Here is a 68125-nt window from a genome sequence, read left to right on the forward strand (position 1 = left end):
TGCACTAACCCCTCCACCTTTTCAAACATTAACACAACAGAAATACAGTAAATAAGGTGCTTGGGTATTTTTTTTAAGGATTTTATTTATTTTTGAGGGAGCGAGAGAGAGCATGAGCAAGGGGGAGGGGCAGAAGGAGTGGGAGGGGAAGAAGCAGACTTGCTGCTGAGCTGGGAGCCGGACATGGGGCTCTATCCCAGGACCCTGGGATCATGAACTAAGCTGAAGACAGAAGCCCAACTGACTGAGCCACCCAGGCGCCCCAATACTAAATAAGTTGTGAGAGAATAAGACCTTCTTAATCTTGCCGCTGTCACACAGCTAGTTTTCTTTTTCACAGATGACCTTTCCAATTTTTCACCACACGAACACATTTTATTATCATGCATATTTTTGTATAGATGCACCCATTGTTAAATGAAATTTCATATTTACATATTCTCCACATGTGCCATGGTTCTCTATGGTCTTCATAATTGTTATTATGATCATTGTGTGACGTCACCTTGTGGTACTGTGACATATGTCCTCAGTCCCCTGTGTGGGATTACTGAGGATTGTTTACGTCAGATAACGCTGCCTCGAGCTTCTGCACGCCTCTGTAGTTCTCTTCTATGTTTATGTCTACCCCTTATGTGTATCACTTTTTCTCTTTCCCCAAAGACTTGCCCAAATGTAAAGTGTCACCATCGTCATGTGAGGTGCCAATTTTAAGACATTATTCCCAGAAGTGAGTGTTACCATAAGATCTTGCAGTTTGGGGCACCTGGCTGGCTCAGTCTAAAGCGTGCAACTCTTGGTCTTTTGGTTGTGAGTTCGAGCCCCACCTTGGGTGTAGAGATTACTTAAAAATAAAAATCTTTAAAAAAAAAAAAAAAAGATCTTGGGCGTCTGGGTGGCTCAGTTGGTTAAGCCTCTGCCTTCGGCTCAGGTCATGATTCCAGGGTCCTGGGATTGGGCCCCGCATTGGGTTCCCTGCCCAGCGGAGAGCCTGCTTCTCCCTCTCCCTCTGCCTGCTGCTCTGCCTATTTGTGCTCTCTATCTCTGTCAAGTAAATAAATAAAATCTTAAAAAAAAAAATCTTGCAATTTTAGTCAAAATGAAAACTGTACCTCCCTCTGATGTACTTTGGATTTGATTCCTGGTAAGGATTTACTTCCATCTCTCCCATGTGTTCCTTTACTAGTTCTGTTTCCTCTTCCATGGAATCCTACTCATTACCCATTTCTCTGCTGGGGTCTTGAGGATTTTCTTATTGAGTCTGAACTAGGGTCAGATGGATGGATGGATGGATAAATAGATAGACAGATGCTTTGTGTGAGCCCCAGTTGGTTACGGAGTCAGTGTTATTAAGAATGCAGAACCGGGGCACCTGGGTGGCTCAGTGGGTTAAGCCTCTGCCTTTGGCTCAGGTCATGATCTCAGGGTCCTAGGATCAAGCCCCGCATTGGGCTCTCTGCTCAGCGGGGGGCCTGCTTCCTCCTCTCTCTCTGCCTGCTTCTGCCTACTTGTGATCTCTGTCTGTCAAATACATAAATAAAATCTTTAAAAAAAAAAAAAAAGAATGCAGAACCTTTGCTTCGTAATTCTTGCCCTAGTGTTTTCTCCTCACTGTTTCACTCTGGCTTGCCTGTGACCTCTAGGGGTAAGCTCCTAGTCAAGTGTGCAGGGTACTGAGAGAGAATGGCCCCTTGAACAGAGTGTGGAGGTGACAGGCATGAAAGCCGTGAGGAGGCAGTCTCCCTTTTTTACATTAGCAAGAGGCAAGGGGCCACTTTAAAAGTACTCTTGCCTTGGGGCACCTGGGTGGCTCAGTGGGTTAAGCCTCTGCCTTGGGCTGGGGTCATGATCTCAGGGTCCTGGGATCGAGTCCCATATCAGGCTCTCTACTCGGCAGGGAGCCTGCTTCCTCCTCTCTCTCTGCCTGCCTCTCTGCCTGCTTGTGATCTCTCTCTGTCAAATAAATAAATAAAATCTTTTAAATAAATAAATAAAAGTAGCCTTGCCCATTACAGGAACCCTGAAGATGGTTCTGTAGACAGTATTTTCCCAGTGACCTAGGAGAAACCGAGTCCCAGGAAGGGGAAAAAAAAAAAAAATTCCCAAACCAATCAAGCTTCGGGAGGATGAAAAATGACCCCGAATTTTGCCATTTGTAAACTGTGGGTCTTTTTATTTTGTTGGGAGATGCTTTCCCAGGAATGGGGGCTAGGAATGGGTCCCTCTGAGTCATATACACATGCTTACCCAGTCTCCCTTGTGACTAACTGTAGCCAAACATGAACCAACTGGCCAAAGTTAAGGAGGCAAGCTGCAACTAGGAAAAACATTTCTCTGTTTAAGGCAAACCCACACATATACGGTCCAAACCCACAACTGTGGGCTTCTTAGCCTTGCTCTAACCAATATCAGGGGCTTCCGATAATTTTTTTTTTTTTTTTTTTTTTTTACTAGTCTAGAAATTACTTGAGGATAAGTGGGCCCCTATCTGGTCATCGACTTACCTGCCTTGCTTTGCCAGTAGATGTCACTACACCAAAACCACGTTCTCCAAAAATAGGATGAGAAAGAAGGAGAGGCCTTCCCAAAGGCTAACCATCCAACCATCACGACCCTTTTCTCCCAGGACTTCCAGTAATACCAGTGCAAAGCTATCAAGGGTATGTAAATATACATGGTTCTAGACAGTGCTGAGGTCTGAACTCAGCAGATCAGAACCCCAGGTTCTGGGTAATCAAGAGTTCTTATCCAGGGGCCTTCCCCAGATTGGGTGGGAAGAACAGCTGTACAAGAAGGGTGGCAGGGTAAGCAGGCCTTTAAAAGGGGGGCATACATGATAGAGTTATCTAGGAACAAGAGTGAAAAGTCTTGGGGCTGTTCCAGATGTCATTGCAGAGCTGATACCTCAGGCAAAGCACTCCACCCACCCTCCACCCCTGCTCCTCCATCCACGTGAGCAGGGGCCATCCCTTGCCTGGAGGGCTGCAGGGCTGGGGCTGGCTGGTGAGTCCTGGGCTTCCCCAGTGCAGAGAGAGCCACACCATGCCAGGACACTGGGAAAGTTCCTAGCACTTCAAGCCATCATTACTATTCTCCTTCAAGACAAGTATAAACAGCATTAGTAATCTGGGGGAAAGAGCCATTCTTAGCTCTTTCTTTTTAATTAAATAGTTCTGTTTTTTAAGATTTTATTTATTTATGTGACACAGAGAGATCACAAGTAGGCAGAGAGACAGGCAGAGGGAGAGGGGGAAGCAGGCTCCCCGCTAAGCAGAGAACCCGATGCGGGGCTCGGTCCCAGGACTCTGAGATCATGACCTGAGCCGAAGGCAGAGGTTTAACCCACTGAGCCACCCAGGCACCCCTCTTAGCTCTTTTGTAGATTTTTGTTTCATGTGCTTCTGGAGAATAAAGACTAGAATCCTTACCTGGCAGCTGGGGTCCTCATTTCACACAACCTCACTCTCTGGGCTGTAGCCTCATTGGCCTCCCTGCAATTCTGGTTCCTTCTACCTCAGGACCTTTGCACTTTACTCTGCCTGGAATGTTCTTCCTCATACCCTTCTTCACCTATTTCCACTAATCATTCAGATCTCAGGCCAAATGTCACTTCCTGAGGGAACTGTTTCCTAAAGCTTCCAGACTAGATTCAGGCCTCCATTTCTATACCCTTAGGCACCCTGTACGTTTCTTCATAACTCTTGTCTCGGTTTATAGGTACACATTGACTTGTGTGACTTCTGGATTCTTTATCTTCCATCCCCTAACATACACCCCAGACCACAGTATCCTCAGTACCGAGCACCGTGCTTGATAGGTGCTCGGTTCACTATTGGGTGTTTGAAAGCAAGGCCAACAGGTAAATGAAGGAAGTTAGAAAACGTTGTGTTACCCATGTATACACATGCATATCACATTCGTATACAAAATATAGTGCCTAATTCCTGTCACTTGCCTCCCAAGGAAGACCCATCAGAGTCCAGAGAAAGGTCATGTCAATTATTAGCTAAGGGAAAAGTGGGAAAGTCACCCTATGAGGCAAACCTTAAAAGACTGCGGAAGGAGGGAGGCTGAGGAGCTGAGCCCCACATGTGAAATGGAAAGTAGTTACCTGCCCGCTGGATTACCAAATCCCAAAGCACAAAGGAAAATCCACTGAAAACTAGACCGTGGACTCGGCAAAGAAGTGAACTACGTGTGTTGTTCACCTCCATCCCCCTAGCACCGAGTGTGATGCCTGGCACATAGTAGGAATTCAAGAAACATGGGTGAACTCTCTTGTTGTTAAAGCTTAAAGACGTAGATTCGGGTCTTGGGACAAGGTAGCGTGGAGTTATTCACTTGGGAAACCCCAGAGGCAAGAAAAAGAGAAAAGTACAGAATAGGGTCAAGAAGGGTTCCTTTACATGTAGAGACAATAGCCGTACAATAGACTGTTTCAGGGACATTAGGGCTATTCAAGGCCCATCCCTTGACCTTTTGAGATCACACTTATGAAGGGCAATTACCGGGCGCTCTCACGGAAGGCATCTTCTTCCCACCAGCCAGAATCAAACTGTAAACTATATAAAGCACCAGTCTCATCGTACCCCACATTGTTATCTCCTTCAGTGCCCTCCAGACTGTTGGGCACATGCCCTGTGGGTCCCTGGGGCATATTGTGCTCTGGTTTTTCACCAGAGAAGGGAAAGTCCCAGAAGGTGGTGCCCTTCAGTCAGGAGTAAAAATGGCTGCATCTCTCAGGGCAACCAAAGCCTGGGCCTGGCATTCCCGAGCCCACAGCAGGGAGGCCATTAGCCCCGATCCCAAGAATCCCTGCAACCAGCATCTCTGGCTTTTAGCCTTCCATCCCTGGCACTTAACCCCCTGGCCCCTGAAGCAGGGACATTTCAAATAGTTTTTCTTGGAGCCATGGAGGGTTCAAAAGAATTCTTGTACATGAAAAAAGGGAATCCTCCAAAAACAGCTATTGAGCTGCTCGACCTCACTGATTTCTTCCTTCCCCCGGCAGTGCAAAGCTTACAGAAGAGCCTGCAGATTTGGATGTAGGTCCATTAGTTTCATTCTAGCCAGTTCCATGGGTCTCAGCCTAGATGGTACCCAAGCCTTGGGCCCCAGGAGGGGTGTGGGCTGTCTCTGGAAACTGAAGGCACAGGCATCAGGAAAATACTTTGACTCTTGTCCGTGGTGTACTGATGCGTCATGGAAACTAGTCCCAGGGGCTTCCCCTCACAGCTCCCCCACCCCTCCCCTTCCAGCAGCCTATAAATCACAGAGTATTAAATACTGTCTGGAGGACCCTTTTTACCCCACCCCTTTCTGGAGCTCCCTGCCAGGCAGAAGTTTGCAGCAAACTAAGCAGAGAGAAGAGAGAATGGGCAGCAGGCAGGGGTGCTCATTATTTATCTGCCAAACACCGCAAGTCGGTTACTGGTCCCCAACACGTTCGGACAGGCGGGGCCAGCAGTGCGGCTGGTGTTTTCTGGCCACGGAGAGCACCTTATTTGGCTGCCCCGCCCCAGAAGTGGGAGAGATAGAGTCAAGGGGTAAGGCCCTTCCTTTTGTGATTACGGTGGTTTCAGAATTAAAACACACTTTTCAGTCCTGGATCAGCTTTTGCCTTCTTGCCACCCTCCTCTGCTTCGTGTTCCCTAGGGCCTCCTCTTGTTGCCTCTCTTTTGACCCCCACAAAGAGCTTTCTCACTTTACCTGCCATGCTGCAGAAATTTCTTGAGTCTTGGCTCCAGAGCTCTGGCGGCCCTGTTAGTTAGTTAGCACTAACTAACCCTTCCACCTCCTTTCATTTTCTCTCCTTTCTCCCAATGGAATTCCCCCAGCTTCCCCATCTCTCTTTCCTCCCCCAAGCTAGGAAGCTTGGAGGAAGCAAATGGATTTGATCCTAAGCTAGTCCACTGAAGGAAAGACATGCTTTTGCCAAGGAAAACTTCCAAAAAGTGTTCAACTCCCACACCAGGAACAGCTGGAACCTGCTAGACTTACCTCCATTATTTCTGAGTACTGCTTCCTGCAGTATAAACAAAGTCAGAATTCTAGAAAGTTTAGGGCTGGGGAAGTGGCAGGGAGGCAGGGGAGTGGGTGGTCTGATGGGTGGCATGACTGGTCTGGCCTGTATTCCTAACTCCAACCTTCGACCTCTGGGTAAGGGGTGGTGACCCCCCCACCCCACCCCTTAGTGGTTATACACACAGTCTTTGAAAGCAGGTAGACCTGTCACTTCTAGCCATATAACCCTCAACCCATTTCCTAAACTCTCTGAGCCTCAATTTTCTCACCCGTGAAATGGGGTAATTATACCTTCTGTAGAAGGTATAATAACTATGAGTATTAAATGAGACTATGTGTACAAATTGCGTAGCCTATAGTAAGCACCCAGTAAGTGGATGTTTTCTTCTAATGCTATGTAGCAGGGGCACATGGCCTTTGGCATCCTGATTACATTACTTCCTTCCTGGGGGGCTGATGTTAATGTCTGCACAGGCAGTGCAGACTTCTGGGGCATTTTGAGGAATGCAGGCCCATTGCTGGTTCAGGGATCCCAGAATTTCCAATCTGTCTTGGGAAGAATTCAGAGTTGAGTGTATAGGGCCAAGAAGTTGACAGGGCAGTTTCTAAACCCTCGCTTGGTATTCTGGGCAAACACCCAGGAGGTCAAAGAATTGGATAGAGCTTCTGGGTGGGACTTCCAAGGAAAGTGCCAACTTGTGTGATATTATCAGAGTGGCATGGAAGAAGCAAGGCCCAACTGCTTCCTGCCCCTGCAGAATACAGGCTACTTTGTAGACTACCAGGCCTTTGCCCAAGTTGATTGGAAACAGGGGTCACAAAGGCCACTGGTGGAATGTATTGGAACATTCCAAGCCCTTCCACTGTACAAGAACACAACTCTTCGAGTCTTTGAGCAGTTGGGGGCTTCTAGGATTGAGCACAAGCTCCATACCCTCCATGATGCACAGCAGGAGAAACCACCTGCTCTGAAAGGAAAACGGTTCTAAGTATCATGAAATTACTAAATGGGAAGAGCGTCAACCCAGCCCTTTGGGACTTTCTCATGAGATAGACAGACTTGGCTGCCAAAGCCATTTTGTTGAGCCAGAGCTATCTTGTGGAATTCATGTGTTGGGTACAGGATATCCACAGGAAAACCAGGAACAGGCACCTCATTTAGTCAGGGCTCACAAGTTGGATGGGATATAACCAGACTTCATTCTTCCATTCAGAAACAAAGCTTACCATGAAGCTTAATGAAACTTTAGGAGTCTGATCCCCTCCCTTGCACAGAACCCTTCTAGGGCCTTGAACCTAATCCTATAACTTCTTTACTCCTTAACTTAAAGAGGAACCCCCAGATGATAAACATGTGTCCTCACAAAACCTGGAGCCTTCCTTCCCTCCTTTCGGCCAGCAGGACTTTTAGCCCCAACTTCCAAGAGTGATGAGGAACATTCAAGAGCGATAAGTTGGAGAAACAGTCTTAAATAACCAATACTGACTCACCACTGCCCAGAGCAGTGCTCACATTAGGGGCTGACACGAAATACAAGAGCAGGGGTCACCTTGCTGGTTCAGTCAGTCAAGAGTCCGACTCTTGGTTTTGGCTCAAGTCATGATCTCCCAGTTGGTTGTGGATCAAGACCTGCGTTGGGCTCTCTGCTCAGTGCGGAGTCCGCTTCAGGTTCTCTCCCTCTCCCCCTCCACCACCTCAAATGAATAAATTTACAAAAAATACGGCAGCAAATGGTTCCCCTTCCTCCAAACTGGGGAGAAGGGACAAATATATATGAAATGACTTAGCAGACATAAGAAAGCTACCCATAAGCTAGGACAAAATAATAGGCAGCAAGTTGAATGCCTAAGCCAGTTACCTAAGTGCTGAGGGAATCATTAGTGCCTGACCAGGTCGGCTGAGGAATGTTTAGAGGAAGTGAGGTCTACCTGGAGGTTAAAGCAGATGGTGAAGAAGACAGTATTGCCAGGAGGCGGGCAGGGTCAGGAGTAAACCTCATATACCAGAGAATAAAAGTGAAAAGCCTCATATACCAGAGAATAAAAGTGAAAAAGACCCTCTGGTGATAGTTTGCAGTTATCTATTACAAAACCCCTTTAGAAATAATATTTTGAGCTCTGAAAATAAGCTCTGGAGCCTGTGCCCCGGATCTAAAGGAAATCAGACTGCAAACCAACTTTCCAATCAACTCCTTCCTTGTGTTACATTTACAGTCTTTTTTAGTTGGATCTCATGATACTTGATGCCTGATTCGGTGCGTGGTGGGAGGCGAAGGGAGAGGGATTGGATGTGGAATCAGATAGAGAATGTTTATGGTGGTGTAGTTTATTTGCTCCCAGATAATTGTATTTTTGAGGCCAATTTAAGGTAAATGGGAAGGGAAGAGAGAAGTCAAGGGAGCTGAGGGGCGCCTGGCCAGCTCAGTAGGTGGAGTGTGTAACTTTTGATCTCAGAGTTGTGAGTTTGAGCCTCATGGTGGGTATAGAGATGACTTAAAAAAACACAAATCTTTAAAGATTTATTTATTTTTTTAAAAGATTTTATTTATTTATTTGACATACAGAGATCACAGGAGGCAGAGAGGCAGGCAGAGAGAGGAGGAAGCAGACTCCCCGCTGAGCAGAGGGCCCGATGTGGGGCTCGATCCCAAGACCCTGGGATCATGACCTGAGCCGAAGGCAGAGGCTTTAACCCACTGAGCCACCCAGGCGCCCCAAGATTTATTTATTTTAGAGAAAGGGAGGAGCAGAGGGAGAGGGAGAATCTTCAGCAGACTCCATGCTGAGTGTGGAGCCTGATGTGGGGCTCGATCTCACCACCCTGAGATCACGACCTGAGCCAGAACTGAAGGTCAGACGCTCAACTGACTGAGCCACCCAGGTGCCCCCCCCCCCAAATACAAATCTTTAAAAAAGTAAAGAGAGCTGAGACTCTGCAGTCTCCTGGGACTGTGCATAACCCAACCTGTCTTTTTTTTTTTTTTAAGGTTTTATTTATTTATTTGACAGAGAGAGATCACAGGTAGGCAGGCAGAGAGAGAGGAAGGGAAGCAGGCTCCCTGCTGATCCTACCCTGGGATCACGACCTGAGCCAAAGGCAGAGGCTTTTACTCACTGAGCCACCCAGGCACCCCCCCCCAACCTGTCTTCTTCAAAGACTCTGATCTCTGAGAAGGCCTGGGGGTGGTGGTGGCGCAAACTGTTCCCCGCAAGGCACTGCTCTAGATACCAAATGGTTCTCCAAGGCACCTGTGATCAGATGACCTGGCAGACGCCAAGTTCATTTTTGTGGGACCCTGCGTGCATGTCAGGCCCAGCGCTTGCTGAGTAATGAGAGTGATGACCAAGATACACCTATTCTCCTTAGGAAACTTCTCTAGTTTAGAGAGGAGGACATGTGTAACAAATGAAAAATGCCAGCCTGAGTGTTTCATAGGCCAAAAAGCCAAATCTTCTGTCTTTCACAGTGACCTTTTATTTATTTTTTATTTTTTAAAAAGATTTTATTTATTTATTTGACAGAGACATAGCAAGAGAGGGAACACAGTAGGGGGAGTGGGAGAGGGAAAAGCAGGCTTCCCCCCAAGCAGGGAGCCCAATGTGGGGCTCGATGTGGGGCTTGATCCCATGACCCTGGCCTGAGCCAAAGGCAGATGCTTAATGACTGAGCCATCTGGGTACCCCTCACAGTGACCTTTTTTTTTTTTTTTTTTTTTTTTAAAGATTTTACTTATTTGACAGAGAGAGATCACAAGTAAGCAGGGGCGGGGGGCGGGAAGTAGGCTCCCTGCTGAGCAGAGAGCCAGATGCGGGACTCAATTCCAGAACCCTGAGATTATGACCTGAGCCAAAGGCAGCAGCCTAACCCACTGAGCCACCCAGTTGCCCCTCACAGTGACCTTTTAAAAGGGAAATCATGAGAGTAGCTCTGTTTGTTTCCCAAGACATTCCCTTAAAAGATGAGCAGGGCTTGCCACACATCCGAGATCCCTCATTCATACACATATCTAACTCCTCTTTTTTAGGAAACAGCTTGATTGAGGTATAAATTACATACCACAAAATTGACTTGTTATATATTTATAACCATGTGATTTCCTTTAGTAAATTTCTAGATTTGCGCAACCATCACCACATTCCAGTTGTGGGTCCTTTCTGTTCTCCCCAAAAGTTTCACTGTGCCTGTTTTCTGGTAATCCTTGCTCCCCATCCCAGCCCTAGGCAAGCACTGATCTCCTTTCTGTCTCTATAAATTTGCCTTTTCTGGACATTTCATATAAATGGAATCCTATAATATGTGGTCTCTTGCGTCTGGCTTCTTTCACTTACCATCATGTGTCTGAGGTCTATGTATGCTACCGCACATAGCAATAGTTCCTTTTCGTTGCTGAATAGTATTCCACCTAAATTCTGTTTTGAGACAACACTGAACAGCATGCGGGAGCCCTGGTCTCTGACCCTGTCTCTGATATCCTGAGTGCCCTCTGACCAGTCCTTCTCTTGTTTGGGCATCCATTTCTCCATCTGTAAAATCAGAGGACTGATCAGGAAGAGTCTCTAACATCTCTCTCAATTCTTCTTCTTCTTCTTTTTTTTTTTTTTTAGCTTTTATTCATTTATTTGAGAGAAAGAGAGAGAGAGAGAGCATGAGTAGGTGGAGGGGCAGAGGGAGAGGGAGAAGCAGACTCTCCATGGAGCAGAGAGCCTGATGCAAAGCTCAATCCCAGGACCCCGAGATCATGACCCAAGCCAAAGGCAGACGCTTCAATGACTGAGCCACCCAGGCACCCCCTCAATTTAAAAAAAAAAAATCTACTTTGTATTTTTCATGGAGTGTCACTAGGACCAGTATTCCAAAATTTTGACATCTCTGATCCCGCATTTACCCTTTACCTGTTTTAGAACTTCCATCATATCCTATATTGTTAAGGATAGGGAATCTTCTTTTTAAATAGCCTGCCATTTAGCAGGAAAGTTTGATTCCCACTGAGAGGAAGAGTGAAGGAGTGAATGTCATCGGGTCTGAAAGACAGAAAATGAGCACTTGAGATAAGTAAGCCAGAAGACAGGAAGTGGTGGGCCACAGCAGGGGATGAAATGTGTCAGAGGCAGCCCCCAAGGCCGAAATCCAGGCCATCTAGTTACCTTGGGAGTAAGAGGGAAGGGAGAGAGGGAGAGAGAGGCCACCACAGTGGGAGAAGTGTTGAGGGCTGGGACCCCTCCCTACTCTGTTCCCATAACCTCATTCATTCCCTCAACCCTCCTTCCCCATCCCTCTCCGGCTGCTCTGCTCCTTCAGTTCTGACCCCGTTTCCTCAGGATCTCATTCCCTGAGGAGCCGGGCCTGACATTTCAGACAGAGGCTGAGGAAAGGAGGTAGGTCGGAAAGAGACACAGTGTGTCTGCGTCATCTTATGTTCTGTTTTATTATTTGGGAACCTGAGGCCCAAAGACATAAGCACTTGGACATTTACCTGAAAGTGCAGAGACAGTCCGCCAGGTACCCAGGAATATCAAGAGTTCTCTATTCTCTGAACAATTGCTATGAAGTGTCAGGTTTTGGAGGGTGAAAATGGTGATCTGGAATTCCCATGCTTGTCGGTAATTGTGGCACAGAGGCACAGGGTGAGGGTCAAGGTGCCCTGGAAACAGGGCCAGACAGCACCATCAGAACTAGAAACCTTCTCTTGGTTATGAGGACCCCAGCCTTCTCTTAATTCAATAGACAGCAGGATAAGACGACCTTGTTGATCCTCTGATCTGCTAGAATTCCCTCCAGCCTTTGGTCGTGGTACTCCCTGAGACTCCTGCAAAGTATGGCCATACTTCGTGTATGTAGTCCTCCCCTTTCGCTATTTTCGAGTGCCTGCCTCTGACCCAAACTCTCTGAAGGCAGGAACCATGTCAGGTCTCAATCAGAATAGCATCTAGCTGGGTACCATTTCTGCATACAGGCTTCAAGGCCTGCTGGGTTGTGACTTCCAGCATAGGGACCATGTCTCTGAACATTATTGTCATTCCTTAGTGCCCAGCTCTGTGTCCAGTACCTAGTGATCATCTGAATAAATTTGTGCTGAGTGAATTAATAACTATCATGTTGATAAGGATGACAGGGGGAACAGTAACAAAGGGTTGTTTTGTTTGTTTGTTTGTTTTGCAAGCTACAAGATGCTTTGTAAGGCAAGGCATCTCCGTTAGCAGCACACAGCCTCCTCAAAGCCATGGTTTTCCTTCAGTGGAGGAAAAAGACAAGGGTTTATCTTCAGATGAGGTCTTTATCCCCACCATCAAGCCCATGGCAGGAGAAGCTAACGGTGATAGAGAAGGGAATAAGAGACAGCTGCTTGGGCATGATACTTGTGTAAGGAAGAGACGGGGATCTCCTATGCAGGCTTGCCTTCTCACTCTGGCTAGGTCAACTCGAGTGTCTCCTGCCAACAACTTATCTGGAAGGACCATGACTCTCTGGACTCAGAAGATCCAATTCTTCAGCTGTGCCATCTCCACTGGTTCTTCTTCCACTGTCCTGGTCCTCAATTCCTGGTGTTTTGGCTTTAGAACAAAATTTAAACACTGTGTCCTTGAGACTATCCATGTTAGCCTTCTCTCCAACAGAAGAATGCATCTGCCTACTACTATGCCATATTATCTTTAGAACTACTCTGTGAGGTTAATGGAGGTGATTTTTGCAGAGAGAAAGGACGCCACCTGCCCAAAGCATTTCAAGATTCGTCATTCAGGGCTTTGCCCTCTAACACACACTGTATGGCTTTACCAATAAAAACCCATCATCTCCTAAGAATGCCTGAGAATTTACATGTTGAGGGGTCCTAAAATGGATCTCAGGAAAAAACAGATTTCAAGATATTAACTAGCCATCCTTTGGCTCTTAGGTAGGCCAATGGTCTAGAAGTTGAGCGTTGGTTGGGAAAGTACTTCAGTTTGGAGTCAAAAGACCTCCGATATAAATCCTGGGTCTGCCATTTACTGAGTGGATGATTTGGAGGAAGTCACCTAACATCTGTGAGTTAGCCTTCTATAAAACAGGGATAATGACATCTGTGTTTTTGTTTTTTGGTTTTTGTTTTTTGTTTTTTTACTTTACATACCCATTGTGAAAATTAAATGAGATGATGTATATGAAAGTTGTAAAGTACTAGGCAAGTGTTCATTTTAACGTCTCAGGCAAATTTGCATCTTTGGAGACTCTTTATGTAAAATACAAATAGTAATCCATCTGTGTTCGTAACAAAGTTTTACAAGAATAGGAGTTCAGGTCTGGTGCCTGACTGCCTGAATAACCTTGGGCATGTTATTTCTTTCAGAAACCTCATTGAAGAGGAGATAATACCCATCTCATAGGTGTGGTCATGAGCATTAAATGAGGGAACATACACACAGTAATTAATATGAACCTGGTGTAAATAAAGAAAGAAACCAGTGAATGTTATAGCTGCTACCATTGCTTATTTTATTAACGGAAAGATGGGGCAGGGTGGTCCAATAAGATCTGATAAAGATCTTTTGATCCTTTTGAGCTAGAAATCAAAGGGACTCACTTTTTTGGGCCTCGGTTTTCCTACTTCTTCTGTAATAAAAATCTACGGTTTTCTTCTTCCAGATTGTCATAAGAGTTAAAAAAAAGAAAAAAAGTATACAAAAGTATATGAAGTATATGAAGACTTTGAACTGATTGGACTTGAAGAACATTATAAATTGCCAGTTTTTTTTTTAATGCTCTATTATTTATTTATTTTATTTTTTAAATTAACATATAAAGTTTTGTTAGCCCCAGGGGTACAGGTCTGTGAATCGCCAGGTTTACACACTTCACAGCACTCACCATAGCACATACCCTCCCCAATGTCCATAGCAAGATTTTTTTTTAAGAACTGAATTGAGTTTATAAAGACTCTTAACTCTTTATCATCCATCAATTTTTGTTGATCCCTATCTGCCAGTATTAAAGTCATCCTCTTCATAGAAAAGGAATACAGCATTTCCCAGACAATAAAAAAGATTTCAAATGTCAGATCTTTTTTTTTTTTTTTTAAGATTTTATTTATTTACTTGACAGAGAGAGAGAGAGATCACAAGCAGGCGGAGAGGCAGGCAGAGAGAGAGAGGGGGAAGCAGGCGCCCCTGCTGAACAGAGAGCCCGACACCTGGCTTGATCCCAGGACTCTAAGACCAGGACCAGACTGAAGGTGGAGGCTTAACCCACTGAGCCACCCAGGCGCCCCTCAAATGTCAGATCTTGACGTAAACCCTTCGAATCTGCTAGAGCACATATACTCTGTTCGCAAAGAAAACCATACTTCAGGATGTTCCATTGCCTCACATTTGTTGTGCGTATGTAGGGTGATTTTAATATTCAGCCAATGCTTGAATTTCTACTTTGGGTATTAAGTGCTTTCAATAGGTAATCACAGAATGACCTCTCCTTGCCTTGCAGGATGCTCCCAGATTACCTCCTTTTCTCTGATTAGCTAGGATGGCTTCGGGGAATACCTTCATTTTAACATTAAAGTGGGCAAAAACAGAAATAGAAAGATAAATCTGTAGCAAGATCAAAAATAGAATTCATAGCTAAATATAAATCTGGAGGGAATTATCCAATTATTTGTATGGTCCCTTATGGCAGAGGATCCAGGGTTGATTGCCTTCTGCTTTTTCCTTATATAGAACAAAATGGTTAATAAATACCAAGAGTAATACTTTTTTTTTCTTTTGAAGAGTAATAGTTTTTAGTAGTAACTAAAATGCTGTTTTCCTTCCCAAATGTCCTCATATATATTACAGTATGTGATTTTTACAACTGCATGCATTCTCTTTGGGGATCATCTCATTGTAGGTCAGAGAGCACTGAACTGGGAAGACCAGGATTTGTTAATGGAGTCACTGTACAAATTTGGGCACGTTTCTCAGTCACTTTGTTCCTTCCACTCCGCTGAGCTAGACTTGGAATGGACGGCTCTGAAGGGAAATTCCCTGCTCCTTTTCAGTCTCAATATAATTTACAGGCTAGCGCTGGGTGTTTTTGGGGGGCGGGGGAGTTGGACCCACACCAGCTAGGGACTTGGAAACGTGGAGAAAGACAAATGTGGGTGTCACATGAGGCACGGTGGCCATTAAGTGCATGAATATAATGCAAATCGCATGCAAATATATGCAAACTTTGCATTAATTTGTAGAATCTTTCTTTGGAGCTTGCGAGCAGCACTGAGATCCTATGAGGACTCACAGCTAATATTTTTATGTTAAATCAAAAGTAATGCTTTTTGAAGTTATCGCTTTCTCGGTGCTTGCCGGGCTCAACTGCTCAAAGTTTGACACTCTTCCCTACCCCCCATAATGATTTCACTAGTGCTTGATTCCATCTTACACCCGGCCCCACCCCCGCTTAGCCTGACGTCACGTGATAGTGTATTTGCATACTACCTGGGACTGGGTGTGACGCTCCCCTTTTCTGCGTCTTCTCATTGGCGGCACCGGAGAACCAGCCCTCTTCCGGACGGACCAATCAGCGCCCCCTCGAACGGAGGAAAGCGGGAGGGGGCGGGATGAGGGTTGGGTCTTGGGTTGGATCGCTAGGCATATCGGCCAGTCATCCTCCGGAATGGGAAGAACAAGCCGGGGATTGGTTGGGGGGGCGGGGTCTGGGACTTTGTAGGCCAATGAGAGTTCTGGGCTGAGGGGGCCGGTCTCCGCCCCGCAGAGCAGATAAGCAGCAGCAGCGGGGGTTGGGGGGCTGTGTGGGGCTCGCTGTGGGGCCGGGGCAGGCGGGCTGTCGGGCGGGCGATGGCGGGGGCCGCAGCGGGCGGCAGAGGCGGAGGTCCTTGGGGGCCGGGGCGCGGAGGGGCCGGGGGGCTCCGGCGGGGCTGCTCTCCCCCAGCCCCCGCCGGCTCCCCCCGGGCTGGGTTGCAGCCGCTCAGGGCCACGGTCCCGTTCCAGCTGCAGCAGCCGCACCAGCGCCGGGACGGGGGTGGCCGCGCAGGTGAGCCGGGCCTGGAGCGGGTACCGGGGGGAGGAGCCGTTGGGGGAGGGGGGGCGCGTGACGGGGGGGAGGGGTACGGGGGAGAAGCGTGAGGGGAAAGTGGATGGGAGCGAAGGAAGAGAAAGGGGGTCGCGCAGAGTCTGCGAGGGCGGAGGGAGCGAGAGTGAGGAGCGGTGAACGCGGGGTCCACCGCTGGGACAGAGTATGCAGGGAGTCGGGGCCAGGAGGTGAGGGGAGGGACATGGTAGACGGAGGCTGGCTTTGGGGGCGTAACCGAAAAGTGGGCAGAGGTGTCCTGTGGGGGTGAGTGGAAGATGCAGGGGTGGCAGCGAGGTGTGAGGAAGGAGTGAGTGGCGCTTGATGGAGGCGCCCTGTGCCGGCTGGCTCTGGAGCTAGGAGCTGGTGGGCGCTGGAAGTCTGCACGGGGAGGGGGAGGGGCATGGAGGAGAGCCCCGTGGAGCCATGTGTTACTTCTCCAACTTGAGTTTGGCCCCGGCATCCCGCTCTACGGCTCTGGAGTTCACCGCCCCCCCCCCTTCACGTGCACTTCCCTATATTGCCACCTCCCGGAGCTGATTTCATCCGAGCCGTTGGAATAAGTTAGTTTAACGGCTTTTACTACGGTACAAACGCTCTGCTCCGATTCCCTACATTCCTCTTGGTTGGCCCAGAAGTTGTATGTTCTCAGATCATTGACCTGCTTAATATGGCTGTCTCATTCCAGCCATCGTGTGCGTGTGTGTATAGGGCCTGGGCAGTTTGCCCCCGGCCTTTCTCTCCTACCCCCACCCGGGCTATTTAGTCCTCGGCATTGCCAGCCAACGTGGCAGTGGGGTGAGGGCTACAGTCAAGTACACTGTGGCAAATACCCCCACTTTCTGAACAGCCCTGAAACGGCTTCTTAATAGCAGCTTGCCCTGCTGGGTGTGGGGAAAGGAGGGAGGAGCAAGATTAACCTTGCTTTCACACTCAGAGCTGCGATGGATCCCCCGCAAAGGCAGGCAGTGAGGAATGGGAAAAGGAACCTACTTGCATGAGGAGGTTGGCAGTAAGTTTAAAGTGAGGCGTGCATTTGATTCACACCAGATGTGAAAAAAGATCATTGCACACTTCCAAAGCCTCAGAGCCTACCAAATGTACAAAAGTCATGGTCCCCACCGTCTAATGGTTAATGACATTGTCCACACCAGAATTTCTTGAGCTTTTTGTAATTACTAGGCTTCACTCCCTCCTGAAAGTATAGCTGCTACAGTGCTTTTCTAGGTAGGAATGGGGTTAAGAAGGTCTCTGAAGTAGAAAGGCCAACTCTATCTGGACCTCACTATAAGTGTTAACCTTGCGTATTGGAATGCAGAAACTTGGTCAAATCTGGTAGCAAGGTGGTGACCAATTAGTCAAAGTATGCCTAGACTCTGGTGGTGGAGAGCAGAGCAATGCCCAGACTCATGCCTATCATGAGCTATAAAGCAAACCACAAGATTACAAACCTGTTGGTTTTGTTTGGATTTCCTTGGAGTCCAGGGAAGTTAGTAGTAACAGCAAGCACTAGAACCTTAGTCACTTCTACTACAAATCAACAGAAAGCCTGCCTATGCGGTAGCTGGAAATCTATTTGCAGTCATATTTTTTAAAAAAGATTTTATTTATTTATTTGACAAACAGAGATCACAAGTAGGTAGAGAGAGAGGGGAAAGCAGGCTCCCCACGGAGCAGAGAGCCCAATGGGGGGCTCGATCCCAGGCCCCTGGGATCATGACCTGAGCTGAAGGCAGAGGCTTTAACCCACTGAGCCACCCAGGTACCCCTAGCAGTCATATTTTAAGGGCAGTTATTTTATGTCTGCTATAGAACTGACATGAAAGGCACAAACACTGGTGAATGCTGTGGAATGGAGAAGAGTGTAGGTTTGGATAACTGGGTTCTTTACATGGCCTCTTCCTTTTTATAGGGCCAGGGTCCCAAAGATCCTAGTAAAAACCATAGGAAGCTAGAGTTCTGCCTAACTTGTTGGATGATTCAGGGCAAGTTGAGTGGTCTCTTGTGTATGAATTGGGCCGAGGGGTGATCCCTCCACCTTTTAGTATCCAAGAGGACTTAATGAGGCACTTACCTGGTATATATTATCTATTATCTGTAGATTATCCATAGATTTTCAGTGAGGTAGGAGAGAGGAAAGATAGAAGGAAAGAGTGGTCTGAGCCTGTGGACTTCCTCCTGAGCACGGATTAAGGGAATGTACCTGGCCTTTGATTTGGGAGCACATCGGGTCTTCTATGCGTTAACTTTACTCCCTGTGTGTTCAGATTGTTTCCATTCCTTGCACTTGAGAAGTGGCAGAAGTGGTTTCCTCTAGGTCAGGGGTGTACTTGGAATAGGAGGAAACGCCTTATGTTCATAAACCCTTAAGGGAATCCTGGCATTGGGGGCCAGGATTCCTGAATTTCAATTCCAGGCTCTGCCATTTACTAGGTGTGTGGCGTGGAAGAAGTTTCTTAACTTGTTTGCCTCCGTTTCCTCATCTGTTAGAATGTGAATCATAACTATATCCTGAGTTAACAGTTATAAAGTGCCGAGGCACCTAGAAGATGTCATCCGTGTTCACGGCTGCTTACATCGTTCCTCTTCTCTCCACCCCGCCAAGGTGAGAGAGCATTGTTGGCCAAAACCCATTGCCTTTCAGGCTTTAAAGAGCAAACCCATATTGGTCTGAAACCAGTACTGCAGGTTTCAGAATTTCAAGGCCTCCTCTTGCACTTGTGTTCCCTCATCTTTTAAAATAAGCTTTTCTAATCAGGGCTCCAGACCCCAACTGTTGAAAGAGGCATGTGAACTGGGACTGGGTTTCAGGGACAGTTAGGTGTTGTCACTGTTTCTTTCCCATCCCAAAGTGCCGAAGTACTCTGAGCTATGCACTTACCTGTACCACATGCCCTGTTGTGTTCCTGACAAGATATGTTAGACCTTGTAAAAACAGGGTGATGATGTAAAGAACAGGATTTACCTTCTGTGGCCATTCATCCATGCAGGATGTCTTCATAGAGTGAGGAATGGCTTCATTTTTCTGAGCCTGGGCTAAGGGTGTGGAAGGCAAAAGAGAACAGCTAGAAAAATGAAGGTCAAGTCTAAGAAAGCTAAGATTCCCCCCGTGGGGATACATTTATTACGGCAGTTCCCCCTTTAATTAAATGCTTGTTTGTGTCTTATGTCAGCTGGAGGCTGCTAACTTTTCTGTTCCTCCAGGATTACTGATGGACAAAATGGGACTGGGAAAATTGTTCTGGGTTCTGGTTTTAACTATCCTGTCTAGTGTCTCTGTCTCCATATCTCTAGAAAGAAGATAATGTTTAATTGAGCTTTACAAATTCCTCCCTAGTAGACCAGCCTCCCAGGGGGTCAGCTGGGTCCTGGGGAAGCCCCATGTTGCCTCTGTACCTCCTCTGCACACCAGAACCTTCTTAAACCCAGGGTTGGCAATTCTGGCCTGCAGGCCAAATCTAGGCCTCTGTCTGCTTTTTTAATTAAGATTTTTTTTTAATTTTTTAAAAGATTTTTTAAAATTTATTTGACAGAGAGAGAGCACACAAGCAGGGGGAGCTGCAGGCAGAGGGAGAGAAGGAAGCAGGCTCCCTGCTGAGCAGAGAACCTGATGCAGGGCCCCATCCCAGGACCCTGGGATTATCACCTGAGCCAAATGCAGACACTTAACCAACTGAGCTACCCAGCCACCCTGTAAATAAAGATCTATTGAAACACAGCCATGCCCCTTCATTTAGTATTGTCTGTGGCTGCTTTTGCACGACAGTGACAGAGTTGAGTGGTTGTGAAAGAGACCAGAAGGCCCATAAAGCTTAAAATGTTGACTACCATGGCACTTAACAGGAAAAGTTGGCCTACCCTTGTCTTAAGCAATGTTCTTTCCCATTATTCCTATATAAAGATGAGCTTCAGTGCGTGTGGCGTACACCTTCTCAGAATATTCTAAGGAGATAAAGAAAAGTAACAAGCCTGTATCCCCACTTCTGTTTTAGGTGAAAAGAGAAGGTGGGGGGGTCATCAGCTTCCAGTCAGTTCTCAGTCTTTGTGGAGGATCAGCACATGTGAATGGAGGCTGCCTCCCTGCCCGCACCCACCCCCCCGCCATTGTCAGGTGGCATGTGTTCAGTAGACATAAACTAATTTGGATTTATATAAAAACTTGACTGTTAGGCAAATGTGCACCCTCTCCCCTCATAACCCTTCCAGACCATCCACAACTGCAGTGAACACATTTCAGATCAGTTGGAAATGGCTTTAGGTTTATGTCCTCTCTGGGATTTTTCTCGCTCCCTTTTATTTTTCCAAACAGATCACTGACAGCTGGCAGTAGTCTTAAAATACTGGCTTCCCCGCAGGGATATAGGATGGGTTTATTTCAAACACGCATTCGGTTCTCCAGGATGGCCGATTCAGTGAATATAAGGCAGCATTGTTATTAGCAGTGCTATTGGTAATTATTAAACTCCTTTCCTTTGCAATGCTTTGAAAACTTAGCCCTCGGGGGATGGGTGTTTAGATAGGTCTGGAACCACATAAAGGAGGTCCCTTATTAGGGACCTTGAGAAAAAGCCCTTCTCAAGTCATGGTCCTCCTGGACTCTGGAGCTAGAAGCAATCCAACTTCTCAATGCCAAGGACCCATCTTGCTATGATGAAGCCTGAGAGTGCATTTAAAAGCCTTTAAGGGCTACTACTGTCCTTGAATGCTCTGTGATTGAGGCAGCCTCTGTTTGGGAAGCACTGGACATTGCTTAGTCTTATGCTGCTAGCTTGCTTTTGATAGCTTTGCTCATCCCAGACACACGTGGTCCCCAGGAGGTACTGCTGAAATCTGTCTTAAAGGTTATCACCAGGGACGGCATCCTTTTAATTTGGGTTCCAAAGTACCTAATTGCTTTATCCCATCGGTATCTAAAGGAGCATGGGTCTGTGTGTTCTTCCGTGTTTCGGATAGCAAAGGATTGTAGAGATGGGAAGCTCTCCACTCATGTAACATAGAGCTGGGATATTTTAAACCATTTGAGGTCAGTGGAGGAGGGGTGAGAACAAAAGTGGGTGTGGTGGTAAGAGGACATCATTCTCTCTGATTCCAAATATAGATGGATCTCCAGAAGATTTGGGGCAGGATTGCAAAACTTCCAGTTACGGTGGCCATGTGAGTGTTGCCAAAGTGCTTGGTGGGCTTTAATGGCAGAGAACACTTTACTCATAGTTTTTGTCTAATTTATACTGAATGGTATGAAGGGCACCCACGCCACACTGTTCTTTGATCTTGTTCTTTTTTTTTAATTATAGTATTATGTTAGTTTCAGTTGTACAACATAAGGACTTAACAGTTCTGTACATTACTCAGTGTATCCCTCGATCTTCATGGAACTGTTAGAAATCAAGCGTCCTCAGCAGCGCCTGGCTGGCTCAGTCAGTAGAGCATGCGACTGATTCTCCAGGTTGTGAGTTCGAGCCCCACGTTGGGAGTAGAGATTCCTTAAAAAAAAAAAAAAGAAGAAGAAGGGCGCCTGGGTGGCTCAGTGGGTTAAAGCCTCTGCCTTCGGCTCAGGTCATGTTCCCAATGTCCTGGGATGGAGCCCCGCATGGGCCTCTCTGCTCAGCGGGGAGCCTGCTTCCTCCTCTATCACTCTGACTGCCTCTCCATCTACTTGTGATTTCTATCTGTCAAATAAATAAATAAAATCTTTTAAAAAATGTAAAAAAAAAAAAAAGAAAAGAAATCAAGCATTCTCCTCTGGATTTTTATACCTCTCACATAGAGCCTTTGTGCCGTAAGGATTCACACTTTAGGGTGTGACACGTTCTGGAGGTAGGTCTGGTTTTGAAACCTCACTGACACTATCACATTTATCAGTGCTATGTGACACCAAGCTCCAGTGCTTTCCTAGTCTTGCCTGGGCTTACCTTCACTCTGTAGGTAGTTTGGAGCCCTTTGAAGGGGCTGGAAGGGGAAACCTTGTGTTTCCTTTCCAGTTCAGGATGGAGGTGGGTGCCCACCAGCATGTTCGTTGAGTGGGAGTGGACAGTCTCTTCCTGGGTTAGTAAGTTTTTTTTTTTTTTAAAGATTTTTTATTTTTTTATTAGAGAGAGAGAGAGCGCACAAGTCGGGGGGAGAGGCAGGCAGAGGGAGAGGGAGAAGCAGCCTCCCCTGCTGAGCAGGGGAAGCCCCATATGGGACTTGATCCCAGGATTCCAGGATCATGACCTGAGCCGAAGGCAGTGGCTTAACCAACTGAGCCACCCAGGCGCCCCCTGGGTTAGTAAGTTTTAACCCCACTTCTAAGGGGATAGAAGAGGAGCTGGGAAGAGTAGAAACATGAAAGATGAGTGAGAAACCTGGTCACCACCCCCGCCACGCCCCGGCTGAGGGCTGAGTTGAGTCTTCATAGAGGGCTGCGCTATTTGCTTTGCAGGGTTATGAATTAACCAAACACCAGCCGAATCTATTCACATTGTTAGGTCAAAAACAAATCCTGATCTCTGAGAGAGAAAAGAGTTTTGGATTCTATTTGAAGTTCTAAATTATCTGTGCTCCAGTTCCTCTCCAGCGGTGTGGAGCTTGGGAAGGGGCCGTTGTTCTTGGGAACAGCTGGATGGAGGGAGTTTCTCTCCAGCTGGCTGCCCACACTCCGGCCTCCAGCTCAGGGTCCCCACCAAACCTCCTCGTTTGGAAGAGTCTTCCTGGCACTTGGCTCTCCTCCTCCACGCTTTTTCCTCAGGGTCACTACAAAGTTGCATGCTCAGCTGAGAGCCATTTAAATGTTTATCCTCAGGCCCGAATAAGCCTCAGTGGACTTCTACTGTGTCAGAAAACCACAGCCAGCCAAGGGTGGCTTTAATGAACTTAAAAGAAGGCTATCGAAGTATTTCATAATAGGGGATCTTTTAGCACCAGCCCTTGGGGAACCTGGAGCTGAAGTTGGGGCTCTGGACACCTCCCATATGCCCTGCTCGTGCACCCCAGCCGGCTGATGTTGGGGATGGATGGAGAGCCTTGGGCTCAGCAGTGCCTGCGCACAAGCAGTTTCTGCTTCCAGCTCCTTAATAAAACGGGTGGAGGTTGGAGGAGGCCTGGGAAGATTCCTCTGAGGGCTTTGGTTGATCTGAAGCAGTAGGCCTGTGATCAAGGATGGTAGAGTTTTCTCTGAGGCCGCCTGGATGTGGCTTCTTAGAATATTTGATCTGGCAGGGCAGAGCTGTAGGTCTGGGATGCCTCTTCTCAGAACCTGAGCTCCCCATCTTATGAGCGAGTGTGGCTTTTTGAGGTGGAGAGAACTATGCCAATAAGCATTGGTTTAGTCGCTCCCCAGCTCTGTTACCTGAATCCCCTGTCATCTGATCCTCAATGAAAACATGCAGGAGAGCACTGAGGTCTCACCTCCTTAAGAGAGAAAGGTAGGATAAACATAGGACTCCAAAAACAAATGACTAACACGTCCACAAGTGGATAAAATTTAATTCAAGCTGGAGGAGGCATAGAATAAAGGAATATTTATTATTTTTGTGTTAGGTAGGGTTAATTGGAGAATTAACCGGGATATTTTCAGTAAGCTTTTTTTTTTTTTTTTAATTGCCCAGTGTGTTTTTCTCCCTAAGGTTAAATGAAATTTTGACTCTACTCTCTTCCCTTCCCTTTCAAAAGTGGCATATTGGTGTGGCCCTGTCTGGTCAACCGTGTTTCTTCACTTTCTCAGCTCTCTTTAGTCCCTTCGGCCTGTGCTGCAAATTGTGTGCCTGCCTTTTTAAAAGGTAGGCACCTCATGTTTCAAGTTCAAGTGCAATGGAACTCACCCTGCAGCTTGAACAGATTTGAGTGTTTTTGCAGAGGGAGGGCCAGGGCAGATGGGGAGTGTCGTGCTCAATAAATACTTGTTGGATTGAGTTGCTGGAAAGGCAGCAGGGGTGGGGAGAGCGAGCCACACTTCCCCCAGTCTCCCTTGAGATGGTTTTTCCCACTTCTGGTCCCCACACACTGTGCCCCCTTTATAATACCCCTCTCTGCAGCTACTTCCAAGGCAACCTCCTCCCCCCCCCACCCCCACCGAAGTGTTAGTGTTCTCTCTCTCTTTAAATCACTGGTCTCCTATTCATCCTGGTCATTGGGCCTGAAGCCCAGCTGGTGGCAAAGACGTGGCATTTCCATGGATGTCATTGCTAAGCCTGTAGGTTCCCTTCCCCTTGCACTTAAAGCCAGAGGGGTGAGCTTGGGCAGTTGGTTACCAGGTTGATCCATGGAAACAGCCAACACCTAGGATTTTGTTAGGATTTTATTTAAAAAAAGCCAGACTCCCTGGCTTTAGGCTTAGAAGTGGATATGGGTGACAGGCCAAGGAAAGCGAGACGAATACTGGGTTTCCTTTCACTCCAGGTAGATTTACAACAAATTCCTAGTAGGGCTAATGTATGGGAAAGGGAAGCAGAAAAACGAAATCTGCATCAGTGACTTTTCTAGGCTAGGGAACAGAACTGTCTATGGGCCTAAGTGGGGGCTTCAGGCTTCCTCCAGAGGTGTGATCAGGCTGGAAGCCCCCTTTCCCAAGCCAGGCACCATCCTGTTTCACCTTCTTTCCCCACACCTGTCCCCCCCCCCCCCCCGCAAGTTGGGAAATGCTGGAAAGAGATGCTTATTAGCATTCCCCACCCCTTGAACACACACACTGCCGTCCATGGGGCCCACGTTGTCCTGTCGTTCGGGTTGCCAGCCATGGACCTGGTAGCTTAGTCAGGTGGTTTTCTGAACCTGCCCAGCTGGGGGTAACTTGGAACAGAGTAAAACTGCAGTTGAGAAGAAGGAAAGAGCGCTTCTCTTACCTTGCCCTCCCTTCTCCTCTTCCCTGCCCCACACACTACCTTCCCTTTAACGAGTTTTCTGTGCTCAGTGCGTCTTTGATCTGTTTGATCGCCCACATCGCTTTGAGAGAACCACCGCTGATAACACGTGCGCTCCCTGCCCCACACCTGCAAGCTGGCGCAGCCTCCGTTTAGGGATTGTCTTTGTAACTCATACCCATCAGATAGGACATGCCAGGGCTGAGGGTGGGGGCTGGATGCCATTTGGCGAGCCCAAGGGGTTGTAGCCAGAGAGCTGTTGCAGGATTACGTGGTCCGGGGCAGAGATTGGGAAGATGGCAGTGTGAGTCATGCCCAAGTGGTGCGTGTGCTCCTGGCCGCCCAGAGTAGCGCCCGGGCTCTCTGTTACTGGGGCCACAGTCCTCGGTAGCTGTGCGTTCGTGGGAGAAGGCAAAAACAGCTGCTTCAGTGGAAAGAGCGAGCTTGGGAATTCCAACAAATTGTTGTACTTTTCAGGGAAGTTGAGCATATAGATAGCTTTCGTTTTAACAGTGTGTTCCATTCATTTAGCTCTTTGTGGCTCCTGGTGGGAACTCTGGAATGTTTCTCATTTATCCTCCTGACACTCACGCAGGTGCAGGTGGCATGGACTTGTTTTTGCAGAGAAGTTACACGAGGCCTAGGAAGGAAGTGACTTGCCCAAGACCATGTGACTCTAGAGCCCTTTTGCTCCCAATCCCGCGGCTCTTCCCACACATGTGGGGCGAGTCCATTGTGAATGGGCTCCTGAGCTGGCATCGTCTGTATGCCGGCCTAGCACACGCCCAGCCCGTGTTTCCCTTCTGCTCGCATGCCTGGATCCCAGGAGCAAAAAATCATCTGTTCAGTTGACCAAAAGAAAATTGGAAAGGCAGATGGGCTGCAGCGAAGTCTGTTGTTCCTTCAGCCCCGTAAGTGACTGTTCTCTTGGTGTGGCTAATTGGAAGGTGACGGTTGTTACATTAAATGTGTGACACGGTGGCAGCCCTTGAGTACCTCCCACCAGATTTGAGATATGCAGTTTCCAGGTGGAATGAGAAGCTAACCCCAGGGACAGGTAGACCCAAGGAGGCAGGCAGGGTTTTCCTGCTTTTAAGGGGGAGTCATGGTCATCGTTACTGGGCTTGGGGCCATGTCAGGAAGATAACGCCAAGATGGAGCTTATAGGAAGGGTTGTCTCTCTTCTATGTGGAACCCCAAAGAGCACCTGGGGATAAATGTGGGTGGCGCATTCCTCTGACAGGGGTAGGTTCAGGTGGCATGTCATCTTGATGACAGCTTAGTCTTCCATGTAGGGAACCGGTGGTGCAAACCACCCCCACCCTCCCTGCCACGCTCTGCTTTGAGTATGTCCCCCTCCTCCTAGCTTTAGGTTAAGTGGGAGTGGAATCACTGTGATACATGGTAATGCCTTTATGAGACAAGCGTGTGCCCAGTAGAGGGGACTAACGGGGACTTGAACTCGGGAGAATGCTCCATCTAGGGACTTGGTATCATGGAGAATTGCTTGGCCTGCTTCACAGAGATTACCTAGCCCTCCTGAGAGGATTCCGGGCAGCTCTTACCCACTTACCTCTCTTGCGAAATCAGACTCTGTATAGAATTCTTGAATGTCCTGGTAACCATAGGCTTATGTGTATCCTTTCTTTGGCTGTGACCTCTCCACTTCGTCAGGTAAAATCCCCTTACAATGAACATTATAAAAAAAAATTCTGTATAATAAAGCTATTTCCATGGTTCATATCAATGCTTTGTTGGTTTTGTTTTGTTTTGGTTTTTTTTTTTTGTGGCTTTTGTTGTTTAAAGAGAAGAGTAACTTCTGTATCAAGTACTTTTTCTGGTCCCTGTCCATGTGATGGTCCATCCCTAAGCCAGGGCCCCCAGCACTAGCCGTCTGCCTTAGTGGCAGGGAGGAGGGAGAGGAGCATTGGAGCCATCACCAAGTAGCAAGGTCCCCCCCTCTGTTTGCATTTCATTTCAAACCTCCCACCGTCTGGTACATCTTTGTTTTCCAACGGAACACCACACAAAACCCAACAAAGGACGTAGGAGTGTGTGTTTATCTGAATGTGAGTGTGTGTGAGTGTGAGTCTTGAGCGTGAGTGAGCATGTAGGTGCCGAGTGTGAGCATGTGTGTGAAAAAGTGCATGTGAGAGAAAGAAAGCCAGTGACAAAGCAGGTGGGACAAATGTTTGCTTGAATGCGAATCTGGGTAAAGGTTATATGGGTGTCCCATGTACCGCTCTTGTTCTCGTATCTGGAAGTTGGAAATTACTTCCAAATAAAAAGTTTAAGAAATGAGTACATGCTAGACTAATTTGATGGTGCCAGGAGTTCTTGAGAGTGTGAGTTCTCTTCTCTTCCTCTTATAACATCTCTTATTCTCCCCATGTAACAGACAACAAAACTGAAGCCCAGAGAAGTCAAGTGACGTGAGTTCACATAGCACCCCGGGGCCAAGGCAGGATTTGGGCCCAGGTACTGACCACTGTGGCAGGCCACCCCTCAGGAGACTAGACTGCTGCTTGCCCGGACTCCCTGAGCTGGACCTGGGGGTGGGGGGCGTTCAGTGCCAGGAACGATCGGGTACCTGCTGCGGTGTGCCCACGCTCCGTGCATGGCCTGTGCTCCCCCAGCAGGGGGTCAGCAGGCGTGCCCCAGTCTGCCAAAGTGTGCCAACTGCACACAGGATGTCTCGGTACCTTCGAGGGACAGCTGCTTCCTTATCCTAAGAAACACTCTTACTTTGCTGTTGACTCAACTCTCTACGCTTCTTCAAGAGCACGAGATCAGAACCCTCTTTTGCGTCAGAACCATGGAGTTCTTCTAGTTCGAGCTTTTATGTCCGAGATGGATGGGTTAAAAGCAGTCGGGTTCGGCATGGAGAGCAAGGCCAGTGCGTGGGCCCCGGGCCAGAGAGCTTTCTTGTCCGCGTACCCGTCTGTCTGTGGAGGTACAGGAGCCCAAGGGAGGACGTTTATGTGGTTTCTTGTGGCAGATCTTACCAAGGGGTTGGGAGTTAAAGCTTCATCCGCAGAGGGAGGACTCACTGTCAGTCAGGGAAAACTGCTAACCGCAGGGCCCAGGGAGGGATCTGATGGTCCTTCTACGCTGGTGGCAGAAGGAGAGGTTCAAACACTGCTGCTTGTTTCCTGGCCCCTTTTCTCTAACACCAAACCACATGGCCTCCATTTCTCTGTGCTCCTGGAAGGCACTTAAATGGTTCCTGACAGTTTTGCTTACTGATACTTCCCCCCAGCTTCCAGAATTAGGGTTGAGTGAGAGTCTGACTCTGCTTCTTAATAAAACAGTTTTGGGAATCTTCAGTTTTAGCATGTGTCCTTTATCTGCAGTGCCTCCCTAGAGCCATGAGGCTGTGGTTAAGTTGGCTTCAAAGGATTTTTTTTCCCATGGGCTCCAGCCAGTTACGTGAAAGAGACCCGTGAGCATTTACTGTATTATTACCTCAGCTTACATATACTGAGATCGCTTGTCTTTAGGCAGTTAATCCTGTTTCAGGCTGTCGCCTCAATTCTCTGATTCTTCCTGGTTCTGTTCTGCCCCAGCATACGTGCTGGGTGGATGTCATCTAGGGGCAAAACAAGATGCAGCAGGATGAGGAAAGGCTGCCCGCCTGATTCCTGATGACTCGTGTGCAGATAGCCAGAGCCATCTTTTTTTTTTTTTTAAGATTTTATTTATTTATTTGACAGAGATCACAGGTAGGCAGAGAGGCAGGCAGAGAGAGAGGAAGGGAAGCAAGCTCCCCGCCGAGCAGAGAGCCCGATGCGGGGCTTGATCTCAGGACCCTAGGATCACGACCTGAGTCGAAAGGCAGAGGCTTTAACCCACTGAGCCAGCCAGGAGCCCCGCAGAGCCATCTTAAGATGGGACGGCTTTGCGTTCTGGTTCTTAGACGTATAGGTAGGATGGATGTCTTGGTGATGAACATCCTGCGCTGTTTGCCTGGATCAAATTCTCCTTTGTTTCAGGAGGCTCAGCCTTTTCTTTGCCTGACTTACAAAAGAAGAGACTGGTACTGTTAAGCCCTTGATTAAGAGCAGACACAAAGCCTTTCGTGTACTTTGTGGAAGGAGTGTAACTTACCCTCTAGTGATGGGTGTTGTCCTGTCCACCTCTGCCCCTGCAAGCACATGGAGAGAGGTGACCTGACCACTGTCCTTCTGCTCTGAAGTCCTCCTTGGTCTTGGGTGTACACTGATGGTAGGAAAAACCTCCTTCCCAATGTCCTGCCTTTCGAGGCTGTTTCTGGAGGGGGGGGGCATCTGATCGTACTTTTCAGAAGAGGTTTACCCTGGAGGCACCACATAACCTTTGAGCCTCCCATAAGAGATCGGAACAACTGGCAGGACCAGGGCTGCCACGAAGGGGCTGCCCTGGAATGTTGCCCGGCATGCTTTGGGGTTTTTCCACTGGTGGGGTGACGGCCCAGGAATTTGCCTGGGATTTGAGGTCAGGCTGGGTCAGGTACGGGATGTCGGAGGCCAGGTGGGATGGAGTGGACTTGGATGTCTCTCCGCGTTGCAGCCGGGGACACAGTAGTACCTGCGGAAGGAGATGGAGGTAACCAGAGAAGGCTTTCTGCAAGTGGGACAGCATGGTCCACACAGCTTTGTAAGGCGGCCAGGGCTGCAGAGTGACCCTAATACGATTTTAGACCCTGAAGGCAAAGCAGATCCTGTGACTATAACTTCCTGGTCCTGAATAATTGAGCAGCTGCTTCTTATGGAGCCCCTTTCCCCAGCCCTCAGCCCCAAGCAAGATGAACCTGAGTCAGTGTTCAGAGCAAAGAGCCTGACAGGTTCCAACCTAGTGAGGTGTAGCCAGTGAGCCAACCCACCGTCTGAGCTCTGATGTCTGTTTGCCCAGTCATGTGATCAGCCCTTCTGCCTGTGGCTAGCCACAGGTAAATTGAGTGCTGTTTATACCCTCCTGCTTGGTCTGGGAGCCCACGGCACAGCTGTCTGATCAGCCTAGGTAAGGCAAATCTCCTTTTGAATTTGTACCTCCCCCGCCTTCCCACTGAACTTATCTCACCCCAGATAATAGCCCTGATCTTTCCATTAAGCAGAATTGGTCAGTGGCCATCTCTTATTTACCCTATAATGAGAGTTGGGGAATTCTAGAACTAAGAGGAGGCTCAGACTCCTCTGCTGTACTTCCCTGCTTTCTGAGCCATCTGGGGGGCATGTCATTCTCTCTCCCCAGAGCTGTTCAGGGCGGACTCTGCGTAGTGGTCTTCCGCATCTGATTGGGGTCAGCGAGAAGGTCTTCCTTTCATCTAGCTGAATTCTCTCCTAACTGAAGTCTCTTTTCTTCCCTTTATTTTTGCATCCATACAGAAGACTGATAAATTCTAAGTCCTTCACCGTTCCCTGGGACCTACCTACCTACGTTCCTGTCAGCCACGTTTACCCATCTTCCATGAGATCTCACTGCTTTCTGCATTCCTGTGGCCAATGAATGCCCAGTGCTAACTTTGCCAGGCAGAGCCGAGGCTCTGTCCAGTTCCAGCTGTGTTTCTGGACCTGCAGGAGCCCTTTCATTCTGCCCACAGTCTTGTGGTCTTGGTCTTGTGACCGGGATCTTGTCACCTTTCTTAATTTAACATCGCCTCCTTCATTCGGTATCTTTATTCTACCTTGTCCTGATTTACATCTTTCAATTCCTGGCCTCAGATTAAGCTTCATTCAGGGTTTCGTTTCTTCCTGCCCACCTTCCCTTTCCCCAAATTAGAAGTCCAGAGCAGTGACTCAGTTGAATTTGACTACAAATTCTCTGACTACAACCTGCCAAGATTGAAACGCTAAAGGGTTTAAATCCTTGCTGAGGAGTGAACTGAATTTCCATCCTTCCAAATTAAGCTGGTTCCTTTTTTTTTCCCCCTCACAAGTTTATTTTGGAAGAAATTCAAACCTACAGAAAAGTTATAAGCACGGTGCATACCCATTTATCTTTCACCTAGACTCACCGATAACTTTTTGCTACATTTGTCAAATCTCTCTTCTCTCCTTCTGGGGATTACATATGTGTGTGTCTAGACTTATATATTCGTCTATATGTGTGTTTTATTTGTTTTGAACTGTTTGGAAATAAATTGCACATGTCATGACACTTTTTGCCCTTAGCCACAATGGTATCTGCTGAGAGTAAGGGCATTCTTCTACATAATCATGATAACATTATTATCCTAAAGAAATTATCTGTAATCCCATGTCATCTAGTATCCAGTCCATTTTCAAATTGCCCCTCTGATTGCTCTTGTTTGTTTGTTTTTTGTTTATTTTTTAAGTGTTTTTTTTTTTAAACAATCTCAACACCCAACGTGGGGCTGGAGCTTACAACCCCAAGATCAGGAGTCACATGCTCTACTGATTAAGCCGGTCAGGTGCTCCTTGTTTTTGCCTTTGAGCCAGAATCCAGTAAAGACTCGTTTGGTTATATCTTTTTATTTTTATTTATTTATTTTTTAAAGATTTTACTTATTTGAGAGAGTGAGAGAGCACAAGCAGGGGGAGCTGCAGGCAGAAGAAGAGGGGGAAGCAGCTTCCCTGCTGAGCAGAGAGCTACGCGTGGGGCTCCATCCCAGGACCCTGAGATCATGACCTGAGCTGAAGGCAACCGCTTCACCGACTGAGCCACCCAGATGCCCCGGTTATGTCTTTTTATTTTTTTATTTTTTTAAAGATTTTGTTTATTTATTTGACAGAGAGAGAGATCACAAGTAGGCAGAGAGTCAGGCAGAGAGAGAGGGGGAAGCAGGCTCCCCGCTGAGCAGAGAGCCCGATGTGGGGCTCGATCCCAGGACCCTGAGATCATGACCTGAGCCGAAGGCAGAGGCTTAACCCACTGAGCCACCCAGGTGCTCCCGGTTATGTCTTTTTAAAAAGTTTATCGCGAGTTCCCCTTCCACTCGTGTTTTTGGATTTTGGTTTTCAAGGACTTTGGAAAGCATGGACCAGTTCTGCCTTCTAGCTCTCCCACATTCTGGATTTTTCTGGCTGTTTTTTTTTCATGGTGGCATTTAGCTTGTTCCTCTATCCCCTGTATTTCCTGTAACTAGAAAGTTAGGTCTGGGGCCTGATTTGGTTCTGGTAAAACACTTCTGGCAAGAACATTTCATGGGTGAAGTTGGGTACTTTATATCACTTTCGGAGGTATATTAGGTCAGAGTGTCCCTTAAGAGTAATGGCTAAACTTGGGGCACCTGGGTGGCTCAGTGGGTTAAAGCCTCTGCTTTCGGCTCAGGTCATGATCCCAGGGTCCTGGGATTGAGCCCCGCATCAGGCTCTCTGCTCAGCAGGGAGCCTACTTCTCTTCCTCTCTCTCTCTGCCTGCCTCTCTGCCTACTTGCGATCTCTGTATGTCAAATAAATAAATAAAATCTTAAAAAAAAATGATACAGTTTAAAAAAAGAAGAGTAATGGCTAAACTTGATCATATGAGGTGGTGACCACCAGCAGATTTCCCACTGGAAAAATACATTCTTCTTTTGATAAGTGGTTTTTGATACTTTGGCATTTATTTAAACATTCTGTTCCCTGTAGTGTTTCTCCCAGTGGCTTGGCACCCACTGGTGGCTCTTCCTGTTTAAGAGATTACTTTGAGAGTTGCAATAAGGCTAGTTCTGAATTAGCACTAATGGACATGAGTATGGACATGAGAAGTTCAAAAGAGGAATAAAAATTATTTTTCTTTTGGGTTTGGAAATCATAGGTTGGGGGAAGGCAACAAAATGGGTTCAATCAAATTCTGTCAAAGACTAGGTGTTTTGTATGACTTGGTATTGATACTAAATTGAGTAATAGTTGCTTACAGATATATTGCTATCTGGCAGTTTCCTTCAGGTCAGGGGAAGGCAGGCAGGCTGGATGGAGCTAAAAATAAGTTGGTTCACAAAGCAGAAATTTTTTGACTATTTGGGAGTTAGCTGTAATTCTGTTTTCTTTTTCTTTCTTTCATGCAGTTTCCGCTCTTCTCACTAGAAGAGGAATCTCGTTTTTTTAATTGTCTTCTCCCCCTTGACTCACCCAAGATGCCCAGTGGGTAAAACAGGATTCCTGAGACCCAGGTATGATCACCCTGGTTCCTAGCAAGGGAAAGGACTAGAACCCTTCCAGCCCGTGGACTAGTTCCTAAACCAAAGCAGCCAGGCAGTGGTGACAGTTGAGTCTGACAGTGGAACGCAGGGGTGGGGATCCGATTGTCACAAGTCTTCTGAGGAAGAAAGATCTGTATCACAGGCCCCTACCTGTGACCTCTTGGAAGCTCTCCCTTCTCTTCCATAGATGAGTTCACGAGCGTATAGGGTGCGCGCTGTTAGAGTAGGAATCTGTAAGTTTCAATCACAGCTGTCCTCTCATGGGGTTTATTTTTTTATTTTTATTTTTTTAAGATTTTATTTATTTATTTGACAGATAGAGATCACAAATAGACAGAGAGGCAGGCAGGGGTGGGGGGGGGGAGCAGGCTCCCTGCTGAGCAGAGAACCCGATGCAGGGCTCAATCCCAGGACCCTGAGATCATGACCCGAGCCACCCAGGCGCCCCCTCACAGGGTTTATTAATGAACCTCCTTGATCTCTGTTTCTGCCTCTCCCTCACTTATCTTCCAAGACTACCTGAGAGCTGGCTGGATGTCGTGATTTCTTCTTGCCTTGATAGGAATCAGACTGTTGTGAGAAGTGGAGATCCTCAAGGGTTTATGCCTGTCCTCCTAGTTTAGAGATTGGTCACTCCCAAATAACCATTGGTGGGGACTTTTTTTTTTTTTTTTTTTTTTAAGATGGAGAGGGCCAGGCTATGTGCTATTTCTGTTCTTCTTGCAGAGGCCAAGGGACGGCTCCCAAAGGAAAGCCTGCTCCAATCACTAACTGCTAGTATTTTGTTTTGTTTTAAAGATGTTGAAATCCTACAGAACTCTTCAGAGAATTCAGATAAAGGGTGAAGAGTTCACACCACTTCCTTCTCTTCTAACTGCAGCTTCTTGAGAATCGAACAACCGTCTACAGAAATGCTGTCTGTTCCTTATCCATGCGCGTGCGCACATGTTGGGATCGCCCTTTTCCCTCCCTGCTGATACAGACTCAGTGTTCTTTCTTTCTTTCTGCACAGTGACCTCTCTAGATGGGTTTCTCCTGGCCCTTCCTTCAGCTTCCCATAGATGTGGTCTGCGTGCTGGGAAGTCAGACACAGAGCCCAGAAAGGCTTTCGCATGAGCTGCACCCTTAACTGTGGAATTAGTCATTAATTCAGGGCCCGGCTGAGTTCGTTTTCCATGTGTATACAACTATCATCACTCTTCTCTCTTTAGAGAAGCCTCCTTGGTCAGGGAAATGCGATGTCCCTCTTCTTTCCTTCTTTCTTTTTAACTCTTGTTTCTGTAGCTCCTTCTCCCTGCTGTGGCTGAAGTGAGCTCTCTGGTTGGTGTTGAGAGTGCTCGGAGCCCCAGGTGTAATTTTCCCAGCTGGGATGGATGGGGTCTCCTTGGGCTTTCCAAGGAGGGCTTCTTACTCTTGTACCATCATAAGTGGGGATTTCAGTTTGACCACAACTTCCCTCCCGAACCCACACGTCCCTGAGTTAAGTGGTTCAGTGGCTCTGGATCACACATCGCTCAGAAGATTGCCTGCAGTGTTTAATCCCAACACACGACTGAAATGGAAAAAGAATCCCTGTCAAGCTGCTGGAAGGAACTTCCCCTACTTACTGCCAATCTGTTATTGGGGAAATGTTTAGAAATTCTGATGCCCTGGTTTACTTTGTTCCTCTCCAGATTGACATATCCCCCCTCCCTCCTGGCCCCAGCAGAAGTACTGTATCATAGCTGGGGTGGGGTGGGGGTGGACAGGGCAGGGCAGGGCCTGCTCCCTCGGTGCCCAGCCTCGTGCCTGGCCTCTGCTTCCTCGGCTGCCCTGCCCCTGCCTACTCCTCTTTTCCAAAGGAAGATCCGTGGCAGAAATAAGCAGATGGCAGAAAAACACATATAATAGGATCTCATTTTATTAAAGAGATACACGTACATTTGTGCATGGGGAGAGACCAGGAAGGATGTGGACAGGCGGCGATCTCAGGGCCAGGGCCAGGCCCTGTTTTTATTTTTCACTTCTTGCTCATCTGCATTTTCTTATTTCCTCCAGCATAGGTACAGCTTCTGGTACCGCAAGCTTATCTCTCTTTAAGAGGAAAGGTGGAAGGCTGGTGCTAATAATGCTTCAGAGCCCCCACAGCGGGAGAAGGTGACTCGTGCCTCCTTTGTTAGACCAGCTAACTGTTGAGTTTGGGCCACGGGTATGAGCTCATTGGCTGTCCTTCTTGGGTGTTTTGGGTGGGGGAGAGTAGCCTCGTCTCATTTCCCAGGCTTCTACTTCGTTCGCTTCAGAGGTGGTAATGGCAGTGACATCGCCCCCCAGCTGGGACCCTTTGGCCAGCAGCCGCTTTTTCCCTGTGAGCTGCCAAACCTTCACGCCACACTCTGTCTCTGGCTAAGCCGAGAAAGGCAGCCCCAGAAGCCTCACTTCCTGCCTCGTCTGCTGCCTTCCCCTGACCCCCTCCTGCCCTTCTTCTCAGTGCTGTCATCCTCCTCCTCTGGGTTCCTGGGGCAGGGGTTTGCTGGCGTGGTCCGGCCTGAGCCAGGGACAGGAGGGAGGCGCAGAGAGGGTTTCCTGGTCCTTCTGAAGCGTTGTTCTCTGCGTGGCCCCCCCCCCCCCCCGGGATTGTGTCTGGTAGCCTGGCCCCTAGGGATCGCAGCAGCCTCGAGCACTTCACCTTCACCGGCAGCTTCTGGTGTTACTCCTCTGGTGTCAGCAGTGGTTATAGACGGGATTGGTGTGGGCACTCAGAGTCCTGCCGGAGGAATCGGTTGGTCCCTGGTGGTGCGCCGGGCCCCTCTTGGCCGCTCTTGGTCCAGTGTCTGCTCTGCTCTTCGCTTTCTGCCCGTGGACTCCTCCCCCAAAGCACAGACACCTGACCGCTGGCTGTCTGCACTCAGAGCCCCTGTCCCCGCAGCCTTATGCATGCAGCAGTTGGGAAACAGAAGCGGGTGGCTCTTGGCAGATAGCACCCAAGGCGTCTTATCTCCGGTGTGTGCTGTTTTGTTTTGTTTTTTCCATTTGCTGTTGCCCAAGAACCCCAGCATCCGCCGCTGCTCCGCTGCCTGGTGAAATGGCCTGGCCCCGTGCCAGGGTTCTTCGCCAGGTGGTTGGGCTGTGGAGGCGGCTGCATGCGATGGGCCGATAAAACCCCACCGCGCCGTAAACAGGACACTCCACCCTCCCGCAGGCACCCAGCAGGGGCCCCCGCAGCCTGCTGCTTTGTCATGGCCTGGCACGATCTGGGCGTCCCTGCTCAGACTGGGGAGCTGATGGTCCTCTTGCCCCTCCCCCGCCCCGTTTCCCAAATCCGAGAGAGGGGTACTTTCCAGAAATGAAACCAGTTCAGCTTCCAACCACAAACAGCCGTTGTGACTTCTCAACGCTTCTTCGTTGACCATAATCACACAATGGCGGGGCAGAACCCAGTCCCCAGATCTTTCTGGTATATTCCATGAGGGAGAAGCCCACGAGCTCCTGTTTCAACTATGCTCACTTGTGAGATTTCTTCGGGGACATTCCGCACAGAGCTAGGTCCCCTGTGGGCAGCTCGGGCACATGCAGGCAGCCTCTCCACCAGTTCCTCAAGGCAGTGTCCGTGCTGGGGTAGGCTGTCATTCTGTCAATGTGTCCCAAGGGACAGTGTAGCTGAAACTCATTCTGTGCGTCTTTTCTGGGCTGAGTCCTTTTCTAGGCTCCTTTACCCCACCTTATATCCTAAAGAATTGTGGAGGAGGGAGGGTTTAAGTGATGTTAACTGGTTCGACGTAAGCTTTCTAGTGAAGACTTCAAGCAGCTTTGCCTCTCACCTTCTGTTCTTGAGAGCATCGCTAGGAAGTACCGTAGGCTGGGCATGAGCTCCCACTTGCCAGATGGGAGAGCAGGCCCGGGGAGGTTGGGTGTTGTTGGCTGCAATCCCATCAGGAGGAACGTCAGAAGTGGGTCCTTTCGGAGCCTTCGTCAGAAGTGGGTCCCTCACATCTGACCTCTTGGGGACCACACTGCTCACACTCCACTGTCACCCCTTGGAGGATGGCACAAGACCCGTCCCTGTCTGATTCTAGCTTCGGTTTGTGTTGTGCTTGGGGGAAACTTGACACATGGGTTTAGCCCTTCATCGGTTTCAGCGCACACATCAGCAGGTGCTCGCCAAACCACTTAGGGTGAGGTTTCTGAGGTAAGTGGTGAGTTTTCGTTTCCTATCAAAATCGACTTTTTCAAAAAGTGCCCCCCTCATTTTCTGGGCGTGAAGGAAACATGGCATTTTAATTCTCTTCAGAGGTGTCGGGACATGCCAAGAATTGGGGGCTGGGGAGGGGAAGTGGGGACTTGCTAAGGTGTCTGAGACAGAAGGTGATTCTGTCACCTTGTGACTGGTAGGAGCTATGCCAGTGGTAGGATGTGGTCACCCTAGAAATAAGGCTGAGGCCCAGCTGCCTCCTTGAAGGAAAAGAAACTGAGGCAAGACCTCCAGGTTTGACTTGGATGCAGCAAGGTCCTTGCAGGTCTGGCAGAGAGAAGGGCATCACGGGTCACTGGTCCTGGATTAGGATCCTCAGTTTCTCTCCATTCCTGTCTCCCACCCCCATGTTGTTTTCTTCCTTTTTTTGTGTGTTTCTTTCTTCGTGTGTGTGTGTGTGTGTGTGTGTGTGTGTGTTTGGTATATGGAGGAGCAAGTTAGGACCCATGATGCCCTCAGAGTCTTTGTGAATCACTTTGGTCAAAGGTAGCCAGAAAGCATGTAGAGTTGACCAGAGTGGATGGTTGGATTCTCACCACATATTCTAGGATTCTGGGTCCTCCCTTACCCCAGGGGTACTGTGAGTATGGCCCCATCTCTGATTGCCACCCTTGAGCTTGGATTCCTACTGTAGCTCATGAGTAGGGTGGATTATGAGGGGTAGTGCGAACAGTTATCAAATGGGTGTGCTTTAAATTTTCCCTGGGAGATCGTAGAATGCCAAGGTTTCAAAAACTTTAAAAAAAAGAAAAAGAAAAACCCAACCAACCTGGAAAACAGAAAGTCAGTACAGACACCTGGATAATGCCTGCCATCAAAAGATTCCCTTCCCCAAAAAGGTGCTCTGAAGACAGTCCTTCCGGCAGGTGTCTAGGCAGGTGTCTCCTGCAACCTCAGAGAGTGTTTCTGATGCTGAAGGGCCAGGATCCCGAATGGGGTGATTGAGGAGGAAGGAGACTTGGGTTTAGGTGTAGGACTGCCTCAGACCTCATGGGCAACCGAGTCCAGTCTGAGACTGGCCCACTCTGGGCCTCGGTTCCCTTACAGTCCCCGCCCCCTCCCCCAGCCCCTTTTGGGGCTGATTGGAGAGTAAAGACCCAGAAAGGACTTTGCAGATGGGGTGAAATTTAAAAGTTCTCTGTAGGTACCAGAGATCCCTCATGGTCTCAGTAAAAGAAAAATCTCCAGGAGGCTTTTGCAGCAGTTTCTGGGGGAAGGCTGGGCGAGGCTGTTCGCAGAGATTCCCTCCTCACTGTTTTCCCCGCCTAGGAGTCCTGGCCCTCTTTTGCACAGCAATGAAGCAGCTGTCAGGATCACCACGTTCTGGCCTTTATGCCAGCCTCTTCCTCATCTGCTTCCCACCTGCCTCTCTGCAGCTCTGTCACGTGATCCCGTAAACTCACTTTCTGGGGCTGCCGCCTGCCTCATCCCTAGGCTCTCCTAGACAGTTTTGGAGGCCCACGGGGCAGCAGTGTTGTGTCTGACCAGCATGCGTCAAAACCTCCCCAAAATATCTGGGTTGCCACCTTTTAATCTTAAACCTAGGTTGGGAGAAAGAGTGGCTGACTGCAAATGGGGGACGTGAAGTTGGTACTTGAACCCAGCATGCCTGTCACTGACTGACTGGGTGACAAGGCCCAGGGAGAAGAGAGAGGCCAGGCCCTCCTGAGCCAGAGAAAGAAAGAGACAAGCAGCCCTGGGGGCTTTACTCGTGGGGAGGGGGTTGAGCATGGATGTGCAAGGCAGACAGACTTCGAATCCCTGATCTGATTAGAGTAGATTCCCTTGTAGTAACTTTTTTTTTTTTAATTTTATATGAAAACTTAGGCATCTGCCAATCACCAGCCCTGTGTTCTCGGCACTTTGTGGGGTACAAAGATAAATTAGAGACAGTCCTTGGCCACAGGTTATTTATTATCTAGGAGTTAAAATACCCATAATCCAAGAGAGAGGATTCTAGGTGCTAAAAGAGTACAAAGTGCTGGGGGAACTCAGAAAATTCTTCCAGGGAATCCAGCAGGCTTTGTGGAGGTGGAGACAATTAGGCTGGCCCGGACACATGGGGCAGATACCAACTCTGGGCACCTGTGCAAAACGTCAGAGGAGGGAAGGTACAGGACATGGTGGGAAATGGTGCATTGTGCAGCTTGTCCAGGACACAGAGACCTTGAGGAGGAGTGAAATGTACAGGAAAGGTAAGTGGGACCAGGACATAAGGCCTTTGGCTACTGTCTTCAAAAATGAAAATGAACCTTTGAAGAGTTTTAACAGAAATGTTAAAGATCTTTTAAAAGGGTATCTTGCAAAAAAAAAGGTATCTTGCAGGCCAATATATATTATTTGGAAAAGTGTTTATGGTATAAGGTGAAAACATATTGCAAAACAATATGTACGGCAAATGATCCCATTTTTAATTTTAAAGCACACACACAGCAGTCCGGCGGACAAAGGTGTATCTCAGCATTGCGGAGCTTATCTCTGGGTATTGAGAGTCGAGGTTTTTCTTTTTGTTTGTATAGTTCCTGACTTTTCTGCAGGTCACACTTACTACTATTGCAGTATGCCATTTTCTTCTGTTTTTTTTTTTTTAAGATTTTATTTATTTATTTGACAGATGGAGATCACAAGTAGGCAGAGAGGCAGGCAGAGAGAGAGGAGGAAGCAGGCTCCTTGCTGAGCAGAGAACCCGATGCAGGGCTTGATCCCAGGACCCTGGGATCATGACCTGAGCCGAAGGCAGAGGCTTTAACCCACTGAGCCACCCAGGCGCCCCATTTTCTTCTGTTTTAAATGAACACATATGATAACTGAGGGAGAGGACTCAGAAATATGCCAGGAATTAGATAAAAACAGCCTGAAAGTTATCCAGGCAGTAACATTTGTGATGTCCAGATTGTGGGCAGGGAGACCCTTCAAATGCCCAATAATATGGGAGTGGCTAAGCAGGCAACTCTATACCAACCTAGTGGGATATTATGTGGTCATTGGTAATGGCAAATAAGTAGATTGTTGATACTTGGAAGTGGGTATATGAAATGGGTAGAACAAAGCAGAATGTAATGTATATTTCACGTTGATTTCAACTATGTCAAAATGTGTATAAGTAGGTAAACAGATTTAGAGAGTATACAGTGTGGTTAGCGTCTCCTTCTCTATCATGGTAAATGCTGAACATAAATTTTACCACTTAATCATTTCAAGTTCATTATTCAGTGGCATTAAGTATGTTCACAATATTGTGCAAACCTCCCTACCATCCATTTCCAGAACATGATCATCATGCCAAGCAGAAACTCTGTGCCCATGAATACTCCCCATTCCCTTCACCCACTAAGTCCCTGTTCTAATTTCTGCCCCTATGACGTTGCCTTCTAGAAGTGGAATCATACAGTATTTGTCCTTTTGTGTCTGTCTGATTTCACTTAGTATCATGTTTCGAAGCTTCGTTGTATTGTAGAATGAGTCCGAATTCCATCCCCCTTTGAGACTAAGGGCCCATTGCATGTAGACACCACAGTTGGTTTAGCCATTCACCCATCGATGGACATCAGGTTGCTTCTACTTCTCAGTTGTCGTGAATGGCGCTGCTGTGAACATGAGCGAGCAAGACCCTGCTTTCAGTTCTTTTGTATGTTTACCTAGAAGCGCGATCACTGGATCATATGGTAATTTTATGTTTGACTTTTTGAGGAACTGCCGACCTGTTGGTGTGTTTTTAATATAAAGCTCTTCAAGTTTATTTATACCTACGATCCCCAGTTCCTTTTGCTCTGCTTAATGCACACACAAATTATCAAGGGATTGCCACAGATGTGAAAACATTTTGCTCTGTTGAAAGGAAAGAGTATTTACAGATCTTAAGATAGTAGAATTTTTTTTTTAAGATTTTTAAAAAAATTTATTAATTTGAGAGAGATACAGAGACATAGCTCAAGCAGGGGGAGAGGGAGAAGCAGACTCCCCACTGAGGTGGGACACACCCTCCACCCCCTTGATGTGGGGCTTGATCCCAGGACCTGGAAATCATGACTGAGCCGAAGGCAGACAGACGCTTAACCATCTGAGCCACCCAGGCACCCCAAGATAGTAGAATGTTCTGAATGTGGCTGTGGAAAGCAGGATCAACCCAGATGATTGAAACTTAACAGATTATTCCAGAACCCTTACATTTTATTAGCAGCCTCAGTTTTTACCATCTCCCAAAAAGCTTTAACCAAGGTAAAAATTAAATGGATGGATTTATTATTGCTTTATTTTTGTCCCATTTAGCCAGAAGAGGGGAGACAGAGGAGGGAGCCAGAAGACTGATTTTCCTAAGCTAGATTCCTCCATCCCGGATGGTTGAAAGAAGTTCTATTGTTCTCTTTGTCTCAGTCACCTAGGTTCCCTGAGCTAACCAGTCATGAAGGAAGTGTGAAGAGTCCTTCAGTTAATTGGGTTGAATTTGTGCAGTCCTCAGGAGCCCTGCAGTGGGTGCTGGAGAGAGGCAGGGCAGAGGATAAAAGCTTGTTTTGGGGCCCCTTAGAGTTCCCTCATTAATGATGGAAAACAGTCCTGCCCTCGGGAACTTAGTCCGAGACTTAGGAGTTCAGGGCTCCTGGTCCTTTAGGAACAGGAAAAAGAAGACATGTATAAAATCACCCCTTGTCTGAAGTAAAATGATGTAAATTGTTTCCAGTGATAAAGACCAGCTGGTTAAGTCAGGAAAGCTCTGGTCAGACTGTATTTGCTTTTATAGGCCTCTTCAAATAATCTCTTAGGATGGAGGTGGATACAAGTAAAGACATGGCTGTCAGGTGAAGTTTTCCTAGGAGACAGAGGATTGGTTACTCGTCTCCTTCCTCCATGCTGATGTCAAGGTGTGCGGGCTGTGCTCTCTTCCAGCCAGTGTCCCATGCTCCGTGGCCCCAGAAAAGTCAGTGTGTAGGCCTCAGCCGCCCCAGGTCCGGCGTACCTTCTCTCTGGACACCATCCTCAGCTCCTACCTTCTGGGCCAGTGGCCACGAGATGCCGACGGGGCCTTCACCTGCTGTACCAATGACAAGGCCACCCAGGTAATGACACGTTCTCCTAAGGGGATAGGGATGGGGGGCGGGGGCTGGCTCAGGAGGCCTTTGGTCTACTTACCAACTCTCAGTCACTGGCATGATCTGTCCTGGGTTTTGGCTGTACGTCTTCACCATGTGGCCTCTCAGCATCCGATACTTACCAGCTCAGTTTTGTCTGTAAACCTACCCTGAAAACGAGCTTGCGTCCCACCTGGCTGGTGGAAGAGAGAAGTCAGTCTGGGTTTCCCAGTCTGGCTTTGAGTATTTGTGTGTGGGTAAGCAAGAGTTGACTTTGGAATCTCTTCTAGGTTTTCAAAAATGAGATTTACCTTTCTAAAATTAAGCAGGCCAACATTCAACCGAGTTTGCATCAGACAATTGGGAGAGGGGGGCCAGAAAGTGTGTTGAGCCGGGATAGGTCCCCCTGGAGCAGTAGGAGTGGAAAGCTCTCAGATCGTGAAGACTCCAGCCCTAGCCAGCAGCCCATTGGAGTCCAGTGGGACCATTTGAGTCCTTTGGAGCCAGGTCCTCTCTGTCAGTATTTTTCTGCCTGGTGATCTTTTCAATAAGAATCCTGAACTTCGAAGGAAACTCCACAGATCACCTGGCCCATTGGCCAGTTTTTGAATAAGATAGTGTTCACCTGAGCAAGGGGTCATCTCCTATGTAAAATTATACAAAGATATTTCTTTTTCTTTCTTTCTTTTTTTTTTTTTTAGATTTATTTATTTGAGAGAGAGGGAGGGAGAGAGTGCACACGCAGGGGTGGGGAGGGGCAGAGGGAGAGAAAGAATTCCAAGCAGACCCCCTGCTGAGCCCAGAGCCCAACTCGGGGCTGTATCTCATGACCCTGAGATCATGACCTGAGCCAGAATCAAGAGTTGGACTCTCAGCTAACTGACTGAGCCACCCAGGCACCCCATACAAAGATACTTCTTTTTTTTTTTTTTTTAAAGATTTTATTTATTTATTTGTCAGAGAGAGTGAGCACAGACAGACAGAGAGGCAGAGGGAGAAGCAGGCTCCCCACTGAGCAAGGAGCCCGATGCGGGACTCGATCCCAGGACACTGGGATCACAACCCGAGCCGAAGGCAGCCACTTAACCAACTGAGCCACCCAGGCGTCCCACAAAGATACTTCTTAATCTGATTCAGGACTTCACCATTCTTAGCAGTTGAGTCCGATCTTTTCCCTTTTGACACATAAACCCATTCCTCTTCGACTTCAGAACAAACGACTTGTTCTCAGGAAAGAGGAAACAGGGTGGGAAGCATGGGGCCTCAGAAGCAGGCCCACATCCTGGGGGGGTCCTGGGCAAGTCAGCTCTTCCTTTGCAAGCCGGGAGCGTGTACCCGCTCGGCTTGCTCGCAGATGGGGTGACGGCCAAGTGTGAAAGTGTTTCGTTGCGCTCACATCCCCCTGCCTCTTCTGTGCACATCCCGTTGGTCCCTTGCTTTTATTTATTTAATTTTTTTAGTAAGCTCCATTTTCAAAGGTTGCTAGTGAACGTCTGAATGCCCAGTACTGTTCTCGGCATGTTGGAATGAAGGATAAGGAAATGAGAACAAGATTTGGCCTCTGTGAGTCTGGATGCCAGTTCCATGAAGGCCAGTGAACAGACAGCCAAGGGATGACATGGGGCCAAATGTTTGGCATGGTTTAGAGGAGAGAAATTCTCATGGGAATGCCCCACCTTGAACCAGAAAGAATTTGCCGCAGCTGAGATCAGTGGCCCTCTTTCGATCTACGGATAGAATGCGAAGGGAGGACACGCTCCAGTGGTGGACAGCAGGGGCCTGCCTCCTTGGAGCCCCAGGCACTGCTGTGCCCTGCATCCTTGGGAAAAGCTGAGTAAGACGCCTTCTGCTTTGCCCTCACAGGCCTGGAGTACACACTCCCTTCTCTTTGGAGAGGAGGGTTTAATTCAAAGAAGGTATCTAGTCAAGCAGGGCTTCCAGGAGGACAGGACCCGAGGCTCCTTCCGGTGTGCAATCTCAAGTGTGACATCCCCCTTTGTCAGGTGCGGGCTTCCCACCTCTCCCTGCCCCTGTCACTTCCGGCCACCGACCTTCTAGGAAGCCTCTACCCCACTCCTTGGAGAGTGTTCTCTTTGTCAACTCAAGGGAGGGTTGGCCTCAGATGTTCCCTGGCGGGATTTAGAGGCCTGGGCTCTAGGCTGTGTGTTTTTGCTCGGGCTCCAGCTGTAGGCCAGATCTTTTATATAACAAGTCTGGGCTTCTTGCCACGGCGAGACAGAGGTCAGCGATGCGCCTCCGTGGGTCTGGCAAGGCCAGGCTGTGCAGCTTTCCTCTTTTCCCGGGATGGGCTCCAGCCCTCGAGGAACTCTTAGCAACCTGTCAATATTGTGGCCGGAGTCAAGATGTGGGAGAATTCTGATCAACGTAGGCATCCAAACCAAAGTATGCATCCTGCCCATCTTTCAGTCCTGGCCTTCTGGAAATTTTTGGCTTCTAGACTTGGGGCTCCAGTCACATTTTTGCTTGAGGCCCCCACTCCTCCCCAGCCTGGTACAGGCTACCTCCTTCAACACTGGCATTACACCGGGAAGCCCTGAGGCTCTCCCGCCCTCTCCCTAAGTGATTGGTGTTCCTTCTCTCTGCAGCACGGGCATATCCCCAGAACCGACTAGAGATGAGGGAGGGGTTTTATTGGGGAGCTACAAGGGAGCATGGACAAAGGTAGAGGGAAAGTGGGGAGGCAGGATTTACCAAAGTCCTTGAAAGCTTTTATGTTGTTAAAAAATAAATAAATAAATTGAGGCCGGCACCTTTCCCTCCTTCCTCTGAGCCCTACCCCTGCCTTTGGCCTCTTCTCTTCCAGACACACCAGTGTTAGGACTCCTGCTGTGTCTGGCAGACAGGCCCTTGCTTCTGCCCTCCCGTTTGCCTCCCACCCCCCACCCCAGAGCCAGCAGCTAGAGTGTGTGCGTTTGGAAACCACATCAGCCCTGGTGTTCCTGGGGACATGCCTTGTAGCGCAGGCAGCAGCCGTTGTTAGGCTGAACGTCCTAGAGGAAACAAGAATGCTCCCCGTTCCAAGCAAGTTTCTGACCTAGGCAGCAGACACAGAGCACTTGTCATTTGGAGAGCCAAGCATGCTGCATTCTCAAATTTTTTTTTTTTTTTTTTTTTTTTGCATTCTCAAATTTTTCTCGCAAGATGGTTACTCAGATTATTTGGGGCAGGGGAGGAAGAGAGGGGGATGAGTCTTATTTGGTGGAATAGGGTGTTCTGTGAAGCTCTGCATGTTCTGAGCCTGGAAGAGCCACGGGAGAGAGCTGCCCAGGTCTCCCAGAGACAAGCTGGGTGAGCCCAAGGAAGAGCTTGGGTACTGTGGGAGCGGGGCACAGAGCGGCCAGTCAGGGAGGACTGGAAAGGCTCCCGGATGGAGTCACCATCGGGAGGAGGTTCTTCGTGTGTTGGAGGACTTTCTCGGTTTTCTTCAGGCCAGTCTGAAGACGTTTTCCCCTCTCTGGACCACCGTGTCCCCAGGTCAGCTGGTAAACCCAAGCCGGCCACTGAGTGCTCTGGGCCGGCCGGGCTAGTGGCTGGACCAGGGCTGGATGCTGTCTCCACCTCCCTTCTTGCCGTGCAAAGCCCTCGTGTCTCCATGCGCTCTTCTGCAGGGAGGAAGTGGTCTCACCACAGCTGGAATGACTGTTTGAGCACAGTTCCCCCACTGGTCTCATCCTGCAGATGCACAGTACCCTGGGTTCCCGCTCTGCCCGGCCCCCCGTGCTGCTCATCCCAGCCCTGGGTGTGGGGCCTGGGCATGGCGCCTGGTTTCCAAACTGGCAAGCAAGACCAGTTGTTCAGCAGATGGCTTGACAGCCGCACAGAATATTTGAAAATGGGTCTGTGTTGGAAAATCGAAGGGTTCCACAGTCACTGGAGGGCCGGGGCCAGTGGCCTTGGCCACCTCCAACCGGAGTTCCTGGCCTGGGCCGGCGGACCACCCTCAGAGAGCCTTTTTCTGCCTGTGTTTCGCCAGAGTTCCACGGGGGCTGAGTCCCTTCCGATTGTCATGTTATGCATGTAGTCACTGAGCGTCGGTACCAGGCCAGGCACCACACTGTTCTTGGTCCCCGCACAGGTATGCAGAGCTGTATTCCCAGGGCCTGCCAGGCTCTGCCAAGGTCCCTGGAGACCGCGTGGCCGGGACTTTTGCCTGGGAGTCCAGGTGGAAAGTGAGTTGGGTTGGGGTCAGAGAACCAGGTTCCAATTCGGAGGGTTTCGGCTCCCTCCTGCCCCTGCCTACTTGTTCTGTCAGGCTCTTTGGAAAGCTGCCCTCCATGCCCACCCCCAGTTAATCCTTCTGCACGTGGCCCTGGCAGCTCGGATGCCCAGGCAAGGCTTCCTGGCTTTGACCCCCATCCAGGCTGGTATAATCTGATCATTGTCCTGTATGGTTGGCTGATGTCGCTTATGGCTAGTACGTGGTCCTGCTTCTCTCTCAGCTGCTCCCCGTGGGCCAGGGTGTTAAATCTGTTCCAGTGCCTGAATCCCCTTGACGAACATGACGCTTTGGTCTGCTAAGCTGAAGCTCTACTTCCAGAGGATCATCTGGAATGACTCCTCCCACTGCCGTCCTGCCGCATGGCTTGACCCTTGTTGTGCAATAAAAGGGGGACTCTTCGAAGGGTAGCCTTCCTTAGCTGTGGCTTTTCTGTGCCCCAGGGAGACCTCGGCTTAGACCTCTGCAGTGAGACCCAGAGGCGAAGCCGCCCGTCTGCCCAGATGCACTGGAACTGGGAAGCAGGGCGTGGGCCCCACTCTTGACACACCCCGTTCAGTCGGAGGAGCCGAAGCCCACACCCGTGCACGGGCTTGCTTTACAGATGCTCAGATGTCCATGGTTTCAAGCACAGGATGACCTGCTGTCTTAGGTTCCCAGGGCTGCTGTGACAAATGATCTCAAACTTCGTGGCTTAAAACAACAAAACTTGATTCTCTCACAGATTGGGAGGCCGGAAGTTGAATTCTGTTTCACTGGGCCAAGATCAAGGCGTTGGCAGGGCTGGGTGCTGGGAGAGCCATTCCTTGCATCTTCCAGTGTCTATGGCTGCCAGCACTCCTTGGCTTGTGGCCACATCACTCTGGTATCTGTCTTTGTGGTCACATCACCTTATCTTTCTCCGTGGGTGTCTGATTGCCCTCTGTCTCTCTTATAAGGACACTTGTAATGGCCCAGATTGTGTGGATAACCCAGGGTAATCTTAGCATCTCAAGATCCATAACTTAATCACATTTGTAAAAACTTTACCATATAAGGTAACACACAGATTCCAGGAATCAGGATCTGGTATCTTTGTAGGGCCATTTTTCAGGCTGTCACACCAACTGACCTCACCTCCTGCTCTGCCTCTTGCTCACTCTGCTCCAGCCACACTGGCCTCGCCTCCTTATCATTCTCAAACAAACCGTGCTCACTCCTGCCTCAGGGCCTTTGCACTGGCTGTTCCCGCCGTCTGGATCTCTTGTACCTCAGATATCTGCCTGGCTCACTCCCACATCCCCTTCACTTTTTCCTTCAGATGTTACTCTTTAATTGAGGATGTCCCTGACATTTAAAATCATGTTCCCCTGTCTAGCATTCCTATCTCCTTTCGTTGCTGTGTTTTTTCCTTAGTACTTATCACTGTGTCCCCAGCTAGAACATAAACTCAAAGGGAACAAGGATTTTTGTTGTTTTGCACATGGCTGTGTCGCCAGCACCTGGAGCAGTACCTGACATGCGGTGTGTGTTCGGTAACTGTATGTTCGGTGTGTGGGTGACGTATACTCCGAGCCGTCTGTACAGAGGAGACGAGCAGAGGAGTAGTCAGTAAGAGATACACAAGTTAGATGGGCTCCCCAAGGGGCAGGCTGGGAAGACTTGGTAGGGCAGGCCCTCTTAGATGGAGAGGGCAGGCTTAGAAGTCCAGGGTAAGGGGAGAAAGGAGGCAGAGCTAGGTTTGCCTGGGTACAGCGAGGGTGAGGGCCCATGGGATGGAAGGTAAGACAGCGACATCCGTGACCAGGGCGTAGCCAGGTGTTGCAGCAAAGCAGTGACTTTGTAGCATGGTTTACACAGGGGTGGCCCTGGTTGCTAGAAGATGTGGCTGAGCAGAGAGAGGTGAGGTAAGATGGACCGAGAGACATGATCCCTGTTTGGCGTGAATTTTCACATCCTTTCCAGACTCCACTGTCAACCCACGTTTCTCCTTCCACCCCTCACACCTCTCTGAAGGATGAAGGCAGTTGAAGAGTCTGTAAGAGATGTTAATGGGTGGGGCTGTTGGGAGTGTGGTACCTTCCCGATGGAAGGGAAATGGGCATCATCACCTTCGCCCTGTATGCAAGCTCAGCTTGGATGAGCAGAGCTAATGATCTGTAGGGCTGGCTTTGAAGCCCGAGGTGGGGAGGCGCGTTTGTGTATCTGCTGGGCCAAGGAGACTGTGGGAGAGGGGGACCTCCTCGTTTGCAGTATGCGCAGCAGCTCTCCTGAGGCTCTGTGTACCGGCACCCCAGTTCGGGGAGATGCAAACATTGGGAAGTCGACCAGCTAGCCGCTTGGTTGCCGTATGCTGTCACAGCTAGTTCTGCCTCGAGGGCTTGGGCTGTGGCCTGAAGGATGTGCTCCCTGCCTTCTTCCTGAAGGAGGGGGCCGTGGACTCTGGAGCCCTGGCTGGTCCTCCTTGTGGCGCAGTCAGGGAAGGAGGGTGGGGTAGGATTTTACCCTGGCTGTGTCGCACAGGAAAGGCCCTGGTCAGCAGCTGGGAGAAGGAAGAGCCAGGGAGACTCAGGTCCCTGTTGCCCCTCCGTCCAGCTGTCGCACAGGGCAGTTTGCCCCCCACCCCCTCCCTGGCTCTTTTCACAGCTGTTGGGTGGTGAGTGGTTGGGTTTTTTTTCCCCTGCTCTTATCCTCCCCCTTTTCTGTTTGCAACAACCTCTCGGGGGAGGTCAGCAGATCTGCTGGAAGAGATGGTTCCCAGGCCCTCATGGTTTGGCAGCTCGTGCAGAGAACTTAGAGCTGGTTCCCCTGGAACATTCCCCCTTGGGCCCCTCCCTTGGAATGGAAGCAGGGGGTGTTGGTGGTGGGAAGTGATCGAGTACTCCTTTGCCTCCTGCTTGAGCCAGCAGCTTCCTCCCTCAGGTTGGGGCCCAGGAAATGGGTCTGCGACTCCCCCTGCCTCAATCTTGGGCCCTTGGCCTTCCTTTGCAGCCGGGGAGGGGGATATGGCCGACTGAGAGGTCTTTTCCCACAAAGGGCAGCACAGGGCCCAGGAGAAGGAGCTGCGATAAAGCCAGGAAGGGTCAGGGTCAGGGTTGAGTTCAGAATTCTGGCTTCCTCCTTGCTGAGAATGTCCCCTCTCATGACTATTTAGGAGGACTTTGGAGCCCCCAGCATTCAGTCCGTGTGCAGGGAAAAATCAGCCAGCAGGAGACACTGCGCTACACAGAAGCCTCCTGCTTCGGTTGAAGATGGAGGACGGGGGACCCCTACTGACATTTTTCCTGTTTTACCAAGTAATGATTGCTTACTGGAGTCCCGTCTAGTAACTTGTTTTACATGACGCTCCCAGGATCCCAGACCTGTGCCAGACCTATGCATAAAGGGTCCAAGAAGGAGGATGCTGGTGGTTCCCTGAGCCTGTGTTCTTCTGGAGCTGGTTGGGATAGGGAGGGCAGGACTTGTCCCGTGGGGAGCACCTGGAATAGCTGGGGCTAGAATCCATGTGTAAAGGTCACAAGAGAGTAAAAGCAGATTGGCCTTGTTGGCTTATCAGAGAGGGCTTCCTGGAGGACGTGGACTGGGAGAGAGGTAGTGCAGGTGGAGAAGCCTCAAAGAATAAAAGAGGCGGGCAGTGTTTGGAAGGCTGATGATCAGACGACAGAGAAGCCTTCAGAGAGCCACCACTTCTGACCAGGAAGTGGCTGCGTCCCTGGAGCCTGCCTGAGAAGCTGCTCTGTCTCATGGGGTTTCTCTCCCTGCAGACGCCCCTGTGCTGGCAAGAGCTGGAAGGGGAGCGGGCCAGCTCCTGTACACACAAGCGCTCAGCGTCCTGGGGCAGCACAGACCACCGAAAAGAGGTAACTGCCTCCTTTGACTCGTTGGCCATGGTAGCTGCCTCCTGTCTACGCCCAGCGTCGTGGGTGCATCTGCTCCAAAGTGGCCTCAGATCTTCGGTCTCACTTGCCTTTTCCTAACCTGTCAGTGTCATGGCCCAGCTTAGGAGTCCATACCTTTCCTCTGGTAGGAGCTTTGCTAGGGATCACAGGTGCCCTCCAGCAACCAGGCGCAGGGTGGGAGCCGCCACTGTTCTCCGTGTGCTTGGGGGTCATACCTGGATAAGCCATTCCGAGGCTGAAGGAAGACAGGGAGTGAGTTTCCAGGAGCTGGAAGCCTCCAACCTCACCTCCTACTTAACTATGCATCCAGCCTTATTTTTTTTTTAAATTTTTTTAGATTTTATTATTTGACAGCACAAGCAGGGGGAGCGGCAGGCAGAGGGAGAAGCAGGCTCCGCACTGAGCCGGGAGCCCGACATGGGGCTTGCTCCCAAGACCCCGGGATCATGACCTGAGCTGAAGGCAGATACTTAACCAATCGAGCCACCCAGGCATCCCATCCAGCCTTTTTTTTTTTTTTTAAAGATTTTATTTATTTATTTGACAGACAGAGATCACTAGTAGGCAGAGAGGGGGGCAGGAAGCAGGCTCCCTGCTGAGCAGAGAGCCCAATGCGGGGGCTCGATCCCAGGACCCTGGGATCATGACCTGAGCCAAAGGCAGAGGCCCCAACCCACTGAGCCACACAGGCGCCCCCAGCCTTATTTTTAGAAGAAGAGAAAAATGGTTGTGTGTTCCCACTTTTCACTGGCCCTCCCCCTCTCTCTGAGGTTGCCAGTCACTGAGGCCGTGTAGAGAGTGGCACAGACAGGGATCCTGGGCCCCAAACCGCCTCCGCCTGCCATGCCAGCTGGCAGCGCCTGAGGGCCGACCCTCTGGGAGTCCCCTCGAGCCGCTCTTGGTTGTAAGAACAGAGAGAAAATGTGAAGGGAATGCTCTCCAAGTTAAAAGCTAGTGGGAAATACAGAGTATGTGAAGTTTGGAATGATCAATAAGCAAGGTGTTTACACTAAGCATGGCCACTGTGAATGGTGCCTGAGAGCAGATCTAAAACCACTTCTTCTTGGCAGTGGTCATAACTTGTATGGCAGATCTCCTCTCTGAATCCTATTTAATTTGGGCCCATATTTATTTATTTATTATTAAATTTTTTAAAAGATTTTTATTTTATTTGACAGGTCTTTTAAAAGATCTTATTTACTTGACAGAGACACAGCAAGAGAGGGAAAACAAGCAGGGGGAGTGGGAGAGGGAGAAGCAGGGTTCCTGCCGAGCAGGGACCCCGATGCGGGGTTAGATCCCCCATGACCTGAGTCGAAGGCAGACGCTTAATGTCTGAGCCACCCAGGCGCCCCAGTTTGGGCCCATATTTAAAAAGATCTGCATTTCCCAAGCCTTTGCCAGCTGAGGGCGAGTAGGTGGAGAATTATACATGTGACAGGGATAATAATCCAAACCATTTCTAATAATGCGTAATTGTTACAAGATATGGAAGTCAGGACAAAACCTGAGACTCCCTCTTGAGCGTGGGCTCCTTGCTCAGTGCAGTCTCCTTTAAAATGAAGGGAAATCTTTCCAACCTTCCTGGTCCCAGAGCCTCTGAGATAGCTGTAAATGGACTTTGAAGAGTGAATTCAAAATCAGCATTTCCCATTTCTGTTAATAGCGTGGTATTCCACGCCTTTGGAATCCGTGAAAGACAAAAATGGTTTCGGCACTGCGTATTTTGAATTTTTGGAAACCGATCCATCTGATTCATTTTTCCAACTGATCCGTGGAATACATGAAATTCAGGAACCGCAAATACCTCGTTCATAAGGTCTCCGGTTTGCTTAATGAGCATATCATCGGTTCTGAACTCACCGAGCTTTCCTGGGAAGTTTTCCATCTTCCTCTTAGGCATTTTGGTGGGCCTTGGGCAGCAGCTGCACCAGGGAGGAGGGACCCCCGTGCTCTTTAACTTTACTTCACCTGCCTCTCCCCCCTCCCATCTCTTGGCTACCAGATTTCTAAGTTGAAGCACCAGCTGCAGAGGACGAAGCTAAGCCGCAACGGGAAAGAGAAGGAGCGGGGCTCCCCACTGCCAGGGGACCATGCCGTGCGGGGAGCCCTGAGGGTATGTATGTGTCCAACCCCTTCCTGGGCTTGCGCTCCTTGTCATCACCCCGTGTGGGCAGGTCCTCACAGGTCTTATGGCCACTGATTGAGTCTGTCACGCTGCATGCCCTGTGGCCACCCGGCTGCCTAGGTGGTTTAGGCGCCAACTCGGGCTCACTAAGTGAACCCGGGGGGGGGGCCAGTGGCTCTCCCCTCCACCCCTGCACCCCCTTACCATTGACCCAGTGGTGAGCCTGCACACTCTAGAAGCACGCTCTAGACCTCTCAATGCACTAACTTCTGAAGAAAAGCCCCCAGAGTTTTCCTACTGCAGTTGGCCCTGTCCCCAGATCCTCCTTGACCCACTTGGTTCTGCTGTGTAGACATGACCTTACCCTCCCTGGTCAGAACTAGTAACTCTGTGTGACTTGCCGGGCCAGAGGCGGGGGTGGTCTGTGATCGCTCTGTCTGCCTCCTCCTCAGGCATCCCCTCCCAGCTTCCCCTCAGGGTCACCTGTCCTGCGACTTAGCCCCTGCCTGCACCGGAGCCTGGAAGGGCTCAACCAAGAGCTGGAGGAGGTGTTTGTGAAGGAACAGGGTGAAGAGGAGCTGCTGCGGGTGAGTGGGGTGCGCCCTTGATGCGGGACAGCCAGCGGCTCACTGAGGGTGGGTGCAGGCTGGTGGGACTCCAGCTCTCTGGGGGGCTCCGGGCCGTGGCCACTTCAGGAGCGTGGTGCAAACACCAGCCTGCACAAGAAACACAAATCGAGTTCATTAGATTTGAATAGACTTGGCAAGCAGGACAGCAGAGCTGGGCGGTGGAGCGGAGGCAGGCTTGTGGTGCTGGGTGGGAAGAGAGGGAGCTGGCCTCAAGTAGAGGGGAGACTCCACAGCCAGGAGGAATGGTCTCGGCACTGCTCTCTTCAGCTTACCGACCAGCTCCCTGCTCCCCGCCTTCTCATCCCTGTCACCATCACTGTCCCCCACCATGCCTCAGTCGCCTGTGTCCCTCACCTCTCCCCCCATGTCCACCTGGGGACCTGCATTCATCCATGTCCAGGTGCCCCTGGGCAGCCTCTGCCGACCCCACCCCACTCCCAGACAGAATCATGTGCTGCACGTTCTTAAACTGACACAGTACAACTGGACAGTGCCAGTTGGGCAGTATTAATATAATTCTAATGGGCACACTCCTCAGTTTATGAGTTACGTGCTGGTTGGTTTTTAATCGATGTCCATGTAGGATTTGATACCCACCGAGACACCTGCACACAGTTCGGTGAGCTGTGGGCACTAGTACCAGGGATGGTTAGTACTAGTACCTAGTACCTAGTACCTAGTACTAGGGTTAGTTAGTACTAGTACCAGTACTAGTACTAGTACCAGGAAGCAAGGAGGGGGTATTTCCTATGTGATAATGACATGCGTGCCTGTCCTGCAGGGGCTCGCGTGGTCAGCATCCTGGTGGTTCACCCCTTAGCATGCTTCTCACATGTTCTTCATCTTTGTGTTCCCGGAGAATGTCCCTGCCCTCAAGGCTTACAGCCTGCTGGTGGTGTCACCTTGACAAGACCGTACAAATAAGCACGTGATTCTAGATTGGGTCACAAGGGCCAGGGGAGAAATAAAAAGGGACTTTCCCTTGAATCAGTGACTTGAGAAAGCCGTGTTCTGGTGTCGCTGTGTGTCAGGGATAGTGACCAGAATAGTGAGGGGAGGAGCTTAAGGGACATTGGCGCTCTGCTGGCCCCGAAGAGAGGGGCCTGAGAGTCCTTCCACACCCTCTTCCTGGCAGATCCTTGATATCCCTGATGGGCACCGCGCCCCAGCTCCCCCCCAGAGTGGCAGCTGTGACCACCCCCTCCTCCTTCTGGAGCCTGGCAACCTTGCCATCTCTCCCTCTGTGCCCCTGGCATCCCCCCAGCCTTCAGGCCCGGCCAGCCGCGAGGAACACCGGGGTACAGTCGAGGAGCTGGCATCAATCCCTCATGACAAAGGTAAGCTGAGGAGGGGCCAGGCAGGGCCCGCCTGAGGTCCAGGGGGCCCTCTATGCGCTTTCCCCCCTCTAATCAATTTCAAGCCTGGGAGTCCTCCTTACTAACCAACTAGAATATCTTCATGGGTCGTCTTTATTCTGTATGCCATACTAGCCATAGAAACGGTGCTTTCCACAGGTTCTGATTTATAATTTATATATAAAGTCTCTGCACCTGCACTTCTAGTCTCAGTGGGACCCAGGCAAGCAGCGCCTCTCATCCTCCTGTTTTGGCTAAGGTTCAGCATGCGGAGTGAAAAGCCTGTTGGTCTGTCCGGCTGGTCCACTGTGCACATTACTAGCAATAGGTCTCAAGGCAGTTGGGAAAGATAGACAATGAGCGAATGTGGTCTCTCACCCCGAAATCACGCTACTTCACCCGGATTGAAACCCACCCTTTTCAACTCCAGATTTCTGCTTTGTCCTGTGCCCTGGCTCCTTCCTGGGAGGATGAGACCCAAGCCCTTCCTCCCCACAATAACGACCCTCCTCTCCTATAGCACTGTGGCCTGCCTCCTTGAACTGGATCCTCACAACAGCCTGTGAGGTAGGCAGGTCAAGGGCATGTCTCACACTACGCAGAGGTAAACAGAGCATAGAGTAAAAAGGAATAAATGACAGATAAATACAGATAAAGTCAATATTGGCAGCCTAGACCAAGTATGTTCGCTGCGTGGAAAGGGAGAGGGATTTTATCCCACGAGTGGGGTTGAGTAAAGACTGTACAAGAGCTCTTCCCGGAGGAAGGGATAGCTTCGCAACACCGTGGAGAGGACGAAGCTGTGATATGTTGTAGCAGGGCAGTGTGGTCGGAGATAGAAGTTAGGATTCCTTTAATGATGACTTGGAGTCCCAATTGTAGTCTGCCTCCTGGGAATACAGAATTGCCGTTAGACCTGATTTTTCCATCAAAACAACTGTATTTTTTTAAAAAAATGTATTTATATATTAGAGAGAGCACAGAGGCAGAGGGGCAGAGGCAGAGGGAGAGAATCCCAAGCAACCTTCCCATTCAACATGGAGCCTGGTGTGGGATTCGATCTCATGACCCTGAGATCATGACCTGAGCTGAAATCAAGAGTCAGTTGCCCAACCAACTAAGCCACCCAGGCACCCCTCAACTATATATTTTTTTATCCTATATAATGAGGTACAGACTTCCGTAAGCCACCTCAAAGCTGTCTTCAGGTAAAGCATGGTCAGACAATGTGGATTATTAGCATAACACTGCCAACCCCCTCACCACATGTCCTAGTGTCACCCCTTTACACCGAAGCCTGAGCCCAGGAAAGCAAAAAGCCTCCTTTCCTTCAGTTCCACTGATCTCAGCTTCACTCCTTTTGCAGCCTCCTCTCCGGGCCGCCCAGCCTGCCTTGAAGACAGCAGCCCGTCTCCGGTCCTTGCCTTTGCCGCCTCCCCTCGGCCCAATCATAGCTATGTCTTCAAACGGGAGCCCCCGGAAGGCTGCGAGAGAGTGCGTGTGTTCGAAGAGGCTGTGTGAGTACCTCCTGTGGACCGTGCACCGTGGATGGGACAGGGTGGGGCCGGGGATGGGGGTGACAGCCCCTTACTGTCCTCTCTGACAGGCCCTTCTTCCGCCTTGGACTCTCTCTTGGCCTGGGGCCATGGTCAACTTCAGATGCTCAGGATCGCACTTTTTCCGCGACCAGACTTGTTGACATTACCTACTCGGAGCCCTTCAATCTTTGCTTATCATGATCTCTATGGAAACCTGCTCCCTGCCCACATGCCAGCCACAAGTGCTAGGAGAGTTGGAAAGGAAAGAGATCTGAAACCCAAACCCTTTGGTTTTGTTTTGTTTTTGTTTTTTTCCCCCATCCCTGGGTAAGGTGTGAGTTTGCTAGACGGTAATCGGAGAGAGAGAGAACATATTAGTAGTTCTTTTCAGGCAAAAAGGGCAAGTGTCTTGTCCCCAGTGGAGTGGTGGTGGTGGGGCCTGAACAGCTTCCTCCCTGCTTCCCAGTCTTCACCCTGGGGCTGTAGTAGTTCAAATGTCATGAACTCCCAGACAGAAATTTCCAGTCCTTACAAGGAAGGACTGTGGAATATTCCCACGCCAGGTGGGGCAGTTCAGAAGTCGTTCTGATGTTGACTGACTTCTTTACCACAGCGCCTTCCCATCAGCAGAGAGGATCAAGGGCTGAACCTTTCCAGATGCCCACCCGGTCCCCTATAGCAGGCACCCCCAAAGAGCTCATTTCCTTCCCCCCACCAGCTTCACAGTCAGCGGGACAGATTCTCAGTCAGGAAGACTTGGTCCTGGCATGTGAGCTGAGATGTCGCTAGGACAGGGTTGGAGCCTTGAGAGCTCCATTCGCGTCACAGGTAAGGGAGAGGACAGTGCGTGGTAGCGACAGAGGGTACAGCTCAAAGGCAGAGTGGGAGTTAGGGAGAAAACATGGCCCCCCGTGCTGTTTGCTCCCAGCTTCGCTACGTAGCTGTCCAAGAACCCTGGGTCCTCAGGGGCGGTGTGGAGGAAAAGACCGGATCTTGCCTCTAAAGCAGACAGGGCTCGTGTGTCTCTGCCCTGTCCACGTTACGCTTGAGGAGTCACAGTCTGGGATTACTTGTGGAAATGAGGCTGGTGCCTTTCCTGACGCTTCCACACTCACGACTGCCAACACGGGTCTTCAAGCCATCTCCTCCGGCTTTCTGCCCCTGTGTTAATCCTTTGAGAGAGATGGTGACTCTTGGGGCCCTGGGTGGCTCAGTCGGTTAAGCATCTGACTCTTGATTTTGGCTCAGGTCATGATCTCAAAAACAAACAAAAAAAAAGAGGTGGTGACCTATAGATTGCTTTCCAAGAGGCCCTGGGAGAGAAATTCTCAGCTCAGTGGGGCCTCTCCCGTGTATCAGCTTGCCCATTGGGAAAGTTCTTGTGTTTCACAGTTCTTCTGCCACATTTTCCTTTTCCTAGCTGCTGATCCTATAAGATGGTCTGGATTTCCCAGGAGGGGAGTCAAGCCACTCAGAGTCATGCCATTTGCCCTCATGTCCTTCGAGTGGGGCTTGGCCTCCTGGGGCACGTTCCCCAGGTGGGCATGCATACACTGAGAGCATTCCCCTCTCCTGCCCATTCCTCACTGTTCGTAAGGTGGGATTCTTGTAAACCCTTCTTGGTCAGGGGAGACCTGGCCGCTGTGAACTCCGCTGGGACCCCAGGCCTTTCCAGCACAGGGGTCTTCACCTCTTTCTTCCACCTCTTGCCCTGGGCTCACCCCTGCCCTCCTGCTGTCTCCCTCTTCTTCCTGGGTTTGGAATTACCAGAATTCTGCAGTTAGAATGGTCATCAGTTAACCATGCTATACGCTAAGTGCATTTTCCTGTCTGTACATTATACGTGAAGAGGAAGGCGATCGAGGGATCTCCTGGTAACAGAGCTTCACCATCGCACCACACCTCAGCCTTCCTAGGAGCCCTCACAACCAGTGGTTTCTCAGCCGCTTCCCCCTTAAAGTATGGCCAGACGCTCCTCGTCTTATCATAGGGATTCATTACTCCAGAATTCCCTGACCTCCCTCCTTTTATCCTTCTGTTTCTTCCACATGATCAGAGGAGTGGGGTTGGGAGGGTGGGTCAAGACCACCTGTTGAGTAAGAGCCCAGACCTCCTGCAAAGGTCGACGGTCGGCCCGCCTTCTCACCCGGGTTGTTACCCTTGTGTCTGAGCAAGGGCTTTGGAAAATCACACTTTTCAAATGTGTTCAAGAATGAGATTCCTTAGGTCAGTAGATTTCAATAGGACACATTCCCCTCACCCTGCTCCCCCCCCCCCCCCAAGACATTTGGCAATGTCAGGGAACATTTTGGGTTGTCACAACTTAAGGGAGGCACAGGTGCTCCTGGCTTCTAGTGGGGAGGTGCCAGGGTCACTGTTGAGCATCCTCCAGTGCCCAGGGCAGCTCCCTACAACCACAGATTATCCGGCTCAAAATGTCAATAGTGCTGATGCTGAGAGACTCTGCTTCAGGCTATGTAGTGTCTTAGGAAATCATTTTGCCTGGGTGTGTAGTGATGAAACCTCTCAAATTAAAAGATCCTTGGTCTCCTCTTCTAAAATCACCTTGTCTGGAAGTTCTCCTTCCCATCTAGCTTCAATCCCTCCTGTTTCTAGCTGAAGTAGATTCCCTGTTGTTCAGCCATATTTCTCATAAATGGACTACTGAGCCTAAAGCCTGGTGGTTGCTCCGTGGCCTGTAGTTCTTTGAGTAACTTTGAGTAAGCACCCTGCTTGAACAGACACCCAGCTCCCCTGCTTCCCCGATGCCATGGCACCTCCCATCCCTTCTCACTGGCTGTTTCTCTCCCTGTGTGTGTGTCTTTCTCTCTCCAATCTCCAGGTCCCCAGGCCCTGACCTGGCCTTCCTGACTTCCTGTCCTGACAAGAACAAAGTCCATTTCAACCCGACCGGCTCGGCCTTCTGCCCCGTCAGCTTGATGAAGCCCCTCTTCCCCAGCATGGGCTTCATTTTCCGTAACTGCCCCTCAGGCCCGGGGTCCCCCCTGCCCCCTGCCAGCCCCAGGCCACCGCCTCGGAAGGATCCAGAGGCCCCCAAAGCCGCCTCGCTGCCGTTCGAGCCGTGGCAGCGCACCCCACCGTCAGAAGAGCCCGTGCTTTTCCAGAGTTCCCTGGTGGTCTGAGGTCCGCAACCCCACCACTTCGCCATGGAGACCAGTGCCTTGGTGGCAGGCCCCTCACTCGCTCCCCTGAGGTGGGGGATGAGGGAGCCCTTCCCTCGCGGCCTTCGAGCACTTTCATTGATTGTGTCAAAGCCCCGCGTCCTCCTCCTGAGGGACACCGGCCCCTCCGAATGTGAGGGGACCTGCCTTCTCCACTAGCAGCTGGGCAGCTCACAAGTCACACCTGTGTTCCTGCCACCTCTCACTTGGTGGAAAATTCACCCGAAGGTCTTGAGTCCCCCCACCCTGGGGTGTGAGTCCAAAGGACTGTCTGTGGGGCCCTTGACCTTGTCATGGAGCAAGCTGGCCATGATGGAAGGAGAGGGAACCCCACAGATTTCCTTCCCTCTCCTCCACAGACATGGAAGAGGAGATCTGAAGAGAGACAGCCCCATCCTCTCAGCCCCCATCCCCTTGCCTCCCTCTCACTGGAGGAGCTGACCAAAGCAGCCCTAAAGGGGCCAAAACACTTGACCAATCCAGCTGCTGGCAGAGGGGGGAACCAAGCGTTTTTCCCAAGTGGCATTTTCATCTCGCTTTCACCCTAAGATTGTCCTCAGCGGCAGCCCGGCTTGCCCAGCCCCAGGTGGGTGGTGGCGGAGAGGGAGAGCTGGCGTTCCTCCCGGTGGCAAGCGGCGACTCCACACACCCCCACCTGCCCCCGGGACTGGGGTGGATTAGAAAAATGCCTATTTTTCTTGTATCGATGTAGAAACTCTATTTTCTCCCAAAGACACTATTTTTGCAGCTGTTTGAAGTTTGTATATTTTCCGTACTGCAGAGCTTACACAAAATTGAAGAATGTTAATGTTCAAGTTTTCTTATCCTGTGTTTAGAAGTTGTTTTTGCAGATCTTGGTGTTAATAGACCAAATAAATAAGTATTCCCAGCAGCTTGAGGCTCCGATAAACATTTTTAGGGGAGGGGAATGGGATGGAGATTGAATGTGTTATACTGAGCATCCTTGTCTTCGAGAGGGATCTTTACTTAACACGGAATGATGTGGACGTGGGTGTTGTATGCATGTAGGCGTTATGTGGATGTGGGCGTTATGTGGATGTGGGTGTTATATGGATGCACAGAGTCCCTTGTCCTCACGTCACCAGGCTGGGATTCTTTAGATGGACATCTAAGCAATAGGTCCACGGAAAGGCTGTCCAAAATGAAGCGTGGTGTTGGTGGGGTGAAGGAGTGTGTGGGGAAGTCACTTATTCTCAGATGAGTCTGGGAATGCTCCCAAGGGAGAGTGGGTTTCAGAGAGGAAGCGACGGTGACCAAGTTTGACGTTGTGGGTGCTCCTTGCACAGGCAAGGGGAACAGGACCAGGGAATGGTCATCAGGTTGAATCTCTTGGCCCAGTTTTAGGGAAGCTTTAGCCCTTCTGGAGTATTGGTTCCATCTTGTGAGTACCCAGAACACAGAGGAGTTTGCGGCCTCTCAGCTTTATAGTGCTGCACCTGTAAGAGCTCAGAGGCTCTGGGGAGAACTCGGAATAACCATCCCGACGTTCTGATGGCGCGTTATGATTTACAGACATTTTCACAACATATTATCCCCACCATATGGGTGAAAAGTTGGACTACCCCAAGGTCAGGCATAATAATAATAACTACAGTCGTATCTATGTCAGAAGACCATTCACCGGCTCAGTAAGCATCAGATACCGTGTTAGTGCTCGACATAAAATGTTACCAAAATATCACAGCAACCCAATGAGAGAAATTGATAGATCCCACTGGACTGATGAGAGGACAGAAAGATTGTATAACTTTACCCCCAAGACGCAGATACAAAGTGGGGGCGCTGAGATGGGGAAGCAGATCACTTGAATCCAGTGCCCGTGCTTCTAAGCACAGTGCTCTCGTGCTTGTTACTATTTTCCCATTAATTTCAGATGAGGAAACGACTCAGAGGCCAAGAGAATTGTTGGAAGTCCCAGCTGGGGAAGCAGCAGAGCTGGGTCTGGAACCCAGGTTTCTCACCTCAGCTACTGTATAGTGCCTTGGCATCACAGGCTGATTTCCGTGGAATAATCTCCTGGGCGAGAGAACAAATGTGGGGGCCCTATCACCACTGAGATGGGGGATTGAGGACAGACCCTGTCTTCTATTTCTTACCCCTCCCCCTGAAAGATGTTTGGCCTACCCCCAAAGCCTTAGTGAGTCAGGCCCGGAGTGATGGGTGTGGTGCTGCCCGGAGTTTCCTTCCTTTGCCTGAGGCTGTGCCAAAGAAGTGGGCTGTCAGAAGCAGAGAAGGAGCCTCTACCCAGATAGCAGCCCGGAGTCCATTGACTAAGTGGGGCTTGGAGGTTGTAGTGGAACGTCCTGGGGTCTTGCCCTAGCTCTTGGGGCCCTCAGGTGGAGGCCCAACCCTTGGATGAGGGAGAGGTTCGAAAAGGAGGTCATGAACGGGAAAATCTGGAGGGCAGCATGAGGGTTTGTTCCACTGTTGGTGAGGTGTAACCGGAGGGAATCCGCTTCAATAAGCTTCCATTTCCACCTCTAGGATGTGAGGAAGTAGGATCAGAGTTGAGAACGTGTAATGATGTGTAATGACTAATAATGCCTTAAACTTGCATAGCACACTTTACAGTTTTTAAAACACTTTCACAAACCTCAGCTCATTTAATCCTCAGAACAGTCGAGAGGCGACAAGGTGGGGTGCTACTAATTGTCTATCCCAAGTTTCCGGGCTGGGAAAACTGTCGCCCGGATATAGGCGACAGGTAGAGTTACCCCTTTGAAGCCTAGCGATGGGCCCTTAGAAGGAGGACGGTTCTCAAACAAACGCCGGCCTTGAATGCTCTTCTTGCAGAAGGTGAGACGCCGACGCGGGGCAGCGGCTAGGGGGCGCTGAGGTTCCATTAGACTCCCTGGCGTTAGGACCCAGCGGAAGCCTTACTGCCAACCGGCGAAGAGACTCGGATTACCCGGGCCGGCCTCCTTCCAGCTCACCTGTCGTCTTCGCACAGCGCAGCCAATTGGTGACCTCCACATCCATATACGTCATCACTCCTCGCCCGCATAGCTCCTAGGCCATCCCGTCGAGCTCCGAGGCACAGTTGTCCTCGGAGTTGCCTGATCGGAAGAGCCCGAGGGCTCGGCACTAATGTCCGGGCAGTGGCTCTTTCGGCCATCAGGAATGAAGGCAAGGTCCCAGGGCGGGTGTCCTTTCCTTGGGAACGGTTTTTGGGTTTCGAGGCGTTTCCTTCTCGGAGGCTCTGAGCTGGCAGCTCTGGCGGTGGCTGTTGGGGCCTACTGAGCGGCGGTCGCATGCAGCTCCTATGAGGCCCCTGTCGCCGGTCGGCGATGTCCGGCTGGAGCTGTCGCCGCCGCCGCCGCCGCTGCCGCTGCCGGCTGTGAGCGGGTCTCCGGCCGGGTCGTCCGGGCGTCTCATGGCCGCTAGCAGCTCCCTGTTGCCCGACCGGCTGCGCCTGCCGCTCTGCTTCCTTGGCGTCTTTGTCTGCTATTTCTACTATGGGATCCTGCAGGAAAAGATGTGAGCAGATCCCCGGGGCGCGAGCGCAGATTTTCCTACCCCACCCCCCGCCCCCGTGGCCTGGTTTGCGGGCCTCTGGCCCCTGACCCGGGTGTTCCCTCTTGCCCGCCCTCCCGGCCCCCTGACGCCTTTGCAGCTGCGGATGAGCCTGCTCAGATTTTGGTCTCCGGATTCTCGGGACCTGGTTATTTTTCTTCTTTGTTTTTCTCCCTGTTGGTTCTTAGGGCTTGGGTTTTACAGGCTGAGAATTCTACCCCCCACACAGGTTTCCTTGCTTACTAGCTCCTCTTTGCTACTTCCAGATGTTTGCAGACAGCTGGTTCTTTTGCCCTGGGCCTTGCTGCTGTTGCCCACATTCCCTCATCTGCTGCTTGGGGTACCTCGTTTGCTGTCCAATTTTCCACGTTTCCTCTAGCTCCTTCCTTTACGGATATTCTTTCCCTAGGCTACCGGATCAGCAAGCTGGGATGTCTGGCTTCTAGATCCAATAAAATCAGCCCCTTTTGTGAATGAGGCCAGTGAACCTTACCAAATTGTCCCTACATCCAGAGAAGCAAGATCATTTTAAAGCTTTCGGTGGTTCTAGACATACTAGATGACACTGAGTGAAATACACTAATTCTTCTTCTTTTCTTTTTCTTTTTCTTTTTTTTTTTTTTTAATTCTTAGAACAAGAGGAAAGTATGGGGAGGGAGCCAAGCAAGAGACGTTCACTTTTGCCTTAACTTTGGTCTTCATTCAATGTGTGATCAATGCTGTGTTTGCCAAAATCTGTGAGTACCTATCTAGTAATCTAGTAATCCCTATCCACATTTAAGGTTTAACTCTCAACACTCCCACCCTCTTTAGTGCTTTCAAAGCCTCTGTTCAGTCTTCAGAACTAATGGCTTTGGAATGGGGCGAAATCCTATTTCCTTAAATTAGACCGACTTCTGAGTCAGAAATGTGCAGAGAATGGGTATTCTGTGTGCCAGATCCCCGTTGAGAACAGTTAATTTTTTTTTCTTTCTTTCTCTTTGATTTTCCTTTATGTGTCTGCTTCAAACATGTTTTGAGCTGCTCTTTGTTCTCTGGGGGATTCAGCAGAGCTAACTAGTCCCTTGAACTGAATGAGCCCCCATTCCTGCTCTGCATGTGGTCTTGTGTTAGGTATAGGTGAGATTGGAGAGTTGAATAACCTTCAGAGATTTCCCAGTCTAAGAAGACAGAAATACTTTGTGCTTCTCGTCTTATCTGACACATTTCCTTTCACGTGGCTTCAGCTTTGGCTCAGTGGCCCATCCCGGGCCCACCAGGTTTCTCTTACAAGTTTTTTGTCTTTTCCCAGTGATCCAGTTTTTTGACACTGCCAGGGTGGATCGCACTCGGAGCTGGCTCTATGCCGCCTGTTCTGTCTCCTATCTGGGTGCCATGGTCTCCAGCAACTCGGCACTGCAGTTTGTCAACTATCCGACTCAGGTGAAACCTCAGGGTGTGATGAGGGTTGGCTCAGAAGTTGTTTGAAAAGAACTAAGAATTCTTCACTCAGGTCTGTGACTTTAATAAAAGAGATTGTGTTGGGAGAATTTCAGAGGGCAAAGAACCACAGATCTGAGGTCTAGTAGTGGTGGGTTGGCCGTGATAGGCTGTGGTTTCTGGTGCAGACCCTACATGACCTTTCTTAACAGAGTACCTAGCACAGTGCCTGGCACATCCCAGAGGCTCAGATACTATTTGCTGAATTTCATTTCAGGTCCTTGGTAAATCCTGCAAGCCAATCCCAGGTAAGCAGAAGCAGATGGTCTCCCTCTATCTACCATTGTCATTCTTCCTCTAGTAGGCTCTCTGCTCGTCTGCTAGAGTTGTGTGTCCCTTCCGATTGTCATCCCATCACAGCATCTCCAAAGCCAGCCCTCCATCCCTTCCCCCTGCCATCCTGTCCTCTGTATCACTTCTGGTGGTGTTGGATATACATGGGCTGGAAGCTAGAGGCTGATCAAGTCTGCTTCACATGCCAGTCATTTTGGTGTCCTGTGTGCTTACATTGTCATTAGAGTTAGGTCCCATTTTGATCGTCAGTTTCTTTCTTTCAACCTCTCACTCATCCACTGTCCCCACCCTTTCCCTTGTTCCTTCTTGGATTGTTCACCTTTGTTCTCTGCCTTTTCCCTGCCTTCTGCCCTTTGTTCTCCCCATTGCTCAACCCTGTCTATCGAGGTGCCAGCCTTGCGTCTTCCTCGTAGCTTCTGTAGGCCTTTCTTCTCAGACATTCTTTTCTCACAGGAGTCTCCTAAGAGGACAGTGTTGGGCTCATCAGTGCCTGTGGGTATCCAAATTTTCCACTGTTTCTTCCCTGTAGTCATGCTTCTTGGAGTTACCCTCTTGAAGAAGAAGTACCCAATGGCCAAGTACCTGTGTGTGTTGCTAATTGTGGCTGGAGTGGCCCTTTTCATGTACAAACCCAAGAAAGTAGTTGGGATGGAAGAACACACAGTTGGCTACGGAGAGCTGCTTCTGGTATGTGATCCTGGTGGGAAAGGCAGCCTTTTCCAGTAATCACAACCAAGGAGCATCCCACCTGGGCATCCAAAAGGCCAGTTATGTATCCAGAGAGAGATTGCGATGCTCCTTGCCCCCCATTTCGGGTCTTTGTCTCTTGCTACATGGCCCCTGGCTCTGCTAAGGCCTCAGTGGGAAGACTGAAATCTTGAACAACATCTCAGCTCTCCTGAGGGGTAACTCTGAGGCCTGCGTTTAAGTGCTGGTGATAGGCCGGAGAGACCTGAGAGCAAATAGGGAAGGAATAGCATGTTTCTCACTGTGGCTTTCTGAGAAACATGGAAGCCAGAGTTTAAAAATAACACTGGAGTAGCTCTTGCTTGCTGTGTATTAGGCATTGTTCCCAGTGGTTTACCTATTAGTTGGTTAATTTTTTTATTTTAAAAGATTTTATTTATTTATTTGGCAGAGAGAGACACAGCGAGAGAGGGAACACAAGCAGGGGGAAGTGGGAGAGGGAGAAGCAGGCTTCCCGCAGAACAAGGAGCCCTATGCAGGGCTCGATCCCAGGACCCCGGGATCATGACCCGAGCCGAAGGCAGACGCTTAACGACTGAGCCACCCAAGGCACCCCTAGTTGGTTAATTTTTACAACAGTAACTTTATAGCATATGTAGTATTAGCTCCATTTTCTGTATGAAGACAGACACAGAGGTTAAGTCACTTGCCATGGTCACACGGCTGTAAAGTGGCAGAATTAGTGGCTCACTTTGCCCAGGCTTCTAATCCCGGGCAGTAGGAGCAGAGAATCTAGTCCGGAGCACTCCTCCAGGCCGGGAGACTACCAGGCCAGTACCAGGTGTCCGTTCTCTACTCTCACAGGAAAAATATGTGGCTCAGCATGTGTTCCAGGCTTCGTGGCACTGCCTCCCATCCCACTCTGATTACATTTACTGTGTGGCTCAGAGTTCTAGTGCCTCGGTGGGGCAGTGGGCAGCCAGCACCATCTCTCCTGACCAAATGGTAGCAGTTTGTTCTGAGGACTGTCTTAAGACAGCAGCTTTGTGAGGAGTCTCAGAAAAGTGAGAGTCCTGTGTCCTGGGTTAGGGAGGGGCCCTGGTGGCCTTCTTCACTGCAGGGTGCACCCTCTCTTTTCCAGTTATTGTCTCTGACCCTGGATGGACTAACGGGCGTTTCCCAGGATCACATGCGAGCTCATTACCAAACAGGCTCCAACCACATGATGCTGAATATCAACCTTTGGTCGACATTGCTGCTGGGAGCCGGTAAGGAGCGGCTCTGCTGTTCTTTCCACACATCACCAGAGGGCAGACTGCTGTCCTCCAGCAGATCCCTAGCTCAGACACCGGTTGCAAACTTTGCCCAGGCCAAAGGCCTGTCTCAGCCCTAAGATGCCCTTCTGTCCAAGCCCCTGGAAAAACCTTCCTGGAGAAGGTTTTTCCAGCAAGCGGGCTCTGCTTGCTACTCATGACTGGCACGATCGTAGGCAGACCTGTGACATTTTCCCTGGGAGGACATGTGGTAGCAGGTCACAGGGGTGCCTTGGGAACTTGCCTTCTGAGAGAGATGAGATACTGGTATTTGGCGTATACTGACTGTAGTTTGAATACGAATGCATGTGCTTTTAAATCAATGCTTCCTAACCTCTTTTCAAATCTGGGCGCGAGTAGGAAGTATTTTTTGTACAGCACAGTGGGGTTAACGGAGGAGGCTGCTGATGGCTGGAGGTGGCCAGCACTTGGGGCTGCATTGAGCTGGGGATGCGTGGGTCAATGTCTCCCTAACATCTGAGGATCTCTGCTTCCAGTGATTTTGGCAGCAGTAGCTAATCGACTCCCAAGCCTCTCTGGGAAGAGTCTTCGGTTAGTTTCTCTCAGCAGGAAAGTAGGAGCAGGATGCCTAGTGTGAACTCAGTCCCTGCATTTGTCCACACCCCGTTCTGTAGGGTCCTTTTCCAGGCTGTGTACAGACACGGGTGCCGGCACAGGCACACAAGGTGCTCTGTTCATCCTTTGCCATTTCTCCCCAGGAATCCTGTTCACTGGGGAGCTCTGGGAGTTCTTGAGCTTTGCCGAAAGATACCCCACCATCATCTATAACATCCTGCTCTTTGGCCTGACCAGTGCTCTGGGTCAGGTGAGTACCTTGAGACCGGGTAGCCTGGCCTCCCCGAGAAAGACCGACCAGGCTCGGGGAAAAGGGCGGCAAGACTAGCCCTGATGTACTGCCACAGACTTTGACCTTGGGGCAGAGCCCCAAGACCTGGCCTGACCCCACTTTCTCGGTCTTTCTAGAGCTTCATCTTTATGACAGTTGTGTATTTTGGCCCCCTGACCTGCTCCATCATCACCACAACTCGAAAGTTCTTCACCATCTTGGCCTCTGTGATCCTCTTCGCCAACCCTATCAGCCCCCTGCAGTGGGTGGGCACCATACTCGTGTTCTTGGGTAAGTTCCCTGTGGAGTTCACATCTCTGGGCACATGGAGCAGCAGTCACAGAGCTTGCTTTTTCCTTTTTTATTTTAATTAAGTTTTTTTTTTTTTTTTTTTTTTTGGAGCGAGAGGGAGCGGGGAGGAGCGGAGGGAAAGAGAATCCCAAGCAGCCTCCTCGCTCAGTACGGAGCCCAATTCGGGGTTCAATCTCAGGACGCTAAGATCATGACCTGAACCAAAATCAAGAGTCGGATGCTTAACCAACTGAGCCACCCAGGTGCCCTGTGACAGAACTTTAGATATTTTTTTTCCTGATTTATTTTTTTTATTTATTATTATTATTATTATTATTATTATATTTATATTTATATAAATATATATAAATTTTTAATATATATTTATATATATAAATTTATATATATAAATTTATATATTTA

General features: G+C 49.6%; 2 protein-coding genes across 3 annotated transcripts in view; both read left to right on the forward strand.

Annotated features, from left to right (window-relative positions):
* Positions 1 to 15824: 15824 nt before the first annotated feature.
* FAM117A (family with sequence similarity 117 member A) lies at positions 15825 to 60148 on the forward strand. Its single transcript, XM_080826425.1, has 8 exons — positions 15825 to 16021; positions 42129 to 42298; positions 50291 to 50386; positions 52431 to 52541; positions 53006 to 53140; positions 54318 to 54519; positions 55904 to 56054; positions 58918 to 60148. The coding sequence occupies exons 1-8, from the start codon at positions 15826 to 15828 to the stop codon at positions 59216 to 59218; spliced, it is 1362 nt and encodes a 453-aa protein (XP_080682551.1). The 5' UTR covers position 15825; the 3' UTR covers positions 59219 to 60148.
* Positions 60149 to 62287: 2139 nt separating this feature from the next.
* The window catches only part of SLC35B1 (solute carrier family 35 member B1), a 6894-nt gene continuing 1056 nt past the window's right edge, over positions 62288 to 68125 (forward strand). The window contains exons 1-8 of one of the 2 annotated variants that reach the window (XM_080826528.1): positions 62288 to 62404; positions 63425 to 63528; positions 64083 to 64213; positions 64488 to 64518; positions 65094 to 65251; positions 66393 to 66519; positions 67284 to 67390; positions 67549 to 67702. In XM_080826528.1, the coding sequence (XP_080682654.1) occupies positions 64166 to 64213; positions 64488 to 64518; positions 65094 to 65251; positions 66393 to 66519; positions 67284 to 67390; positions 67549 to 67702 (625 nt within the window). In that variant the 5' untranslated portion in view covers positions 62288 to 62404; positions 63425 to 63528; positions 64083 to 64165. Of the gene's footprint in view, positions 62756 to 63424; positions 63529 to 64082; positions 64214 to 64487; positions 64519 to 65093; positions 65252 to 66392; positions 66520 to 67283; positions 67391 to 67548; positions 67703 to 68125 lie in introns of both variants that reach the window. The other variant, XM_080826527.1, reaches the window with a different exon arrangement.

This window comes from Martes martes, assembly GCF_963455335.1.
Source record: "Martes martes genome assembly, chromosome: 16".
Taxonomy (NCBI): domain Eukaryota; kingdom Metazoa; phylum Chordata; class Mammalia; order Carnivora; family Mustelidae; genus Martes; species Martes martes.

Bases quoted from the DNA above. Each gene is read 5' to 3' on its own strand.
- FAM117A (XM_080826425.1), top strand. From the start codon at position 15,826: ATGGCGGGGGCCGCAGCGGGCGGCAGAGGCGGAGGTCCTTGGGGGCCG. The intron at 16,022-42,128 runs GTGAGCCGGGCC...GCTCTCTTCCAG, and splicing joins GGACGGGGGTGGCCGCGCAG to CCAGTGTCCCATGCTCCGTG. The intron at 53,141-54,317 runs GTGAGTGGGGTG...TCTTCCTGGCAG, and splicing joins GTGAAGAGGAGCTGCTGCGG to ATCCTTGATATCCCTGATGG.